The sequence below is a fragment of the Hyperoodon ampullatus genome (assembly GCF_949752795.1).
Source record: "Hyperoodon ampullatus genome assembly, chromosome: 19".
NCBI classification, from domain to species: domain Eukaryota; kingdom Metazoa; phylum Chordata; class Mammalia; order Artiodactyla; family Ziphiidae; genus Hyperoodon; species Hyperoodon ampullatus.
Genome location: NC_136932.1, coordinates 3,244,678 through 3,315,992, shown reverse-complemented (window position 1 = coordinate 3,315,992; position 71,315 = coordinate 3,244,678). Strand labels below are relative to the sequence as shown.

At 48.5% G+C, this 71,315-nt stretch overlaps 2 protein-coding genes across 2 annotated transcripts; both read right to left on the bottom strand.

The window, feature by feature from the left end:
* Positions 1 to 3,936: 3,936 nt before the first annotated feature.
* Positions 3,937 to 5,744, bottom strand: HOXB13 (homeobox B13; the record flags this gene model as incomplete). The annotated part of the gene is made up of 2 exons (XM_079725915.1): positions 3,937 to 4,190; positions 5,141 to 5,744. The coding sequence occupies 2 exons, from the start codon at positions 5,742 to 5,744 to the stop codon at positions 3,937 to 3,939; spliced, it is 858 nt and encodes a 285-aa protein (XP_079582041.1).
* A 33,953-nt stretch (positions 5,745 to 39,697) lies between these two features.
* On the bottom strand, positions 39,698 to 71,058 carry TTLL6 (tubulin tyrosine ligase like 6; the record flags this gene model as incomplete). Its single annotated transcript, XM_079724576.1, has 15 exons — positions 70,991 to 71,058; positions 68,262 to 68,516; positions 67,381 to 67,406; positions 66,012 to 66,130; positions 65,744 to 65,874; positions 64,063 to 64,219; positions 63,143 to 63,286; positions 62,454 to 62,539; positions 57,777 to 58,002; positions 56,263 to 56,438; positions 54,767 to 54,955; positions 53,912 to 54,089; positions 52,677 to 52,958; positions 40,443 to 40,812; positions 39,698 to 39,966 (listed from the first exon to the last, which is right to left on the bottom strand). Exons 2-15 carry the CDS (start codon positions 68,471 to 68,473, stop codon positions 39,698 to 39,700), a joined length of 2,565 nt encoding a protein of 854 aa, XP_079580702.1. The 5' UTR covers positions 68,474 to 68,516; positions 70,991 to 71,058.
* Positions 71,059 to 71,315: the final 257 nt, after the last annotated feature.

Sequence of the window (71,315 nt, the reverse complement as noted above, 5' to 3'; positions counted from 1 at the left end):
CCCGGAGAGGGACTATTCAGGTGGGTGAGAATGTGGTATAAATTTCTTTCAGAAACAACGGAACCTCTCCTTTCGCCCCCTCCGCAGCAGTTGCCTCCGCGCTTTATTGCCAGTTTACGGTAACGGGTTCATTTATTTAATTCACGTTTGAAGCTCTGGGGTTTCTATTAGACCGGACGGGGGCGGGGGCACAGAGGGTTTCCCCCGAAGGAAACCTAATTAAAGTGCAGCACTTAGGACCTTGAATAAAACTTTAATTAACGGGAGGAGGGGGACTGGGGGAGGGGAGGGCAGTTGGCCCCGTGTTGGAGGAGGAGAGCCGCGCCTCTCGTAGAACTGGCGGGTCTTAATCTGGGCCTTTTTCCTGCCGCAGGACATCTTCTGGTCCTCGAACCACTCAGAGTAGGGGTGGCTAGCTAGGGGTGACTGCGGAGGGGGGCACGGCGGTGCAGAGTCGCCGGCTTCGGCCTCGCGACTTCCAGGGTGGGGGGAAGCGTTTGCCAGCACGAGTGAAGGACCCCGGAGCCAGAGCCTCGGGTTCGCTCTCTGCTGGGCTGCTTCGAGAACCTAGATTCGAAAAGAGCTTCCGGAGGTCACGTCTATGCACTTCTCCACCACTACCCCCTAAGTCGGCCTCTGGAGGCCTAATAAAATCCACCTGGTTTGGAGTTGGAAGTAAGTGATTTCGGTCCTGGAGCAGCGTAGACGCGACCCTGGGATCCTGTTTCGACGTTTGCTGAGACTCAACCCGGGGATGTTCTGCTCCGAGTAAGGGAGAGGGCGCGGAGGGCAGTTCCGAGTAAAATTACACCTCGCTGGTGGAAAGACGCCCGGTGTATTTTCCGGAGTCTATTTGTGCGCCTCTGCGTTTATCTGTTCATGAGAATGTTGTTTGAATTTACCTATTTGTGAACGTTATAGTCAACACATTTCAGTCAAAATTTAGCAAAACCCTCTCTCCTGTAGCTTAAAATGGCGCTATTTAAAAAGCAAACAGCTACAGGCAAATACATGTAGATATATTTTGTTGTAATTTTGACACAAATTACTGAAAGATTTTTAAATGGTCGGCCTCGGTGGGAGGGGGTATAATTTGCCTCAGGAGTAAAATTGGTGTTTGGAAAGAGCTTGCATAAAAGGGTTTAATACAAAGCGAAATTTAAAAACAATTTTTTGCACAGGTTCCATACAAGTAAATGAGTCGGGGGGATAAAAGGGGAGGAGAGGGGTTCGCCGCGAATTGGCCTGGCGAGGAAGATAAATATAATACTCCAGTGGAACGAAGACCTGGACCGAGGGCTGATGCCGCCGCAGCCTTGCTCCCGGGAGTCCTGGCCGCCCTGTTTTTTCACTGTTCGAGATCGCTCGCTGCTCTCCTAGCTTTCCTCCTGAGTCTCTCAGCCGCTGGACCGATACATTTGCCTATACCCTGGCCCAATTCCAGGCGACTCCGGGTCCCGGTGCTCTCACACGCAGCCCCGAACTCCCCAACCCCGAAGGCCCGACGCCCCAGGCATCTGGAAGCCAGAGGCTTGGTTGAGGGGTTAAAGCCGAGCAGACCGGCGGGTTTCCCTGAAATGGCGAGCTTCTACCGGAAGGGGGCGCCCTTGTCTTTTCAATAGGCCAAGCACACTGGTAGCGAAATAAATCTCTAAAATCCCAAATCTTTTGTTTGTTCTAAAATTATTGAGAGAGAATAATAGAAGAGCTCCGAAACTTTAAGGGCTTGATAGCGGAGTGGAGGAGCTAGCGCTCTGGGAGTCCAGAGTCTCGAGGCCCCGACTCCTTAGGCCTCTACCTACGCCATCTCAGGAAGTCCAAGTGGCAACCCCTCTTGCGGCCTTTCTCCTCCCCATGTGGGGAGCCGGCACCAGGGCGCTCTCTCTACCCATGGGCCTATCTGCGCTGAAGTCTCGCTCCTTCTGAAGCGGCGAGGGAGGGGGTCGCACCCAATAAGCTTGAGAACCTGTGATATTAAAAGCTCCTCGCTTGAAACTAAGCTTGAAGGAGAACGTGGAAGGCAGAAAGTAACTTCCCCTGGGCGGGACGCAATACCAGGGAGCTTAAACTGGACCCCGGGGCTTGGGGGAATTGTTTAAATCACGAAATGGACACCCTCCCCTGCCCCAAGCACACGCATTCTAAGAAGACCCAGGGAGGGAGGGTGACTGCCCGTCGGGGCCTTGCCCCTCAGCCTGGGGATCCTCTTTGGTAAAAAGATTTAGAACAGTCTTCCCAACTCTTTCCCGGAAGAACAGCCAGGACGGGGATGCCACCCGACTCGAATTCTTCGGCTGCGGCGGCCAACGCAGGGTTTCCTGGAGAAGGAGGAGCCTGCTCCGAGATGGAGCGGCTGTCGAGACCATGGCCGGGGGCCTCCCTCGGGCTGCTAGCCTCCCGCCTACTCGCTGCTCGGTGGCTCGGATCGTGGGTCCGGCGTTGGGTCCTCTCCACTTCACGCCAGTGCGCTCGATCGCCGGGAGAGTGTCTGCCGGAATCCTCCAGACTGGGCCGCAGGAAGATCCAGCTCAAACCCGCTGATTTGCTGCGCGGCCAAGGTAGCGAGTCCCACCGGGCACAGGGCCCAGGTACAGGACATCAGGGTCCCCGGCTCTGCTAACAGCCGGTCTGCCCCAGGTTTTTGGAACTCCGCACTGTTCTACGTGGCTGCGGAAAACAGAGTTGGCGCCAACCTGCCCTCCACCCACCCAGAATTCAGGGTATGTGGACTGAACCAGCGCAAAGTGAAAAGGAAACGCGAGTCTGTGCCCATTGTTGTCCCGGCTGCCTGCCGTTCCCCACTCTTGAGACTGGGTCTTTGGGCTTCCGCCGCCCGTGGTTCTTCCACTCGAAAAAGAGCCTTCCGCGACTCCCAGGCCTGAGCCCTGCGAGCTCCGCGGTGTCACCAGCAGGCAAGCAGAGGAGGAATGGGTAGTGAAGGAGCCATTTTCTGCTTTTTGTTTTTCTCCTTCTGGGCCATACCAGTGTGTTTGGGACGTGCCTACCATGGATAGGCTACTATTCCCTCATTCTGTAACCGTTTGTGCCTGGGAGGGGCTCCGTCTACAAGGCCACAAATATCTATTTCATGCGGCTCCCAAATGCCCAATGAACCACGACCTCCTTAGGTCAGAACCACCAGGAACATTAAGGGAGGGTCTGGAACGTTTTGGAGAGGAAGTGGTGAATTATCCAGGCACTTTCTCAAAGCCCATTTCTCTGAAAGGAAGGAGAACAGACCCCGCAGGGCAGCTCGCTGGCTTGTTTTTCACACACGGACAAAATTGAAGAGTTGGGGATGCGGACTTCTGAGACCAGTGGGTACAACCTAGGGGATGGGCACGGAGGGAAGGAGATGCACCCTCCAGTGCTGTCCATCCTGCCTAGCTGTCATCTTAGAAAAATGCTAAAGGGGCAACATAGCCACAGGGGTGAATCTGCCATTTCTTTTCTCCTCTGCCTTCACTGGGATGGGGATGGGCTTTGGAAATGGAAGGGGTTCCAGAGGAAGCTCTCCTGCCACCGGTCTCCTTCCAAGTTTATTCGTAATCAGCTCAATCCATGAAAGCAGTTTCTAAAGCGCTCTACAGAGCTCTAGATAGAAAATATGATACTAATTATCACGGCAACTAGTACTGGTTATGGTGATTATTGCCACTGCCAGGATGAATGCTTATGACTGGGACAAGGTCCTTTGGGTGGTGTTACCTGGTGGACTGGGCTGTAACTCTGGGCCTCGCTGGCTCTCTGGGACCAATGGGGTACCCAAGCTGTCCCTGAGGAACAGCCCAGGAGCATTGGTCTGGGAAGAGTGTCACCTCTGGGGGCCTCTCAGCAGAGTCCTGGGCCCCAGCCTGGCTGTGGCAGGCTCCTGGTCTCCCCAGGATACTCCGACTTCCTCCTCCCCCCCTCCCCAGGCACAGCCAGGGAGCTCCCTCAAGGAATAGCACTGGTTTTGACCTTGGCGAGGACTTTCTTCTCCTTGACCCGGCGATTCTGAAACCAGATGGTGATCTGGCGCTCTGAGAGGCTGGTGGCCGCCGAGATCTTGCGCCTCTTGTCTTTTGTGATGAACTTGTTAGCCGAATACTCGCGCTCCAGCTCCCGCAGCTGCCCCTTGCTGTAGGGAATACGTTTCTTGCGGCCGCGGCGGAAGGCGCAGCCGTCTGGAGGGTGCTGCGCGCTCGAGTCTGCGCGGCAGGAGAGGGAGGGAGAGAAAGACATGCTCACACCACCGCCTGGCGCAAGCTCAGGCGCAGACCCAGGCCCCACAAGCTAAGTCATCCTGCAGGAGCACCCAGGTAACCCTACAGGCATTCGTGCACTCCTGTTCCCTCAAAGCACAAGAGGACACCTCGGCTTCCAGCTCTGATCACCGCCCAGCCTTGGAAAGCGGTTTCTGCAGGCCACCCTCACTCTTCACTGCCCTCACACGTGCAAGTCTGCAAACACACCCATCACACACGGCCAGACCTTTGCCCACCGTCTACATATGTCCGCCCTCACATGCATTTTCCAACTCTTGGCCATTCTTATAGATACTACAAGCAAGTTCTGTACGGGGGGAACACGTTTCTGCCCCCACTCCCAACACACACATGCACTAATGCACACACCTAAGCCATGGCTGCAGGAAATCTAAACTTCCCTTTGGAAACTGAAAAACTCATCTGAGAGAAAGTGAGGGGTTGTATTCTTTACAGAACATCCAACTTCTCTGTTCCCACTCACCCCACTGTACCCGATACTCAATGAATTGAGAGTTATTTGGCCCTTTTGAAGAATTCAACTGGGATCCTGCTGGGCAGGGATACCCTGAGCCCCAAACAACAGCAAAGAGAGCCAAACACACCAACATATTGAAAGGCTGGTCCCAAGGTCTCCTGGGGAGGTCAGGGGCTTGGTGGTCCTCAGGCTTCAGATAGCCCGCAGCTCAGGCCCTCACACAGCCCCTCTGGGGCCTCTACCCAGGCTCTCTAACTGCCTGGACCCTCCTTCAGAGTCCTAATAGCCAACCAAGGAGAACCAAGCTCCTCCTCACCAGCCCCAAGTCTCCCTCCACCTCCTCCCAGGCAAGTGCCAGCAGGGCCTACAACCCCACACTCAGCGCCAAGGGGATCCAGAGTAGTGGGCAGTTTACCTGCAAATGCCGCCTTCCAGAAGGGACCCGGTGGGTTTTGTTCTCCCTGGCAACACATCTGGCTGTTCCAGCCACCGGTGAGGGCCCAGGGCTGGTAACTGTCCACAGGCAGCAGGGAGTCATGGCGAGGCTCCCCAGGGGCGCCCAAGGTCTGCACCACCGACACATCCAGGTAACTGGCCATAGGCTGGTAGGGTCCCGGGTACCCCGGGTAGAAGGCAAACTCGGTGGGGCGGCTGGGGTACTCCTCCCCGGCCGCGGGAGTCTCCGCAGGGTAGGCGGCCAGGGTGGCCGCCTGGGCACAGGGTTTCAGGGAGCTCCGGGACACTCGGCAGGAGTAGTACCCGCCTCCAAAGTAGCCGTACGGCACCGGAGCTGGGGACGCCCCCTGGGGCACCCCGGGGCATGGGTGGCACTGCTTTGGTGGTTCCGCAGAGCCTGGAAGATCCAGGGGGGCGTAGTTGACAGCGGGCATAAGCGTAGGCGCCGCCGCTGGGTGGCTGGTCAGTGGGGAGTGGGCGACCAGATTCCGACTCCCTCCGGCTCCCAGCAAGCCTTCGATTTCCTTGGCCCCGTCCAAGGTGGCATAATTGCCGGGCTCCATGGGGCCGAGGGTCGGCTCATGGGGTGCTGGGGGTGGGGGATACAGGGGGCACCCAGCTCGCTCTCCCCACCCAGGCCCCGGGAATCCAAAGCGTTTTAAATCGCTCCCAGCTCGCTCGGCGCCTGCATTCGCTCAGCCCGGCCGTCTTGACGCAGGAGACGCAGGTGCCCGGGCACGCGCGCTGATTGGCTGCGGCCTGGCGGAGAGAAGCTAATAAAATCTTCATGGCAGAAACTGCGAAAATACTTTACCCCCGCTTTCTCTCTCTCTCTCTCTCTCTCTCCCTCCCTCCCTCCCTCTCTCTTCCTCCCTCCCCCCCTTTCTCCTTCTCTCCCTCCCTCCCTCCCTCTCTCCCTCTCTCGGTTTTTTATTGCATTTGAAAACGAGAGAAAAGAGACGAGGTGTCCTTTCGCTGCTTTCCAGTTTGGAGCAACCCAGCTACGTCGGTGGGGGCGGGGGGAGTAGTGGAAGGCGGGAGAGGGGACGCGGAGCCCGCCCCACCTCGGTCGCCTCCTCTCCCTCCCTGGCTCTCTGTCTCCTGTGCTTTGGCAGGTTTAACGAGAGAATAAAAAGCTCTCCCTATAAAGTGTCCATCTTGTGGGGGGAAGGGGAGTCGGGGGTGGGGCCGGGAGGCCGCTCTGGGCCTGAAAGGGGAACCCGGGAATGTGCCTGAGTCGGAGGAGGCTGGAAAATGGGGATTACGGGGTATTTCTAGAAGCCCCTTGCTTTGAGTCCTAGGTACTAGCATCCCAGTTCACTCCAGGTGCTCCTTTCCATCCTGGATGCGCAGTAATAAGCTGCTCCCGGGCCTGGGGAAGTGCCTGGGACTTCTCTTCCCCAGGGACTCAAGTTTCTGCCCAGAAAGCTCCGGATTCAGAGAGGGGTGGGAGGGAGAGGGAGCGGGACACGTGCTCCAAAGAAGGAGACTTGAGAACTGAAGACGCTAAACGTTCAGACCTAAAGTGGAAATGGAGCTTCTGGACCTGGCTGTAAAAGGGGGTCTGGATTTCCATTTCCCCTATCTGCTTCCTCCAGGCTTTACATTTTCTTAGAAGGAAAAGGAGATGGGAGAGGGAGCCCCAACCACTGGAGGAATTGCCTGAGGCCTCTCTGTTGGGGCCTATTGTGCAGTGCAAGGCAGAAGACCCAAACCAATTTGTTTCATAGATCTGTCTTCAGAGGTTTTCTGTTTCCGCCACTACACCTCCCAAATCAAATCCTTCTGGGTTCACTTTTTCTAGAACTCACAGTTTTTCTGGAGAAGACAGGAACTTTTGCATTCTACACCAGGGTCAAGGCAATTATATAGAACAGACCACCCTGCCCTCTAGGTGGGCTCAGCCGTGCCCCCTCACCAACCTGAGTCTGAACTTGAGCCATTTTTCGGGAAAGGGCCCATGCAAACTGGAGTTGCCCCAAGTTGTAGGGCTGTAGTGATGACGACAGATCACTGTCAATGAATACTGCTAATAAATGAAGACACCAAGCAGGAAATCCTCAATGGATTTTGTTGTATTTGAAAACAACACGAGAGAAAAGGGAGGAGATGTCTCTTTGATGCTTTCCAGTTTCTTATTACAGCCTCTTGTTTGTCTGATTGTGAAAGGCAGAAATACCAGGATTTTTACCTAAAGCCTAAGAATTTTTTTTTTTTACTGGTTTTTGCTTGGTAGATGACAGCACAGGCATGAACAGATCCCTAAAATTTAAAAATAGACCAATCAATTCCATTTCTGGGAATATACCCAACAGAAATGAATGTTTAGGTTCATCAATAGGCATGTACTAAAGTGTCCAAAACAGCTTTCTTTATTATAGCTCAAAAATAGAAACTACCCAAATGTCCATCAATAGTAGAATAGGCAAATAAATGGTACTATAATTAAAGAATGGAGTACTAAACACCAATTTAAAAAAAAGACTGCTACACACAACATAAATTGCACAGATAAGTGGGTGAAAGAAGCCAGACACAAAAGAGTAACTTTTGTATGATTCTATTTCTATGCAGTTCAAGAATAGCCAAAATCAATCTATGGTGATAGAGGTCAGAAGAGATTACCCTGGGGAGGGGAGCTCCTGACAGGGAGGTGTTGTAAGGAAGCCTTTTTGGGGGCTGGAAATGTTCTCAATCTCAATCTATATGACACTTACATGGGTGTGTTCACTGTGAAAAAATTCAAGATGTACACTGGCTATTTCTTCACTTTACATCAGCCTATCTATTTTTTAGAAGGAAAAATAATTGAATACAAAAATTTAAAGATTCATAGCAACACTGCCTGCGACTGTGCTTTTTGGATATTAGTGTTCTTATCTGTGTCCATGGAAATAAGCAGCTAAATGCATGTAACTCTGCATCATTGTGGAATGCAGAGATGACCAACTCAAGCCTTGCCCTGGAGAAGCTCACCAGCTGTGCTGGAGACCCCTATGTAAACAGATACATTTCAATACAAGTAAATACTATGGGGGTGTTGTTTTTGTTTTACTCTACAATTTATTTATTTTTTAAATATCTTTGAGGCACTTTAAAAAATAAATTTACTTATTTATTTATTTTTGGCTGCGTTGGGTGTTCGTTGCTGCGCACGGGCTTTCCTCTAGTTGCAGTGAGCAGGGGGCTACTCTTCTTTGCGGCCCGCAGTGTTATCGCGGTGGCTTCTCTTGTTGTAGAGCACCGGCTCTAGGCACATGGGCTCAGTAGTTGTGGCGCGGGCTCTAGAGCGCAGGCTCAGTAGTTGTGGTGTTCAGGCTTAGTTGTTCTGCGGCATGTGGGATCTTCCCGGACCAGGGTTTGAACCTGTAACCACTGCATTGGCGGGCGGATTCTTAACCGCTGTGCCACCGGGGAAGCCCTCCTCCCGAATTTATTTAGCATCTAGTAGATACCAGGGAACAGTTCTGGATATCATATTATTAACATATGAGCATGTGCTCCCATTTTCTGTACACGTTTATGTATTTACAACAATCTGTGACCTATCATAGACCTCAACTGGAGTCAGATAAGGTAAGATTGCCTCCTTATCTGTAAAAATTATCCGTCTCCTCAAAGGCACAATAATTTCTACATCACGGGAAAGCTGTGAAGATTAAATGAGATGTTGCACATGAAAACATTTTCTAAACTGAATAAATGAGCTCTATTTCTGTTTCTGTATGTGTATCTGTTTCTAATGAACTACAAGGCACCTGTTTTTATTTGAAAAGAAAAGGGCAGTTTCTCTAAAGAGTATTGGTCACTTCTCACTTGCCTCTTTCAGCCTCGAGTGAGCCTGCGGTTCCCACATAGAGAACCTGAGGCTCAGTGCCTCCATATCCTCCCTGGGCTCTACAAGAGTTCAGGGCTGAAGTTTAGGGCAACCCAGGCGTCCTGACCTCCCCGCCGGCCTGGGCTGAGCCAGCCCTTCCCCCAGCCCCACAGACTCCTTTGTGTCCTGCTGGGAGCTTCCAGGCAGACCCTCAGGACCCCGGAGCCTCCCCCGAATCCCAACCCCCTTTACTGACCCGCCAAATGCGTTGAAAGCCTCAGCTGCTCCTTTACATACCGGCCAGACACCTCCAGGAAGGTCAAGGCCAAGTTGAAAGTTAAGAGTCTGTTTACCTCCGGGAGCCCATTCAGCGCGGCCCCACAGACCGCCTGTGACCTTTACAGCCAGGCCTTTGAGCGCGGCCGCCTCGCCCCCGGGGGTTCCGGCCACGGGGACTTGGCACCTCCTTGTCAGCTCCCGCCCCTCCCGGGCTCGGGACCGCCGACGAGGGGGAGGGGGTGAGAGAAGCCCACCAGCCCCGCTTGGGGCATTTGTTAAATTATGGTTTATTTTTTGTAAAGCAAAGCGGGCGCCCGGTGCCCTCGTCCTCCCGCCTGGAAGAATGTACGTGGTCGCGACGACCGCGGCCTTCAGGGAGGTCGTGATGAAAAATGAGAATTTATTTGCAGCGGCAACGCTTCTTTTTCTGGAAAGGTTGGGGCTCCGCTGGCCTGCCAGAGTGCGCGGGCCTGGCCGAACTGCTTAAGGAGGTCGCTGACTTCTCTCGGTTTCAGGAAAATGGCCTGATGCGGTGCGCTCCTTTCTTGGGGCTTTTCTTCCGTTCCTTTTCTTTCTGGCTGTATGTTCTCTCATCTGTCTTTTGTCTTTTGGAATCTTTTCTTTGTCTATTTGTGGTTTTCTTTCTGCCTTTCTTTCCTTTAATTTTGATTATCTTGCCTTTGGGGCCGTCTTGTTTTCTTTCTCTCTTCTCGTCTTTACTGCTTACTTTCTCCCCACCCCCCACCCCCGTTTACCTTTATTTTCCCCTTGGTTCCTTTCTCCCTCTCTGTCACTTACACTGTTTTCCTTTTGTTTGCTTCTTCGTCCTCTCACTTTTCTTTCTTTCGTTTTCTCCTTTTTCCTCCCCTCCTCCTTTTCAGCCTTTCCCTCTCACCTAGTTCTTTATTTTTTCCCTCTTTTTTCTCTCTTATCTCCCTTCTTACTCTTCTGAACCCCCTTTCCCGGCCCTCTCAACTTCCCATTGCTCTTCTCCGAAGTCTGCACGGGGCCTGCCCACAGCTCCCCGCGGCCGGAGCCTGCCCTCGGCGGGGCGGCCTCGCAGGGCGCTCCTGGAGCGGCGTCGCCAGCCCGAGCCCGCCAGCGGCGAGAACGGCCAGGCCCGGCTGGGGATGACAGGCGACCCGGGCCCTTCTCCCTGAAAAGAAGTCAGGCGGGGCCTGGACGGGCCTCAGAGGAAAACCTTTTGGACAAAATGACGGCGGAGTCTGGGAGCTATAAGGACCAGAGAGTGGAGGCCTGACTGGTCAGGAGGAGGCCACTCTCACCTCCGCGTCCCTCTTGCCCGGGCAGCCCTGCGACATCCTTGGGCTTAGGACCCTCTCAGGACGAACCTAAGTGCTTCAGAGGCGGAGGCTGAGGGATCCAGCTATTAGTCCATAAATTAGAGCCGATCGTGGCCTCCACCACCCAGCAAGTGGATCTGAGGGGCAATCGAGGAGGGTCTGCTAAGGGGAGAAGCTAGTGCCAGCCACATGGCCGCCGCCACCGTCCTGATGGCGCCGAGAAACCGGAGAAGCGGTGAGCCGGGGAACGTGAGCGGGGTCCAGAGCCGAGGGAGGGAGGCGGGGAGCGCGAAGGGATGGGAGTCAAGCTGCTGGGCGCTGAACAGCCGGCTGCTCCTGGCCTGCCACGTGTGCGCACGCCGTGTTGGCAGGCCCGCTGGCCCAGAGACCCCAGCCCCCCTTCGGACCGTGCGCTTTACTGGGAGGGCGACCTTGATCACGCGCCCGCAGCCGCAATCCAGAGAAGCCCAGGCGCATCCGGCCCCAGCCGTTAGGAATGTTGGGCCTAGAGGGCCGCACTGAGGGGCGCAAGGTTCAGGCCAGGTATTGATCTGGCTCGGAGTGGTGGGCAGAAGTCACCTCCCCTCTCTGTGCCTCCGTTTTCCTATCTGCCGTGTGTAAGACGGGACGCGTTGGACCAGCTGCTCTTTAAGTCCGCATCAGTGTTCACTTTGGGGACAAGCGTGGCGCAGGGCAGGCGGGAGCGGGGAAGGGAGCGCTCCTGGAGGTTGAAGGCCTCAGTGTGGAGGGAAAGCGTGGCGAGAGCCAGGAAGAGGCCTCTAGGCTCGCCGCTGATTATTCCGCGGAGGTCTAGAGGGCGGGGCGCAGTTTTTAGGTCCTTGAGGGAACCCAGCCCCTCGGCCCGGCCTCTGAGAGGCAACCGTTATGCGACGATCAGCCCTAGGGTGTAAACTCCGCAGTAGCCCATTAAATGGGACGAAATTGGCGCAGGAGATCACCTCCTCCACCCTCACCCTGTAGTTCCCCGAGCCCTCCAGCCCCCTCACCCGCTACAGACACTCGGGAGCGGATCCTCAACTCCCACTCATAAAGGTGGGATCCTCAAGTGAGAGCCCACGGCCAACGTCTTTGGGGTTTGCAGCAGCTTCCAGGGTCCCGGGAGACTCAGCTTCCTTTGTTCCAGCCCCTGGGATCCTTCATGGGGCTCAGGAATGGGGAATATATCAACAAACCTACCTGCAAATTCAAGAAAGCGATCTGAGTCACACCCCGCCCCCCCACCCCCATCTCCACCTTGTTTTTTCCCTCAGGGAATGTGGATGTAGGTGATAATTATCAGGATAAATTCTGGCTACTCATGTATAGACTCTGCTAAGTTTTCACTCCTGAAATCAAGAGGAATGTCAGCAACGAGGCCCTGGCCCCTCCAGCCCCAAACCTGCTTATTTGGCCTGAACTGGAGCTGTAGTTTTGAGGTTTAGGGGAAAGTGCAGTTTGAGAGATTTGATTTCTTGCTCTGATTCCCTCATTCCCCTTGCTGAGAGATCTGAGACCCTTCCAATGGCCCAGGACTAGACCATCCTGTGGCCCTCTTCCCTCCACCACCACCATAGCAAAATCTTTTCCCTTTTCCTCTCACTGAGTTATCTGTTCCAAGAAACAAAGTTGGGAGAAGAGAAAGGCAAACATTTCACACATATGCACACAGCGGGGCAGAGGGAAATGGCCCATAATCCATGCCTTCTAAGACATGTCCTGTCCATGGTGCTCATGAGGTCCTGTCTTTGAAGGCACATAACCAAGATGGGAGCGAAAGATGCCACAAAAGACTACCTTCTTAGAATTCAAGAAAGCCTTGAAAATAACCCTTCTGCCTCCAAGAGTGTCTGGCTGTACACACACACACATACACACACACATGTCATCTGCCTTTCTGAATCCCAGCCTCAGCCTGAGATGAACATTGGGTAGTTCCTTGTTACCATCTGAGGACTCTGACCTGGAGGAAAGCCCATCTCATTCACGCCCCCAAGGTTCTGGACTGGCCATTTATCCCAGACCCTGACACCTATGAGGCTGGAGGAATCTATCCAATTGTCTACAGTGTTACCCTAAACGTCCAGAGCTGATATTGGGCCACACATAAGGAACTCCGTCAAAGTGAGATTTGGGATTGGTGCAGAACTCTGGGCTCCTAATCTGCTCAGCTCTAGGTCACTTGGGCTTAAACTAGTGCTTCTTCCCCTCTAGCCTCCTTTAGAGGTTTTCTAAGAGTTCTGAGAGGGTAGACGAAGTGTCTTTTACTTTAAATGGGAAAATCACCCACTAAAATTTTTTTTGAAAAATATTTGGCCTCCATAGAGTCCATAGCTTTATCCATGATTGGAAGGGATTGTGGCTGTTATTGTCCCCAGATGCCAGAAATTTTTCCCCAGAGACATGAAAATCTTTGCTCTCCCCTCACATTGCTTATATGGCCACGGTAGGGCTTGAGAGGAGATTCCAATCTTAGAAGCTCCAGGTGTAGAAGGTAAATCAGGAGCTAAGGATCTAGAAGTTTAGAATAGGAAGGCTCAAATCCCCTAGTTACCCAAACTAGTCAGTTGGCATTTGGAATTGGAGGATCCTTAGAGATCATTCAGTTCTAGCCAGCTATGTGCTCAAGTAGCTGGGTGGCAGATGCTAAGGAAAAGAAGCTGTCTTGCCTAAGTCAGAATGACTTGACCTCAGGAAACTGATAGCCAGTTCTGTGGGTCCAGGCAGCTCTGCGCTGCCACAGTGGGGGCAGGAGGAGGGATGGACACTGAAGTTAGATGGTTAGGGCAGCTGGATGTGATGTTGGAACTTCCAGTGATGCCCTGACTATCCCTCTCATGCCTCCCCCAGGCAGACAGGGGACTTTTGAGTATGTAGAAGCTTCACAAGTTCAGGGTGGTTTTCAAGTCTGAGCTCCCTGTCTAGCAGGTCCTACAGGGCCAAAGCTTGGTCACAAGGGCAACCCGTCCCAGGCTGAGGGACTGCTGGTCTGGCTGTTCCAGCTCCTCTAGGCAAGGCCAGGGCTCCAGTTTCTTATTCCTGAGGTCAGTCTGGAAACTTTCCAGAGCAACAAGGCTCAGCCCCAGAGGCCCAGATGAGGGCCTGTGGAAGAGTCATGGGAAGCAGACCATATCTTTCCATCCCCTCCAGTCCCTCAGTATCCCCCAGGACCTAGCACAGGCCTAACCCAGATCTGCAGCTGCCTGTGTGTATTGTGTGTATGGAGGTGATGCAGACAGGGATTGGGGGTTCTCTCCGTCCTTGGATTGGAATCCCCACCGCTAGCCTACCTTTGGGTTCTGCCACATTTATCCCCTGCCCGCCCGCCCCATCTGCATGGTTTTTCTAGCTCAGGAATCACCTGTCCCAGGGATGCAGGCCAAGCCTTGGACCAGGGGAGGTGCAGATGGACCTTGGACCTCGTCCCCGGGGGGCCCTTCGTGGCCTGAGACCCGTGCGTGTTAGGCGGGCTAGGCGACTCCCAAGGGAACCCAACAACTCTCCACCAAGACGAGGGGCAGCCTAAGGACTTTCCCGCTTTTGTCCAAGAGCCTTACTTCCCTTCCGTGCCCTTGTGTAAACACTTGGTCGGGCAGATTTTTCAGTCATGCTGCGGACCCAGCTGAGGTTTGTCCGCCCGCCCGCCCGCGCCTGGCAAAACGGCCCCGTTGGCGGCTGAGGTCTCTAACCTCAAAGGCACAGCTGGAGAGCATGGGAGCCAGACCATCCTTCCACCCAGAGACTTAGGTGCACCTTGCCCTCCAGGGATCCCTCACCCTCAGGCAGAGGTTCTACCTCAAGATGGAAGCTCTCGCTGGACCAAAACCCGCTTAGAGCGTCGGAGAGAAACGCGCGGCTGCCTGCCCGACCCGGGTTTGCGACGCAGCCTCCCTGGACGCCGCTTTGGCCAGCACCTCGCGCCCCTACCTCCCGGCGCGTTGCCCCTCGGGCTTCCTGGGGAGTCTCCTTCAGAATCCTCATCATCATCGTCACTCATGTGCGGGTGTGCCAGGGAGTGTAAGCGCTCTGTGTGTAGTTTTCATTTAATCCTCACAGCAATAGAACTGGGTAGAGGGCAATTGTTACTCTCGTTTTTGTAGATAAGAAAACTGAGGTTTAGGAGATTAATTTGTCCAGCTTCAAGAAGCTAATAAATAATGAAGCCTGGACTCCAACATGGGTCTTTATGGCACCAAATCCAGGCTTTGACCATTTCACTTTCTCTTCCCTATTCAAACACCAAGTCGTTTCCAATTTTTAAAATGGAAATAAATCCCATTTAAAAGTACAGACTGATACAAATAGACTTGAGATATTTGGGAAGTTATTAAAGAAAAATAAAGGGATTGGGGAAAAATAAAATACTGACTCCAAGATAAAGGAATCTTTAACACACACGCATTTTTAAAAATTGAGGCATAGTTGATGTACAATATTATACAAATTTCAGGAACACGCAGTAATTTTTCTATATATTCCCCGTGACTTCTAAAACTACGAAGTTAGGGACTAAGCTCAGCCTGCTTATGCCTACCCCTCTCCTACCACCCTGTTTCACTTAGGAGCTTAGTCCATAAGACCAAGGAGGGAGCAATGCCTGGAATATTCACCTATAGCTGAATCCCCCGAGACTCAAACTCCTCAGTGTTTGTTGGCCCCATTGCCCACACCCACAGCACTGCAGAGAAGGAAAACGATGGGGTCAGTCTGGTGCTAAAACACTTTCCAATCCTGCTCTCTCTCTGGGGAAAAATGGGTGTTTGGTGAGCCTGAAGATTCTGAACTTGATTCCATGAGGGTTCTCAAAGGCTCACCCCTTGATATTGAGCGTGAAAGTTGGTGTGTGTGTTTGTGTGTGTGTGTGTGGTTTTTCTGGGATGTGGATCCACAGCCTTATTGATTTGTTTTCTAGTGGCAAATTTCACATATACAGAAAAGTAAACAGTAAAAATAAAAAGTAAATTTCACACATACAGAAGAGTATAATAACCCCTTAAACTCATCATTCAGTGTCAACAATTAACAACTCAAAACGAATCTTATTTCAGCTTTTTTCTGGAGTATTTTAAAGCATGTCCCAGACATCATTTCATCCAAAAATACTTTGGTTTGAATCCTTAACAGACAAGGACTTCTTTCTTTCTTTTTCTTTTCTTCTTTTTTTAACAGATCCTTCATGTGATTATGACACATAACAAAATTAACAATAACCTCTTAACACTATCCATGTTTCAGTTTCCTCAGTTGTCTCAAAATTTGTCTTTTTACAATTAGTTTACTCAAATCATAATCTAAATAAAGTCACACATTACATTTGGTTGATATGTCTCAACTTTCTTATGGCAGTCTCCTTGTCTCCTTTTTTTCATACCATTTGTTTATTTGAAAACCTAGGTCAGGGACTTCCCTGGTGGTGCAGTGGTTAAGAATCCGCCTGCCAATGCAGGGGACACGGGTTCAAGCCCTGGTCCGGGAAGATCCCACGTGCCGCAAAGCAACTAAGCCTGTGCACCACAACTACTGAGCTTGTGCTCTAGAGCCCGCGAGCCACAACTACTGAGCCCGAGTACCACAGCTACTGAAGCCCAAGTGCCTAGAGCCCGTGCTCTGCAACAAGAGAAGCCACCGCAATGAGAAGCCCGTGCACCGCAATGAAGAGTAGCCCCTGCTCGCTGCAACTGGAGAAAGCCAGAGCTCAGCAACGAAGACGCAACGCAGGCAAAAATAAATAAATTAAAATAAATAGATTAAAAAAAAAAACCCGGGTCAACCATATTCCCAAAGGTATTGGTCATCTTCAAAAAAGATTACTGTTCTATGTTAGACCAAACAACTTATTCTTACAGGTTTCTGCTCCACTGTCTAGGGCAACTGGCTGTGGACAGGAGAGCTGCACAGTTTCCTGCAGCCCCTCCCAAAGAAAATGGAGCTGGGCCAGGCAAAGCCCCTCCCCCCACAGGCCATATTCTGCCCCCCTTTGGTTCCCTATTGCCCTTGGAATGGGGGACCTCCCTCCCTCCCCCATTCCCAGGCAGCCAAGAATGGAATCCTCTGATGAGTCTTTGGATTATCCAGGTTTTGAGGAGTGTCAGAGACTGATACACAGCTTCAGATCTAGAGGCAAGATTACTGCCACTGTGGCAGGACTGTCCAGTCCCCTCCTTGGGGGTGCCCCCAGAGGCCTCCATGCTTCCCAAGGGAACCAAAGAGCATGGTCTGTTTCCAAGGTGCAGTGGCCAGCCTAGCTTTGCCGTATCTTACTCTTTCCTGCCCCTAGGGCATTATTGACATGGGGAGCTTGAACTTCTCTCCCTGCTCTGGCACATGTTGCCAGCTGTGTGTCCTTGGGCTGGCCATCTCTCTCCAACCCTCAGTCTCCTCATCTGTAAAGTGGGAATGATTGTCTCTGCCCAGCCTTCCACACAGGGCTTCTCGGAGACAATAAAGATGAGGGAAGTGGAGATTCTGTATAAAGATTACAACATACATATAACCAATAGGTTGTTTCTCTCATAGTTGGTGGTGCCCGAGGAGAATGTGGGGATTTCTACTGGGGGAAGAGGAACCAGCCTACAAGCTTGTTCTGGTCTCACGTCTATGGAGAAGCACCTCCATACACATACAGCAATGCCCGCCCCCAGCCTCCAAACTAAGAAAAGATCTGGGCTTGGTGGTGCCCAGCCGGAGAAGCTGTGACCTCCTGACATGGAGAAGAGTCCCATGGTGCTGACTTTTCTTTCCCAGGAACTGCCAAGGAGCCTGGAGCTAGGATTTTGTTTCATCCCTGACCCCCTTCCCCACTGCCCACACCACTTCCCTCTTTCCAGGGCTCCCAGCTTTGGTGCCTCAGCCACCCCAAAGCCCCAACTCATCTCCAAGAGGAAGTCCAGGAAACACTGGCCGGGCCCCGGTTACAGGAGCTGAAGAGGGTCCAACTCAGCTGCAATAAATGGGCTCTACCCTTCCAAGCTGAAGTCCCCCTCCCCCTGACTTTGCTCTCTGGGATCTGGTGAGAGGGAATCTCCATGAGCCAGTGCAGAATGCAGTGCAAACATCATTGAAGAGCCCTCACATTTTTCATTTCCAAACTACACTTAGCTCATAAAAGGCTGATGAACGTAATAAATTATCCCCTGCAGAACATGGTTTTAATTAATTATTGGGTTATTCAAGGTGACTCATGTGTGAAATGCAATTTGCCCTCGTAAACTGAATCTCACATAATCCATTCAGAGTAACAGGCTGCTTGTGGTCCTCTCCAGAGACTTACACAAAACTCATATTTATCCTTAGAAGGTCTTGGGGTGAAATAAAAGTGTGACTTTAGCTTAAAGAGAGCTTCCTCAGCTGGACAGCGGTACTAAGAGATTGAGTCTTGTTTTTCCAACTGCTGATTTGACAGGGTTTCTTTCTTAGAAAATCTGGTGCTTTGTGTACACATGCACACATGCACATGTATGTGTATTAGTCACTTTTTTTGGCAAAATGTCTGCAAAGGACCCGGGAAGCCATCTCACTGCAGAATAGAAATGTATGCTGAATTTTGCTTCAGCTAACCTGGCATCTGCTGGTCCTCCTACTGCTGGGGCCTCTGAAATTCAGTGTTTATCATCCAAGATTCATGTTTGCCGCCTATCATGAGGTCTCTGCTGTGCAAGCACAGAATTGCTCTTGTCTAGGATTTACACTCCTTTCTGTTTAACTTAAAAGCCCTTTACCCCAGGCCCCACACCTACAAAACAGGCTCCTTCCCAGAACGAGTGTGGGATCCCCATAGAGCCATTAGCTCTGCAGGGCTGGTCCATAGCATCAGGGAGGCTACATTTTTTAGACTTTTTTGAGTGGGGTTGGGGAGCTGAATGTGTTCATTTAAAGAGTGTCTGGAGGTATAGTGGGTGGGGGGAGCAGTCTGGCTGCTCTGAGCAGTGATACGTGTTCGCTAGGCTCCTTCCCCAGATGAAGGCAGTGCTAGTGGGAGGCAGGGAGGCGGGTAGAGGGACAGGGGTCCAAGGTCGATTTAAAGCCCCCCCAGCCAGAGTTCAACCAAGAAGAGGTGGGAGATTCTGGCACTGTGTCTGGGTTCCTGCCCTAGGGAAGAGTGGGGGTCTTTAGGGGGGGAAGAAAGGAGGGGGAGATTTAAAAAGAAGAGCAGGGTGATGTGTTTTCTCTTAGTCTTGGTCTGGCCCCTGAGTTGAGCTTGGAGGCTCTGCCAGGGGACCTGTACTGAGCCAGATCGGAGCCAAGAGAGGCCTCCCCCGGCTTGTTTTCTTTTCCCTTTTGCCTCCTTTAATTTCCTTCCTTGATTTGGATGCCAGAATTTATATTTTTTTTTAGGAAAAGGGAGGCTGGATTTCAAACACCCCTCAGCTCCCTCCGGACCCCAGAAATCTGTCCTGGCTGATCCCCGAAGTGGGGTCTTTCCAAATGGAGAGGAAAGTCTGTCTCAGCTGGAATCTCAGCCTGGAATTTTTTTTCCAGACATAGCCAAGACAAGGAGACTCCAAACTGAAACAAAATAAAATTGCCTTCCCTCTCTGGCTTACTCATATTTTCAGTTTCAGGAGGAAAGAAATTTTGATATCATTTCAAAGTGTGTGGGAATTTAATAAACATAGGTAGGTGGGTCACCCGCCCCAAGAAGACAGCTTGTCCAGTCCATAATACATCCAAAACAGTACCCACAAGCTCCGCCTGCAAAAAGACAGACTGACAGGACCACAGACAGCAGTTGCACCATCACACAGATGCTCTGACCGAACATGCGGGCCGATTAACCAGTGACCTGTTCATTTTTTCACCAGGAGTGAATGAATTCAGCGGAAGCCCCCTAGAAAAATGGATGCAGTCTATGACAGAGAGACGGATAGAGAGCCGGATGGGAGCATATATAGAGAAAAGAATAGGGATCGAAATTGGAGCAAAGAAATTAGGGAATTTCACTGCATGCAGAACAGAGGGGAGGTCCTAGTGAGCTGGACAGGAAAGCAGCGGGGGCTGGGATCTTCCATAACCTGTATTGACACAGATACAGATATCCTACTTCAGCACCCGCTAGGTTGGCCTTTTAAGATGCCAAAATGCCCAGGCAGCTCAGCCAATTCCAGGAGAAATCAGCCAGAGTCATTGTTTGTCTTTTCTTCAACCAAACAGCTTTCCCTGAGCTGTTAACTCCTGAAGGGAGGTGGTCAGGCCCCTTCTGCTCCAATCTAGGATTGGATTCTCTCCCACAACTCCCATGGGGGAAAATCGCTCACCTTTACTGATTCAGTATTGGAGAGGAAGTGCTTTGGTTTGTTGCATATAAACAAAACACCCTTGAATGATCTCGAAGTTTTATCAACTTCAGTTTTTATTTCCTTGATCAGGTTATAGGCCAGAAGCAGGACCAGAGGCCCAACCACAATTTTCAAGTCCCAAAAAGCCAATGAGTTTTTATTTTATGTTTATGATTAGTCTTATTCTTGGTCATCTCCTCTTGCCTGGTGTGACAGAGCCACAACCATATTTACATAAAGAAGGCTGGAGCATTTAGGCAAGTACTCAGATTCCAAGCCCCCCCCCCCCCATTTTAGCCATGCCAGTCAGATGGGGGAGGATGTGACAGAGGAACAAGATTCCAAGGGCCCTGCTGGGCTGACGCTGATCTTTCCTTCATTTAGAAGTTTCTTTGGAGAGGGCTGAAAATGGGTAGCAGAATCCCCAGGAAGGGAGGAAATGGAGGAAATTAATGGTTTGGGGGTAAATCCAGTCAGTTTATAATTCCCATGATGTTTGGACCATTTCAGGCTCTGAGCAGCTGCTCTTTGAGGAGACACGGGGTGGGGGGGGTGGGTTGCCTTGCTGTCTTTTAAATCAAAATCTCCCTCCCCAGGCCTCTTCGTGAGGGGCTCCGGGAGTGTGGGATCTCAGTGTCCTCCAGCAGCCCCTCTCCTGACCCCCAACTCGGACCTCCCTTACTTGTCTGTTCCGCCTCACAGAATTCATCCTCTGGGTTTGCCAAATATCCTGCTGGCCAAGAAACCATCCCCAAGATCTCCTTCTTGACCCAATTCCAGCAAATGTCTTGAATCTTTCTGTGCCTCAGTTTCCCTATGTTTTTAGTGAGGGAGGCTGGGAAGACAGCTGAGGCACTGGTCTAGGCAGAGGAGGATTTGGGCCACAGACTCATGTTTCTCCTGCATGGATTGGAGTCGGTCGCTGGTCGCTCCAGTGAAACGGAGAGCAAGTGCCCAGAGCCACCCCAACCGAAGCGGGTGGGAGCAGCGGACCCATAGGCGCCCCAGAAGCCGCCTGGCTCTCGCCCCATGTCCCTCACCTCACCCCCGGCCCCCAGCTCAGTGCAGGGATCGGGAGAACTTCAGGCCCGCTGGCTTCCTCACCGTATCCTAGGATACCTGGCCTAAAGGGCCGACTTTCTTTAGAATGACGCGCGGTAGCCGGCCCAACCCGGTGAGATTGCCCGAAGCGGTCCGGCGGTCAAGGTGGGCTGGGAAGCCAGGGGCTGGGGAGGCCGCGAGGGGCTCAGAGGGAGGCATTTCCCTCCAGGAGCATTTACTCCCAGCAGGGGAGGGTGCCTCTACCTCTGCTCGGTCTCCATCCCCAGATGCCCCAGGGCAGCCGCAGCTCAAGTCGCCCGCCGACTCCCCGCCAAGTGGCCGCCGAAAATAGCATTTCCAAGAGCGCCTCGGCCGGTCCCTGGGCGAAATGGTCGGAAGATCTACAGAGCCGAGCCGACAGGGAGAAGGCGGGAAGTCCCGCAACAGTACATATGTTTCAACTGGAAAATGAACGGCTAGAGTTTGGCTTAATTTTTGCTCTGAGTGGTGCAAACAATGTCCCCTTTTCACTCTTCGGTCGGAGATCTCAGATGTATAGACCTGGTCTGGGAGCTAAAAGTTAATTCCTACCGCCCCCGCCCCCACCCCGCCAAATAAATCTTTGTACTCGGACTACCAGCTAAGTGCCTGCTTTAGCATCGTTCTCGTCGGGTTAAACTCTGAAAACTTGCTTCAGAAAAAAAAAACAGAAAACAAAAACAAGCAAAAAAAAACCTTTTGTTTTTATTTTTTAAAACGAATAAGTCAACGGCCTGATTTTTATTCTGATTCTGAGAGAAGTCTACATTTTAGTTGTTACAAAGATTGTGTAGATCAGACCTCATAAGCAGAAATGTAATTTGTTTTTAATTTTTCTGTTTTCAATTTTTCCGTAATAAATTTTATTATCTATAAAATTAAAAATGAATACTATTAACCTAATAAATACCAGATTTTAATCCATCTTTTTAAAAATTAGGTAATGTATGCTAAAAGTAGAATCCCAAGGCTACAAAAGGACATAGACTGAAAAGTAGTTCTCTGTCTCTTCTGATCTCCGTTCCTCCCAGAAGCAACCACTGTTCTCAGAGTCCTCTGTTTTCTTACAAATACCTTTAACACAAAAGACAGCATACCATACACATAGCTTTGCATTTTGTCTTTTTTTTAAGCGTTAATGATGTTTTTATGTCTTTACTAATGTCTTTTTAATGGTTCCATTTTATTGTATGAATGTGCCACAATTTATTTAACCAGGCTACTATTGATAGATATTTAGATTGTTCCCAATTTTCTCTTCCTTTTTTCTTTTTCCTGCTATTGCACCAAAATACGCTACTCTGTGTATATATGCAAGTGTATCGGTATGATATATTCTTAGAAATGGGAGGTATTTGATACCTTTGAGGCTTTGTGAATTTTTAATATTCATAGAGGTTGAACCTTGCTTCACAGTGTTAAAGCAATTTGTATGTCCTTTTTCAGAGAACTGTCTTTTCTTGTCCTCCCATTTTTCTATTGGTTTTTGTTAATCTAGTTTCTTACTAATTTGTTTTTTACGATATTTTACTAAAATGTGAGGTTGTGGGTTTTGTCCCTATGATTATACTTGTGACTGAGGATTTGGAGTTTATATGTATCAGAGTTTTCCTGACATATTTTTTTTTTTCTGGAGGGACTAGAGTGTAGATTTCAGACTATTGCCCATTTGGATTTTCTCTTGCAGAATTCCATTCTTATTGGAAAGTGGGGATAGAATTGTTTTTTCTTAATCATTTCTTCATCTTCTCTGACTCTCCTTAAGATTAGAAGACACAGAAAAGTCCCAGGTTGGACTCTGATGGAAACGGCTTCAGCGCTAGAGACCTAAGACCTCAGGCCTGGCTCCCCCTCTGTCTCCTTCCCTCGAAGCCTCAGCCCAGGGCAAACCCCTCGACAGGTCACAGACTCTCACCCAAGAACTTACAAAGCACTAGAAAATTGGGGTAGGGTCTAAGATACGGTTCCTCCAGACACCTGGCAGATGGGCCTTTGGAGCCTTGGCCCTTCCACTCTGGACGGCGCGGGTGGTGGGGGAGGACCGTCTATCGACTTGGCCTCTGGTTCTCGGGAAACTGAGAGAAAGCTGCTCCCTCTCGGAACTTAGTGATCACCACGCGCTTAGTTATCCCCAGAGGACATCTGGGACGGCCAGGACTGCCTGGGGTCGGGAGGGTCGGCGGGGATGAAGTTGGGGAACAAGGGAGGCAAGCGAGGAGTCGGAGGGATCGGGGGGGGGGCGGGGCTGCAGAGGCCGCGTCTCGCTCTCCGAAGAGGCGCCCATCAACCGCGGGATCCCGGCAACGAGCCGACCTCCCCGCATCCTGCCTCCCAGAACTCCAGGCGGGGCTCCGCGATCCCAGGTCGCAAACAGAGCCTCTTTCTACCGCACCGGATATTCCGCTGGTGGACCAACGAGCCCTTGCCAGCGCTTTGCTGGGTGGGGTGGGGGGACCTTCAGCCGCGCATTCCCACCACTTTCAGGAACTCTTTGGAAGGCAGAATGGTTTGCGTCTTTATCCTACCTGGGCAGTGTAAAGAAACTGAGCAAAAACGTTAGGCAGATCTTTAGAGAAAAGGTCAAGAGAGAATTCGGGCCCTGCAGAGCTCCTTCGTCAGGAGCCGGATCTACCCAAGGAGGAGAGGACGCGCGCTGACACTTACTGAGCACTTTGTGACCCAGACTAACAACCTGGAATTTGGGGGAATTTCAAGGTAGTCAAATGCCTCGGGGCAGTGTTTCAGATTTGAAAACAAGATACGCCTTCCCCAAGATTTTGTTATAAAGTTTTATCCCTTCGGTATTGTCAGAATTGAGGTATGGATTTGGTAAATCGAATTTTAAAGGTTTTTTGAAATTAGATAATGACATTATCTATTTCTTTCTTTTTTTTTTTTTTTTTTCCCAGCACGCGGGCCCCTCACTGCTGTGGCCTCTCCCGTTGCGGAGCACAAGCTCCGGACGCGCATGCTCAGCGGCCATGGCTCACAGGCCCAGCTGCTCCGCGGCATGTGGGATCCTCCCGGATCGGGGCACGAACCCGTGTCCCCTGCATCGGCAGGCGGACTCTCAACCACTGCGCCACCAGGGAAGCCCTATCTATTTCTTTTTCAGTCGAAAGACCTCTTTCCCAGGAGAGGCCTGCGGGGCTTTCTTACCTGATTTCTGATCAAACGATGTTTAACTTCTTGGTCCCCTTATTGCATTATTTCAGGTGAAGAAATGTTCCAATTATCCAAATATTCGCTTGAACGAGTGTAAGCCACATACTTGGGTTTAGGTGCTCGGCTCCAGGAAGAAGAGCTCCCCATCCCCACCCTCGGGACCCTTCTGCGCCTCCCTGGGGATGCCACTTCCCCACAACCCCACACTTCCTCTTTGGCCAGAGCCTGTCCTCCTGGGGGTCTTTTTCCAGTAGCCATCTCTTCCTCTGGAGGAGTGAAGAGAAGAGATCTAGGGAAGGATTTGAGGGCAGAACCGGTGTCGCTGGTGGCAGTCGGGGTGCTTGAAGCACACAGCTGCGGTGAGAAGAACCAGCTTTCTCACGGTGGCTCCCTCCACCCTGGACAGAGGGTCTGCGAACCTGGGGCCATGACCCACATGGGCTTTGTCCATGCTCCTGTGATACCAGGGGGAAACCACCGGCATCCTGATGTTTCCCAGCAACTGGTTGTTTTGATGCAGATGGTCTCCTATTAGCGTAATTCCCTTTTCGTGTGTGTGTGAGCACAATTTCAAAAAGCAAAGGAAACTGAGAAAGCAGGAACATTATTTGGTGGTTATGTAGTCCCAGTGGACAGTCCAGTCCTTTTCACTCCCCCCCCCCAAATTCAAGGTGGAGCTGAGAGGGGTTTTAAGCTTCAGTTTCTGAAATCATCATTGACACTCTGACATCAGTTTCTCCTTTCTTTGTCTTAATTTTTACTGTTTCCTGGAGCTCTTCTGAGACAGAATCTACACAGACAAGGGGACTTGTGGCGAGACAGAGGGTGAAGGAACCCTATTTTAGACCAACCGTGTTTCACAGAAAGCTGGCTCCGGGTCCAGAAGCATGCGGATGGGGGAGGGGGTGTGGGGGGAAAGGCCAAAAGCGTGGTGCACCGGAGTCCAGCCCCTGGGGGAAGTGCAGACTCACTGGCTGAGCCTTCACCCGGGCTCGTGGAAAGGACAGGCAGAGAAGTCTAGAAAGGCAAAGAAGTTAACGATGTTTGGCCGTCTGGGTACTTATCAGTGGGTCGGGGTCAGGCGGGGGCTGAGGCGACATGCTCGGGCAGACAGGGCCCGGGGTGGAGCTGCACAGGTGAGGAGGCTGGCCCCACCCGGGACGTGGCGGCTGGCTGGGCTAGGGGACAGTCCACCCCGGAGCCTCCAGGTGGGAGGAACGGGGTAGCTGGTGAAATATCAACCCCTTCTGGGTTCTGAAGTGGGGAGCCATTCCTCGGAGGTCATGGACTAGAAGAGCTGGGAGGCTGCTACCCTTTCCTCCCCGCATCCTGAGACTCACTTCCAAACCCTTTGAATCCGCAACCCCTGGCCTTTGGGACGGTGCAAGTTCGTGAGTTTACCCCGCCTCCTGGCTCCTTCTCTCCAAGGGCACAGAAGAGTCGCTCAGCTAGGTTGCGGGGGTGGGGTGGGTGGGGGGAGGTGAGCAGAAATCTCTAGCCACTGGACAGGGATGCACCAGGAAAGTCTTAAAGTAAACTGGGGGTGAGGTGGGGCGGATTATGAGAACCCCCTCTCCAGAGCCCTCAATTCTGACAGCGACTGGGGCTGGGGAGGGCCCCTCGGAGTCCTCCCACGCTCGAGCGAGCATCCGGGCTTAGCGGGCGGGCTTGGGAGGAAGGGCCGGGTCGCTAGAGGGATGCCTGGGAGGCTGGGGAGTCACAGAGGCAAGTCATTGGCAGGGCTGTGTGGGGTTTCCAAGGCTGGATTTCCTCACCCTCTGCCGCGCTCGGGGCCGTTGGCTGGGGGCCGGGCTCGTGTGCCTCCCTGCGGTGAATCAGGCTTCTGACCTCAGCGCCATCCCGGCCACACTCCAGAGGGTAAACATCCTCTCCACTTCGAAAACTGGTGGGACAAGAAAGCGAGGGGGTGGCTGGGAGAGGGAGGGAGGAAAGGAGAGAGACTGAGACGAGGGAAGGTTCTGAAATCCTCTCCCTCTTTCTCCTGCCAAGAATCCAGTGGCGGCCTTTCTTGAGGGTAGCCTTGCTGCCTGCTCGAGGCTGCAGAAGCAGCATCCCATGGGGCACTGTTTCTCTCCAGCTAGATAAAGAATTGGTTCTCTAGGCCCTCAGAAACGGGACTTGGAGAATGGTCCCAGCCTTGGGGGATGGGGGGAGCAGGAAAGGGCTGGCAGGTACCAGCTGGAGTCCCATCCCTCGAAGGACATCCTTCTGAAGGGACACTGGGCATCTGTGAAAGGTTAAGAGCACATACACAACAAGAGGAAATCCTCACTGTTTGGGGAGGGACTTAGTCACTAAACTTTAAGAACAGAGCTACTATGACTATCATTTTTAATGTTGAAGATGTGGAGGGAGCCTGTTTTGACTCTCAGCTCAAAGTCATTCTTGGGCCATGGGCAGAGTAGGGAGAAGCTGTGAGGTCAAACAGATCCAGCAGAGACCCGGATCCCTCTCCCCACCAGCTTCAGCAAGAGTCTTCATCTCCCTGAGCATAGCCTTCTCGGCTGCAAAAGGGGGACGATACTAACAGCTACAGTGTTGATGCTGGAATCATATCAACACGGTGTAGCCCAGGACTTTGCGTCAGCAAAAATGTCCCACCAGCCTCAGCTTCCTCTCAGACCTTGCTAAGGCCCCAATTACATGAGTCCCAGAAAAACCCTCAGCCACTTGCCCTCTGTCTAGTCCCAGCCAAGTGACTAGAATGATTGAGAAGTGAATTAAAGGAAAAGTAACATCCAACTCCACTCTTCTCCACAGCCCCCAGGGAGGAAGGAAGGAAGGAAGGAAGGAAAGAAGGAAGGAAAAAGGTAGGTGGGAGGGAGGGAGGAAGGAAGAAAGCAAGGAAGCAAGGAAAGGAGGGAGGGAGGGAAAGGGAGAGAGCTCAGTCCCCTTTCTTCTGGTGTCCAGGCTGTACTCCACCACACCAAGAGAGCCAGTGGCTCTGGGGAGAGACAGATGCTAGTAAATCACAGCTACCATGGGCAGAGACACCCCTAACAGTCTGTGTTTTACTCCGAGGATGAAAATAAGTCAGGAGAACAGCCAGGCTGAACACTCTTCTTGGGTTTAGGACATCAGAAGACCTTCCTTGAAACTTCCCTAGAGTATAACTTGGATGTAACTAAGCCCAGCTCTGTGAGGCTGAGGTTGCCCATTCCCACCCTGTCTTCATGGGAGTCCTTATGGGAGCAGCAACGGGACGGAGGTGACCACGCTGGAATGCCCAAGCTCTGTTCCCTGCGTGGGAGCACTAGATCTAAACACTAGAAACGAATTCCAAGCCCGAAGTGTAAGTTCAAGCAGTGGTGGTCCAGGAGTCCAAGGTCTCCCCTGGCTTTGGAGACATGGACTGTTCAGTCTTGAATCTGACACATATTGGTTTACTCCGCTTCTCAGGCTCAGTTTTCTCATCTGTAAACGAGGATAGTAGCCCCCTTATCAGGTGGTTTGGGGGATAATAAAGCTCGTTATGTGCTTTGCCCCAGGGTCTGGAACATCATATTTGTTAAATAAACAGCAGCGATGCGTACTGATTCGGATTCTCAAGTCCATACCGGAGGAAGCCAATTTCACGCCCCTGGGGAGTCGACTTGACTTCTCCGGCTTTGTGGGGCGAAGCCGGGAGAGGAGCGAGAGGGAAGCGCTTGGTAACCGGCTTTCCGGCCCTGCCATGAGCTTTTTCAGCGGGAGCTCAGGCGCAGCTCCCCCAGCCTCTGTCCTACTTCCGGCCCCGACAGATCCTCCTCCGACCCCGCTGGGGCGAAGGCCTGGCTTCTCTGCGGGGAGCCCTTTTGCCCGCCCGGTCCGGCGCCGGCGCCGGCGCCGGAGCCGGGATGCGCTCGGCCGGACAGCGCGCGTGAGGCGCGGCGTCGGGGAAGCAGGCTGGGAGTCATGGTCCACCCGCGATTTTTCCCCGCTGGGGAGTGCGGGGCTCAGCGCCCCGAATCAGTCGTACTGCTTGGGTTGCTTGGAACCGCGCTTCGGGTCTGGGTGGTGGGGAGCGAGGTTTTTACTCCGCGTGTCCTAATCTCCAGTTACCGGCAAATTCGCCCTGATGCGCCTTTCCGGGGCCGCGCCTTCTCGAACAGAAGCTCCAAACCAGCTCCGCACAGACCTCGCTCTCTCCTGTGGAGCCCCAGCCCCACTCTGCCTTCTAAGTCTTCTCTCCAGAGAAGGGGATGGAGGACTTGCTCCAATCACGCCCTCCACCTCCACTTTCCCGGGCCCCTTCAGACGGTGGCTTTTCCCTGCAGGGTCCCCAGAAGAGCAAATGAAAATGTTAGGGGGAGAAGGACTGGTTATAGGGTCCGAGTCCAATGAACGATTTCTCTTTCTTCCTCCTGTTCCTCCTTCCCCTCAAACAGTCATGTTGGAAAAATAATCAGGAAATTTCAAATAACCAGGAAATCTGCTGAGGAATGGGGACCAAGAAGGAAACAGCCAACCCAACAGCTGGCTTTTCTTTTCTCAATAGGAGCCCAGTCCGTCCATTAGATATGAATATAGCTACTGTGCAACTCTCCGTGAAATATAAATTTCCCAACCAGGTGGCAAGGGATATGAATTTTCATTGGGCCCTAGAGACACCAAGAGGCTGCAAGTCAGAAGAGGGTCTATTCAGACGATGTCCAAACACAACCAAATTTTAACATGAAAACCAGAGATCTTGATTCAGATCTTTCCTGTTTAAGTAAGGGGTGGGGGTCAGAAACACTATTGAAATATCCAAATAACTGAAAATATCTGTAAACAAATTGATCTCACTGGGCCTCCGTTTGTGTTGGTGGGTGTGGCAGACAGAATCGGGGAGGTCAGCTAGCTGTTTCCTGGTATAAAAACAAAAAGAACACCCTCTCCCTCCTTTGAGCGGCTGCTCATTTTCTCAGAAATGGAAAGAAAGAACTCAAGTCCCGTTTAGAGTGTGGGAGCTCTGCCTGTGATGGGACTGGGAACTGACATGGGAGAGTTTGGGGTGGAAAGGCAGAGGGGATGAGAAGTGCAGCAGACACTGAGTCAGAGGCCCTGAGACAAAGTCCAGGCTCTTTGTCTTTGGTGTCCCCTAGCCTCAGTTTTCTCATCTGCAAGATGGGGATAATGCTGATCTACAAGACTGCTGTGAAGAACAAACAATGTAATACATGTGAACATGCTTGATCATTATCGGACTTTCCTTGGCCTGTGCCAAATTCAAAGGGGATCATGGCAAGGAGAGCAAGGGTCCAGCTTGTGCCCCAGCCTGGGGATGGATATGAGTGTCCCCATGGCTACTTGATGCCCTGACACCTGGGTTTGGCTGGCTCAGTCTCACCCTCTACCAGATCCAAGGGGAAGTGAAAGTCCATCACAGCGGGCTGCCTCAGCTCCTGTTTGCTTTGGCCACGTTGTGATGGCCCTGCGTGGTTTGCCAGCAGGATTTGGGTGTTTGCTCTCCCGCCTGGCATGACTGAGGAGGCAGCGGGCATTCTGCTCCCAATTATCATGCGGACCAACGTTGCTCACAGCAAGGGAACCTCGGTGCCGCCTGCTTGGACTTCCTGCTGCTTCCGCCCCTTTCTCAGATGGGCAGGGTCCCTTTTTATTATCATTCCTAAGACTCCTAGGCTTGGGGAAGCAGGGTGTTAGAGAGACACCATAGTCTTTCCCTTTAAAATGGCTGATGAATGGATAAAGAAGATGTGGTACATATATACAATGGAATATTACTCAGCCATAAAAAGGAATGATATTGGGTCATTTTTAGAGATGTGGATGGATCTAGAGACTGTCATACAGAGTGAAGTAAGTCAGAAAGAGAAAAACAAATATCGTATATTAACGCATATATGTGGAACCTAGAAAAATGGTACAGATGAACCGGTTTGCAGGGCAGAAATATAGACACAGATGTAGAGAACAAATGTACGGCCACCAAGGGGGGAAAGTGGCAGGGGGTGGTGGTGGTGGTGGGATGAACTGGGAGATTAGGATTGACATGTATACACTAATATGTATAAAATGGATAACTAATAAGAACCTACTGTATAAAAAAATAAAATAAAATTCAAAAAATAAAATAAGATGGCTGTCCAAGTAGTACATACTCAAGAATTAAGAGGAGCCAGGAAATAAGCCAGCAAAAGAAATCAGACAGAGAGCTGAAGACACCAAGCACCAAATCTAGATTTTTAAAATTAAATCCTAGATTTTGGCTTTCTTTCCTCATGCTTTTTGGGGACAGTAGATGTTCAGGAGTAAAGAGGAAGAGGGGGCTTGATGAAGGCCACCCCAGAGCAGTCAGGGCCCATGGTTTGGGAGAGTCTTGGCGGAAGCATGATTAGTAGGTGCCTGGTGGGAAAAACACAGGCTTAGAACAATCCCTTCCCACCTCAAGGCAGCTCCTGGAGCTTCTCACCACCTCTCCAGCACACAGCATGTTCTCAGGAGACGTGAAATACCCTCCCCAGGACACATGGCCTGATCGGCTTTCCCAGGCTGCTGGTTAATAACAAGAGTCATGGCTGGAGAATGCAAAATAATTGAAAGCAATGCTTAGTAAATTGCAGTTTCAAGGTCTTCATTGCCTTCCTAACAATTTGCAAAACCCGTTTTATTGCTTTTTTAGATTCCTTGAGTTGAAATGCCACTGTGTGCTGTAATTAAGCTAAGTGATATGCCAGCTGTGAAGACAAGGGTTGGGAATGATTACATTCAGCTCATGTAATCAGTCAGTATGGGTTGGGGAGGACACGGGGACAGCTGCCAGTCTGCCTGCCTCCCACTCCCTGCCAGGGTGGAGGGAAAACTGGAATCTGAAATGGCTCTTTTAAGGCTAGGGAGAGCTACCCAGCCTGCTTGAGGTGGGCTGGGGCTGTCCAGTGGGATGAGCCAGGGAAGTGGTTCCCAAACTTGGCTGTGCCTCTGGACCCTCTGAGGGAGCTTTCTAAATCCAGGTCAACAACGCCCCTCACCCCAGCCAGACTGACTACTTTCGTGTGATGGGTGGGGGCACAAAGATCTTTTTTTTTTTTTTTTTTTGCGGTACGCGGGCCTCTCGCTGTTGTGGCCTCTCTCGTTGCGGAGCACAGGCTCCGGACGCGCAGGCCCAGCAGCCATGGCTCACGGGCCCAACCGCTCCGCGGCATGTGGGATCTTCCCAGACCGGGGCACGAACCCATGTCCCCTGCATCGGCAGGCGGACTCTCAACCACTGCGCCACCAGGGAAGCCCCACAAAGATCTTTTAAGCTGCCTGGAGAACCTACCCAGTTCTGAGCCTGGAGAACCTACCCAGTCCAACATGGCTACATTTAACAACTTTGTCTTTAGGAAATCACTTTTGTATTTGGAAACGTTTCCTTCAGTGCTGCTCTTCTAAATCCATCTGGAGACAGACAGAAACTCATCCATCTGCTTTATGAAACAATTACCCTGATCTCCATCCCCCAAAGCTCCTACTCCCAAAGTTCCTATTTTCTTTTGAGGGACTCGGTTCTTTTGAAGCCATCTTTCTTCTTCTCGTTTCCTTTTCCCCTCCATTCATTCAGCTGCTGTGTCCAAGCTCGACGATGTTTTTCTCACCTGTCTCCCTTTCTTTCCCACAGTCAGCCATCCTGCTAGAGGCTGCAAGGGCTTGAAATCCGGGTCATTGTATGAGCCTCCTAATCTCTCTCCCACCTTCATTCTCTTCCCTTGCCAATCCTCCGTTCTACCATCTACTATGAGATTCACCTTTCTAACACTTAATAAAGTCTCTCTTCCATTCAAAAACCTTCAGTGATTTCCCACTGCCCACTGAATTAGGTCACCACCTCCCAGGATAACATTTTAGACTCTTCACGATATCAGTTCATTCAGCAAGTATTTACCAAATCCAATCACGTCCTAAGCACCAGGCTGAAAGCAGGGGATACAAAGAAGTAAAGACATGGTACAGTGCAATGGAGACAGCCACACAAACAAGTTCACCATCATGAAGGGTACAATAATGACAACATAAACAGAGAGCACCTGGGTCTCCAATGTCTTCTTTTAAACTCTCTCTCTATCGTCATCTTCCAATTTTCCTTTCTGATCCAGCCAAATTGGACTAGAGCCTACTTCTTAATCATGTTCAGGGTTGTTTTTATTTTCTTCCAGGACTTAATACCTCAGTCCCACACCTCATATACACTTTTAAAAATCCTATTTATAGGGAGAAGATATATGTAGATGATATATCCAGTAAGGGGTTAATATCCAATATATATAAAGAAATAGCACACAACTCAATAGGAAATTTTTTTTTAAATCCAAACAATCCAATTTAAAAAATGAGCAGAGGACCTGAATAGCCATTTTTCCAAAAAAGACATACAGATGGTCGACAAATGAAAAGATGCTCAGCATCACTAATCATCAGGGAAATGCAAATAAAAACCACAATGAGACATCACCTCACACCTGTCGGAATCCCTACTATCAAAAAGATGACAAATAACAAGTGTTGGTGAGGATGTGGAGAAAAGGGAACCCTCGTGCACTGCTGATGGGAACATAAACTGGTGCAGCAACTATGGAGAACAGTGCAGAGGTCACTCAAAAAATTAAAAGTAGAACTACCATATGATCCAGAAATTCCACTTCTGGGTATTTACACAAAGAAAATGAAAACACTAATTAGAAAACATATATGCACCCCTATGTTCATTGCAGCATTATTTACAATAGAACAGTTACGGAAGCAACCTAAGTGTCCATCGATAGATAAATGGATGAAGAAGATGTGGTATACATACACAATGGAATATTACCTAGCCATAAAAAGGAACGAAATCTTGCCATTTGTGACCGCATGGATAGTTCTAGAGAGTATTATGCTAAGTGAAATAAGTCAAAGACAAAGACAAATACCAAATTTTTTCACTTATATGTAGACTAAAAAACAAAACAAATGAACAAACAAAATAAAACAGAAACAGACTTATACTGGTGTTCACCAGAGGGGAGGAAGTTGGGCTAAATAGGTGAAGGGGATTAAGAGAAACAAACTTCCAGTTATAAAATAAATAAATCACAGCGATGTAATGTACAGCATAGGGTATGTAGTTAATAGTATTGTAATAACTTTGTTTGGTGACAGATGGTTACTACATTTATGGTGGTGATCAATTCATAATGTGTGTAAACATTGAACCACTATGTTGTACACCTGAAACTGATATAACATTGTGTGTCAACTATATACATCAATTTTTTTTTTTTGAGGTACGCGGCCTCTCACTGTTGTGGTCTCTCCCGTTGCGGAGCCCAGGCTCCGGACCCGCAGGCTCCGGATGCACAGGCTCAGCAGCCATGGCTCACGGGCCCAGCCGCTCCACGGCATGTGGGATCCTCCTGGACCGGGGCACGAACCCGTGTCCCCTGCATCAGCAGGCGGACTCTCAAACACTGCGCCACCAGGGAAGCCCATACATAAATTTTTAAAAAATGTTTTGCTTTGTTTTTTGCCACACATGCACGGCATGCAGAACTTCCCCGACCAGGGGTTGAACCCATGCCCCCTAAGTCCTAAAAAAAATTTTTGTAGAAGAAAGGGATTTGAACCTAAATTTTTTTGAACCTAAATTTTTATACAAAACTTCACGCAAAGGCAAATAAATCATCTCTGAAATGGAAAACTTTCTTACATTAAAAATCTTTTTAATAAAAAAAAGTCCATTTATCTTTTTCTGTCACCTCAAATATCACCTCTTCTATTGAAGCAGGCTTGATCCTCGCAGCTGGGTGTGAGAGTGTTTCCTTCTCATCCACCGATGCTCTTTTTCAGTGGCACTTAACTCAGGCTAGTTGTCCGTGGACCTGTCTTACCCGACTGTGCACTCCAAGGAGGCAAGGACCACCACAAGCATTTTTTGTCCCCCACGAGCATTCAGCAGACAGCTATGGCTGAACGGGCAGTAGGCGGGTGGGGCTAGAAAGGCAGACTACTATTGTGCCTTCTCATTGGACAACTCAGAGCCGTTACAGTCTCTATAGGCAGGACCAGCTACCTAATTTGGTGGGCCCAGTGCCAAATGAAAATACAGGACTCCTCATTGAAAACTTATTCACAATTTCAAGATGGTAACAGCAGAGCATTAAACCAAACGCAAGGCCCGTCCTAGTGTGGAGCACTGTGTGACTGCCCAGGAAGCTGACCCTGTCTCTAGGATCAAAATTGTCCCTTAGAAAGACAAATAATTCTGACTTCACCTTATTAAAAGACTTCCTTTTTATCAGCTCAGGAACCTTGACTGGCTGGGGCTGGTGACTAGGGAGAAAAGGGGAAAGATACAGAGCTTCCAGGAAGCCCCATTTCAGCAAGTCTTACATCTTTTGTCTGGGCCAGACTATGACCTATGGCAATCTGATAGTGACAGTGGCATCAGGAAAGGGCTGGTGAAAGGGGGTGAGGTGACAATTAAGCTTTTACTAGCCTGCCCAGTGGGAACGAGGGCTTCCTTCTTCTGGTATTCAGGTGGGCCTTGAACTACTACTAAAAAGAACCCTCTACCAGGAGTCCTTGATAATCAGGCCTAGGTCGGGATAAAGGTGGTGTGTCTTTGTGTGTGTTTCACAGCTGGACACAAATGGCTAGAGCCTAACTTCTCCATTCAATATCTTGGATAATTAAAGTCTTTTGCCTGAAGGGTACTGTAGGCTTCAAGTATCTCAGAATCCCCTGACATCCTTGAGGCCAGAGATTCACCCCATTGGGAATCCATCAAGCAAAGTGAGTCAACATTGCAAAGCAGATGCTTGACTTCAGACCTCACCCTCCTTCCTCCTCTTCTGCTCCATACTCCTCCTCTAAAGCTCATCCCAGAGATCTAACTCAGGAAGAGCAAGTGAGGCAAAAAGCTTGGCTCACATCCCTGGAGAGGGTAGAGAATGAACTGGCAGACAAACTAAGATGTTACACCTTGAGTCTAGCCAGGCCCTATGCCAGCCAGAGACATGGCAGCCATGGTGCCCCCAAAAGGGCCACCTCAGGCTGAGGGCTCCCAGCAAGGAGGACAAGGCTTATTGAAGGCCACTCATCCAAAAAAATTCTTCAAAGCCTCCTGACACATTTGGAGCTCTCTTAATGAGAGGTGCTCAGAACTCTCTCTCCCACCCGCCCCTTCCCATTCTCACTCTGGATCAGGCTCCTCATCCTGGCATGGAGCATGGCAGTTTATTTGATTAACGCACACTTGAGGGGAAGATGCATCATTTCTGCAGGTCAGTGGAAGAAACACCTGCAGACAGGGTACTCTCACCTCACCTCTGTCTTCATGAGCAATTTGAGTTAGGCTGGTAAGGGAGATAGCCAGAAGATGTTTGCGCACTGAGGTGCTGGCATAGGAGGAGGTCTGGTCTTTACCTGATGAAGTTACAACCGCCTCAACTCCCTTACTCAGGGCTCAGAGTTCTCCATCAGGCTTAGCCCTTTGTCTTTTCTCTCTGGAGTTGAAGACAAACTGACACTGGCCTGTTGGTGCCCTGAGGGCTTTGGACTCCTGGAAATTGTGAGTCCTTCTCTGCAGCACTCCTCCCTTCATGTTGCTCTATCCTTGGGAGTGTTCTGGATGACAGTGCTATACGAGGGACCCATAGGAATGTCACTAGTGGGGCAACTGGGGTGTGTCCTGGGCAGCACCAGTAACTCCCAGAAGTCATGGTCCTCCAGCACTGTAAGCTAACTGGGGGTGGGGGGGCGGTCACAAAAGGCAAGGCTATTAGCCTCAGGGTGCGCTAAGGGGAGGTAGTCATAAGACCAGGATGTCTAGACGAGGAAATAAAACTCAGTTGCTTCTATGGGCATTGTAGACACTGTAGGAAGAAACAAATCATTTCCTGGGAGTAAGAGGAGGAAAGGGACACAATGGCAGAGATCCAGTCTGATTCTGGAAAGAAAAAAGAAAAAAAGATTTTTCTTAGATTTTCCTTTAAAATGGCTTCTAGAATATTCAAGCCAATTAACTCATCATCGCCTAATGGGTCAGGAGGCACTCAGGTGATTCACATCCACAGTAACCAGAAACTTTATTTTTTTTTAACATCTTTGTTGGAGTATAATTGCTTTACAATGCTGTGTTAGTTTCTGATGTATAACAAAGTGAATCAGCTATACGTATACATATATCCCCATATCCCCTCCCTCTTGCGTCTCCCTCCCACCCTCTCTATCCCACCCCTCTAGGTGGTCACAAAGCACCGAGCTGATCCCCTATACAACATTCATCTTCCTGCATCCTTACAGCCCCAAACATTTGATATGGATCATTTAAAAGCTGGCCACAGACAACAAGTGGTAGCAGTTAAGAGTACAAACTTAGCTTCTGGTATCTATGTGCCCTTGGGCACGTTACTTAACTTCTCTAAACCTTGGTTTCCTCATTTGAAAAGAGAGAATAACAACAGTACCTACCACAAAGGGTTGCTTTGAGGATTAACATACTGTATGCAAAGCTTTTAGTGCACCAAAAGCAAGTGTCCAGAGTGCTGGGCTCAATACCATCAGCACGGTATCTTCATCACCATCACCATCATCATCGTCATCATCACTGCAGCTACCAGTTATTCAGTAGGGTGTCAGGCACCCTTCTTTAGCAAGCTTTAAACCATCCTTAAAATCCTACAAAATGGCCTATTTATCCCCTAAATAAGTGGCCCACCCACTATGAAAGTGGATCCCAAGGAAGGATGATGAGATTATAGAGATTTAAGCAGAAAAATGGAGGAAATTGTCAGAGGTCCATTCCTCACATGGGTCAGGATGCGATCTAAGTTCATGGCAGAGTGGTAAAGAGGAAGAAATATCAGGCTATGTTGTCCAGAGCCCACCACTCGTGTGAGTTTGGGCAAATCATTTAATGTCCCCGAACCTTGATTCTCTTCATCTGCAATTTGAGGATAAAGTAATAATGTCTGCCTTGCCAAACTCACAGCACCGACCTGAGGATTATATGAGATACGGTACATAAACTTGATGTGTGGAAGGTTTTATTATCACACCTACCAAGAAAGCCTGTGATCCATAATGTGGACTTCTGCTCCGCTCTTTCCCTCTTTTGTTCAACCATTATTTACTATGCAGAAGCCCTATTCTCACACCACATCCTGCTCCATTTGTAAATCAATGTGTTGATAGGCATTCTGCTGTATATAATCAGACTTGTATGTGTCAGTCCTTTGCAACCTGGCTAGTTGGGAATTTTTAGAAGCCATTATTTGATCTAAAAGCAGAGGACCAGCTCTGAGATCTGGTGACTCCACATGGTATTCTAGGAAGCCCTGCTTGGTCTTGGCCATCACTACTTCCTACAGAAATGCCTTCACTAAAGAGCCATTTATTATTCTCAGCTCTAACTGAAGCCTAATATTAAAAATGCCATTTGAAAGAACAATAGTGTCACTTTAAGAGCTTGAGGGTTGGGAATCAGCAACATCTGACTCAAATCCTTTCTCCACCACTGTGGAACCTCCTGAATGTTAAGCCTTATGCTCTTTGAGCCCCAGTTTTTTCTTTTCTGAAGTGTACAGTTATGATTAGAATTAAATTAGATAAAATATATATATATTTAGAGGAGTGCTGGCACCTAGAGAGTATGCTACCAAAAAGAAAAAGGGTAAATTTTACCATCATTAATATTCGTTAGAAGACATGTCAATACCTTCAGCCATTATCCACCATGGATGGTAGTAAGTCTATAATAGCAAGTGACCACATGACAAACTGCTCTTAGAAATTAGAGGCAGGGAAAGAAGTCTCCCCTAAAGAATCACCTATTTACTAGATGAGTAAACTTATCTTTACTCATTTAGGAGAAAATATCGAAACCTTCTCTGCTTACAAAATCCCAGAGCTTCTCATGGAATCTGAACCCAAGCTGACTTTGCTAAAGAATGGCATGAAGAAGCAGCATCCCGTGTCAGAGCTGTTCGCCAAGGTTCCACTGAGGGAGAAGCTGTCCTTGTCCCCAGCTCACTACAACCCAGAGCTGGCGCTGAGTGACCGGTCATGTGAGTGCCAGTGTGTACAGGGATGTCCAAGAGCTCAGTGTGGGGTGGGGGTGGGAGGATGAAGCCCCTGCCTTCAGAGAGACCCCAGTGTGATGGTGGAGGCATAGTCCATGTCCTTAAGGAGTCTCTATTCTGACTGGGGAGACAACAAAGTCCAAGACAGAATGCTATGTTTGGCTTTTTCTGTCCAGAGACAAATTCAATGGTCATTACAGGAAGCACTTTATCCCATCCTTTCAATGTAATTATCTCTTCCCTTTCCCTGTGTGGCTTCTGATCATTATAACTTCATTTTAACAGTCATATTAAATACAAGTTTTTATTGTAATCTGCTACATGATCCCCCTTTCTAAAAGTAGGAGCATAAATAACTTAAAATTCTGGAAAATTATGAACCGAAGACAGTGGGGGTAGGTTTGAGCCCCATCAGGATTGGGGAGTTTTGTTCCTATAACAGGCCCACAGGTCAGGCCTGGCCGTCACAGGTTCCTCTGCCCAGGCCTGGGTCTAAACACAGGACAGTCTTCACTACCACACCTGAGATACTTCCTTGAAAGGCAAATTCCCAGTGGCCTGTCCCAAATCTCTTGTGTCAGGATTTCCAGAGGTGTGGCCTTGGAAACTACAGGCTTCACAAGGAGCCCCATATGATTCATATCATCTGGGAAGTTTAGGAAACACCAGGCCCAGTTTTTCTCTGATGGTGGTAAGAGGACCAACAGAATCACCTAGAGGAACTTCTTAAAATGCAGATTCCTGGGCCCCCAGTAGGACCTACTGAATAAGAATTTCCAGGAGCTGGCCTTGGAATATGCATTTTTATGAGCACCCAAAATGATCCCTATGGGCTGATGTTCACTCGCCAGCCCTTCTGCAGTGTGAGCTACAGGTCACGAGGGGGTCAGGTCAGACTGGTCACAGTCTGCTTTAGGTGGCTGGCAGGAGTGAGGGAGATGAGTAAAATGTATCTCCTTCCATAAGCAGCCAAGCAGCACAGACCCCTCCACCACAGGCAATACTACGTTGTAGAGTTCTCCTAAGTTTTTACATATCACCTTCCTTTAGAAGCACTAACTTTCTGACAGAGGGCTCCCTTGCTCTCTCTTTGGTCCTTTTACACAGTGGAATCAAAGCTTAAGGGTCTTTGTTTCCAGATCTTCTCAGGCGCCACTATCCTGTTGTTCCGTGCCCTCAGTACACTCCATCACAGGGCCAGCTCTCAGGGCAAGTGACCTGGACCTAGGCCAGGCTGGCAGAGCACGAAAGGTGTGGAAATCAACCCTTCATGGTTGGCATGGTTCTACTTAGGGGACCGGCATTAGCGACTGTCTCAATTTCAGCCATGAGTGGAAGACAAGGCTAAGTGTACCTAAAGCAGTGGGGCTGGACCAGTCATAGCAGAAATATACATTGCAAGGGGGTCACATTTTGACTGAGGTTAAGTCTGAATTGTCTACTTACCTGTATGTATTTATGAATCCATCAGTCCACCTACCTACCCAACATTCCAGAAGTATATGTATAGTGCCTGCCAATGCACCAGACACATGAAGGGAATATGGATGGGCCTACCTAGTTCCTCTCACATCCTCTTTGGCCAGAGGTCAGGCAGTGGCTGTACGCTTCCTCATCCTGTATACACCGGTCTCGCACAGCACCTGTATGGCTTCTGCCAGGCCTTGGATCCAGTCGGGCTGCAGTGGCAACCACCAGCAGGTCATTCAGGGAAACAGCATGGCTGTGAGAATTCTGCAAGAGGAGGAGGGCGGGCACATCCAGCTGCCTCTTCTCGCCAGAGCTTCGGCTGCAGAAGTAGCACTTCCGGGGCAGGGAGGGATTTTCTGGAAAGGCAAAGGCATTGGCATCATCAATCTGTGCTGCTGGACTCCGCACAAATTCCTGGCGAAGGCCACCTCCCACTAGGGTCTCCCACTGAAAAGTGGCGGAAGCTGCTGAATCAGAATCAGCCATTGTGCCTTTCCTCCAAACAGTTTCTCTTCCCTGTTTTTTTTTTTTTTTTTTAAACTTAACACCCCCAACTTGTACAGGCTCAGCTGAGTGGGCCTCATCTGAATGAGAACAGGAAACATTAAAGAGGGTACTTAGACATAGCTCTACTTTTATCATTTTTTTGCTTTCCCAATAAGACTAGAGACTCCCTAAGAACAAAAACTATGTCTCCGCCATCAGACTGGGGTCTCCCTGAAGGCAGGGACTACAGTCCTCCTCAGACGGGGCACTCCCCAAGATTAGGACAGGTTCTGTTGGTTTCTCCATCCCCTAAGCTCTTCGCACATCCCTGTACACTGGCACTCACGTGACTTTTCACTCAGCACCAGCTCTGGGTTGTAGTGAGCTGGGAACAAGGACAGCTTCTCCCTCAGTGGAACCTTGGCGAACAGCTCTGACACGGGATGCTGCTTCTTCATGCCATTCTTTAGCAAAGTCCAGCTTGGGTTCAGACTTCTTGAGAAGCTCCGGGATTTTGTAGGCAGAGAATTGTTTGATAATTTTTCCTGGATGAGGTGCCAAGGCATCTGCTGCTGCTTGCGTTTAAAGGAGGCGCCCCTGTCCATCTCTGAGCTACTACACTCAGAGCTGGTTCCCATGGTCACCCCTAGTAGAGACTGAGGGGTATCTGAGACCTGGGTGGTGGATTCTGGGAAGGTTTCTACTGAGGTTAGAGGCTGAAAAAGAAAATGGTCCAAAATGAGATTGTGGAAAGCAAAGGGCTCCCTCCTATGCCATTTTTAATTAAAACAAACAGATGAAGAGCTGAGGTCATGAGCAGCAAGAAAGATTTTGGTTAGAACAGTTTCTTCCTCTGGAGGTCTTTAAACATGAGATAGATTTTATTTATTTATTTATTTTTTATTTTATTTTATTTTATTTATTTATTTTTTTTTGCGGTATGTGGGCCTCTCACTGTTGTGGCCTCTCCCGTTGTGGAGCACAGGCTCCGGACGCGCAGGCTCAGCGGCCATGGCTCACGGGCCCAGCCGCTCCGCAGCATGTGGGATCTTCCCAGACCGGGGCATGAACCCGTGTCCCCTGCATCGGCAGGCGGACTCTCATCCACTGCGCCACCAGGGAAGCCCCTATTATTTTTTTTTAACATCTTTATTGGAGCATAATTGCTTTACGATGGTGTGTTAGTTTCTGCTTTATAACAAAGTGAATCAGTTATACATATACATATGTTCCCATATCTCTTCCCTCTTGCGTCTCCCTCCCTCCCACCCTCCCTATCCCACCCCTCTAGGTGGTCACAAACCACTGAGCTGATCTCCCTGTGCTATGCGGCTGCTTCCCACTAGCTATCTATTTTACGTTTGGTAGTGTATATATGTGCATGCCACTCTCTCACTTTGTCACAGCTTACCCTTCCCCCTCCCCATATCCTCAAGTCCATTCTCTAGTAGGTCTGTGTCTTTATTCCCATCTTACCCCTAGGTTCTTCATGACCTTTTTTTTTTTTCTTAGATTCCATATATTTGTGTTAGCATACGGTATTTGTTTTTCTCTTTCTGACTTACTTCACTCTGTATGACAGACTCTAGGTCCATCCACCTCACTACAAATAACTCAATTTCATTTCTTTTTATGGCTGAGTAATATTCCATTGTAAATATGTACCACATCTTCTTTATCCATTCGTTTGTTGATGGACACAAAGGTTGCTTCCATGTCCTGGCTATTGTAAATAGAGCTTCAATGAACATTTTGGTACTTGACTCTTTTTGAATTATGGTTTTCTAAACATGAGATAGATTTTAAACCCTGGAGACTGGTAATCAGAGAAATAGGTATTATTTCACAGCTATTAGACTGGCAAAAATTAGAAAGCTGGATATCAGTGTTGGTGGGAATGGGGGGGCTGTCTCATGCACTGCTGATGAGAATGTAGGCTGGTCCAGCCATTCTGGTGAACCATCTAGAAATACTTGGCTAGATAATATTGTAAATACCTTGTGACCCAGCAATTCTGCTCCTAGCTATATATGCTAAATAAGTTATTAGACTGCTCCTTTTAAACAAGTACACCAAGGTTCCCAGCAACATTATTCACAATAGCCAAAAGTGGACACAACCCAAATGTCCACCAACAAATGAATGGATAAAAAAAATGTGGTGTATACACACAATGGAATATTATTTAGCCTTAAAAAGGAAGGAAATTCTGATACACGCTACAACATAAATGCACTTTGAACACATTATGCTAAGTGAAATAAACCAGACACAGAAGTACAAATATTGTATGATTCTATTTATATGAGCTACCTAGAGTCCTGATAGAGACAGAAAATACGACAGAGAGGAAAAAATAAGGCAGGAAAGATATCTGAAGAAATAATGGAGAGAAACTTCCCAAATTTGGTGGAAGACATCAATTTACAAAACCAATAAGCTCAAGAATCCTAAATAGGATAAATACAAATAAAACTACATCATATTGCATTTCAAGTTGCTGAAATTCAGAGATAAAGAGAGCAGCCAGAGAAAAATGACACATTACATATGTGGGACAATGATATGAATATAGTTAATTTCTCATTAAAAAAGAAAAAGAAAAATATCAGAAGAACTGGAACAGCATTTTTAAAGTGCTTCAAGAATAATGTTAACCCAGAATTCTAGGTCCAAGAAAAATCTCCTTCAAAATGAAGGCCTTTAAAGAAAGACATTTTCAGATAAACAAAAACAGAAAATTCATCACCAGTATACAGATGTGCACTACAATAAATACTAGTAATATATGTTAGTACAAAAGAGAGAATAAGTTTCCCATACTTAAAATTAAGTACAACGTTACCTCTAAGTAGATTCTGACAAGCTGAAGGTGAATATTGCAATCCATAGAATAACACCCCCCCAAAAGGCAAAAAGTTATAACTAAAAAGATGATGGAGAAATTAAAACTAATAAATACTCACTTTTTGATTAATCCAAAAGAAGGCAGAAAAGGAGGAACATGGGGAAAAAGCAGAAACAGAAAAGATGTATAGAAAACAAACAGAATTTCAGCCCTAAATCGTATTAGTAACTACATTAAATGAAAATGGAGTAAACACTCCAATTATAAGGCAGATGTTGTCACACTGGATAAGAAAGCAAGACCCACTTATGTCTGTGTATAAGAGAAATCCTTTAAATATAATGAGAAAAGTGAGTTGAAATTAAAAGAATTTTTAAAAAAAGATATACCATGCAAACACTAACCATAACCAGCTGGAGTGGTTATATTAATATCAAACAAAATAAATTCTCGGACAGGGAGTATTACCTGGGATAAAGAAGATTTTATCATTTCATGATGATAAAAGGGTCACTACATCAAAAAGACAAAATAATTATAAATGTGTACCTAAGAAAAGAGCTTCCGAACACATGAAACAAAAATTGACAGAACAAAATGTAGAAATAAACAAATCCACAATTGGGGCTGAGATTTTTAACATCCATCCCTCAGCAACTGATATAAAAAGTAGAAGCCAAATCAGTCTAGATATGGAAAATCTGAGTGACGCTGTCAACCAGAGGGACCTAATTGATTCATAGAACCCTATACTCAGCAACTGTAGAACACACATTCTTTTCAGGTGCACATGAAACATTCATCAAGATAAATCATTTGCTGGGCCGTAAAATAAGTCTTGATAAATTTTAACAAAGCATTTCTACTAATTGCAAAGGAATTAAATTAGAAATTAATAACCATAAGATATCTAGAAAATCCCTAAATATTAAAAAATTAAACAGTATACTTCTAGATCACCCATGGAACTAGAATGAAATCACAAGGAAATTAGGAACTATTTCAAACAATGATAATAAAAATGCAACATATCAAACTTTGCAGTATGCAGATAAACTAGTGTTTACAGGGAAATTTATAGTGCTAAACACATATTAGAAAGGAAGAAAGGCTTACAATAAATAATCTAACTTTCTACTTTAAAAGGCTGGAAAATGGTGATCAAATTAAACTAAAAGCTAGTAGAAGAAAAAGGAAATAATAAAGACAATACTGGAAAGCAAGGAAATAGAAAATAAACCATAGAGAAAATCAACAAAGCTTAAAGCTGGTTCTTTACTTAATAAAATGGATAAGCCCATAGTAAGATCAAGATAGAAAAAAGAGGAAATAGAAATTGCTTTTATCATCCATGAAAGAGGGGATATCACTACGGATCATGCAGACATCAAAGGGATAAGGAAATTTAAAACAATGAGAAGGAACAGTAGTCTTGGTTCTGGCTGAGATGGATTAAGCATATACTGCGTCTGTATCTCCCACTGACTGTTCCTATAAAACCTGCACAGAATGCATGCACAGAGTAGCTACCCGACAATTCTGAAAAGTAAACAGTAGCAGGCAGATTGAAGAAGATGAGAATTTAAAGTACCAGCAAGAGAGCAGTGAGTCTACTGTTTTTCCTCCAGTATGCTCTGACCTGAGCTCAAGGCAATTCAAAACTCAAAAGTGGCTACTGGGGAGTAGACAGAGAAAGCTCTACGAGAAGCCCTATAGCTGTGGCTCAAAGACCTTTTTTTCTTCTTTTCTTTTCTCCGCTCTCTGTACCCCCATGTCCATGATGAAATCCTGAGGTGGATTTCGGTAATTAATAGAACTCAGTGATTAACAGAACTAGTGTACAGAAAATTAATGAGAATATAGAAGAACTGAACAACATCAGCAACCAAACAGATCTAATTGACTCACTACCCAACAGCAGCAAAACAGACATTCTTTTGAAGTGCACGTGAAACATTCTCCAAAAGAGACCATATTCTGAGCCATAACATAAACTTTAATGAATTTAAAAGAACTGAAATCATATAAAGTATGTTCTCTGACGATATGGAATTAAAGTAGAAATCAGTGACAGAGAAACACCAGGAAAATCTCCCAACAACTGAAAATTCAACAACACATTTCTCAATTGCCAAGATATGGAAGCAACCTAAGTATCCATCAACAGACGAATGGATAAAGAAGATGTGGTCTATATTTACGATGGAATATTACTTAGCTATAAAAAAATGAAATTTTGCCATTTGCAGTAACATGGATGGACTTAGAGGACATTCGGCTAAGTGAAACAAGTCAGACAGAGAAAGACAAATACTGTACGATATCACTTATATGTAGACTCTAAAAAATACAACAAACTAGTGGATATATATATATATATATATATATATATATATATATAAGAAGCAGATTCACAGATATAGAGAATAAACTAGTGGCTACCAGTGGGGAGAGGGAAGGGGTGAGGGGCAATATAGGGGTAGGGGATTAAGAAGTACAAACTATTAGGTACAAAATAAGCTACAAGGATATATTGCACAACATGGGGAATATAGCCAATATTTTACAGTAACAATAAATGGAGTATAAGCTTTAAAAACTGTGAATCACTATATTGTATACCTGTAATTTATATAATATTGTACAGCAACTATACTTCAATAAAAATAAATTTTTTAAATTAAAAGAAACCCCTGCATTTCTAAATAACCCATGGGTCATAAAGAAAATCTCAAGTGAAATTATAAAATATTTTGGACTAAATGAAAATGAAAACATATCAAAATTTGTGGTATCTAGCTAAAGTTGTTCTTAGAAATTTATAGCATTAAATGTTTGTATTAGGGAAGAAGGTCTTAATCAACATTCTAAGCTTCCCCCGTAAGAAATTATAAAAAAGAAAAGAAAAATAATCCAAATCAAGCAGAACATAAGTATTAATAAGGGCAGAAATCAGTGAAAAAAATTGGAAAATAATAGAAAAAAAAATGAAACAGAAACCCAGTTCTTTGAAAAGAATTAACTGATAAACTCCTAGCAACACTTACCAAGAAAAAAAAGAGAGTGAAAGAACAAACAAATTACCCATATCAGGAATGAAAGAGAGGGTATCACTACAAACTCTGCAGACATTACAAGGATAAGAGGGAACTACTATAAACAACTCTTCACATATAAATCCAACAACTTAGATAAATTGGACCGATACCTCAAAAACCACAAACCACCAAAACTCACTCAAAATAAAATATATAACATTAAAGAAATTGAATTGTAGTTTAAAATATTCCAGAAAAGAAATCTCCAGGCCAAGATAATTTTACTGGAGAACTCTAACTGAATATTTAAATAAGAAATAATGACAATTCTACACAGTCTCTTCCAGAAAACAGAAGAGGAGGGAACACTTCCCAATTGATATTATGGAGATAACAGACCAAAAAAAAAGTAAAAGAAGAAAAAAATCCCTATAAACTAACATCTCTTATGAACACAGACATAAAAATCCTCAACAAAACAATAGCAAGTTGAATCCAGCAATGCATAAAAAGAACAATACATCATGGCTAAGTGGGGTTTATTCCAGGAGTGTAAGACTGGCTCAAGATAAAAAATTAATCAATGATGGGACTTCCCTGGTAGTGCTCCGTGCTTTCACTGCAGGGGGCATGGGTTTGATCCCCAGTCCAGGAACTAAGATCCTGCACGTCACGAGGTGTGGCCCAAAATAATGATAATAATAATAATAATAATCAATGTAATCCACCATATTAACAGTCTAAAGTAGAAAAACTATATGATACTATCAACTGATACCAAAAAAGCACTTGACAAAATTCAACATCCATTCATGATTAAAAACAACTCTCAGCAAACTAGGAATAGAAGTGAACATCTTCAACCTAGTAAAGAATATCTACAAAAACCCTACAGCTAACACCATACTTAATGATAAAAGACTGGAATGTTTCCCCTTTAAGACTGGAAACAGGGCAAGGATATCTGTTCTCTCCACTCCTGTTCAACACTGTACTAGAAATCCCAGTCAGGCAATAAGGTAAGAAAAAGAAATAAAAGGCATAAAGATTTGAAAGAAGGAAGTAAAAACCATCTTTATTTGAAGATGACATACTTGTTTGATGAAAATCCTACAGAATCAACAACAAAAATCCTTACTAGAATTTATAAGGCACCCAAGCAATTCAATGAGAAAGGAAAGTCTTTCAATAAATAGTGTAGTAACTAGATGTGCATATGGGGAAAAAAACCTAGTGCCCATCACCTAGCACACTCAAAAGTTAATTTGAAACGGATCATGGAACTATACACAAAGCTAAAGCTATAAAACTTTTAGAAAAAACCTAGGAGAATATCTTTGTGACCTGAGAGTGCATGAAAATTTCTTATATAGGACACAGAAAGCAAAAACCATAAAAGAAAAATTGGTAAGCTTCATCAAAATTAAGTTTTTTCACTAATCAAAAAACACTATCAAGAAAAAGAATAGGCAAGTTTCCAGACTATATAAAGCATTCCTACAACACAATAGTAAAAACATAAATAATCCCATTTCTTAAAAGGGAGGAAGGCAAAAACTTGAACAGACTCTCCATAAAGAAACATACAAGAATGACCAATAAGCATTTGACAAAGTGCTTGACATGCTTCATCATCAGAGAAATGCAAATTAAAACTGCAGTGAGAAATCACAACATAGCCATTAGAATGGCTAAAATTTAAAAGACAGATAGCACCAATGTTGACAAACGTGGAGTAATTGGTACTTTCATTCATTGTTGGCTGAAATGTACAAAAGATACAATCACTTTAAATAAAGACTTTGGAGTTTCTTATAAAGTTATACATAGATCTACCCTTTGACCTAGTAATCCTTCTTCTAGGTAATTATCCAAGAGAAATGAAAACTATGTCCGCAAAAAGACTTGTACAGGAACATTCATAAGAGCTTTAATCACAATAGCAATAAAAGAATAAAAACTGGGAACAACCCAAATGTCCATCAACAGGAGAATGATTTAAAAACCCTGCAGTGTATTTGTACAATGGAACACGATTCAGCAATAAAGAAGAACTGATATACCCAACAACATGAATGAATCTCACAGATATAATACTGAACTAAAGAAGTCAGACTCAAAAGAATACATACTATATTATTCCATTTGCACAGAATTCTACAATAGGCAAAACTACTCTAAGATTGAAAAAGTCAGAGTCAGGATAGTGGATGCCTTGGGGAGGGATGCAGGGAGCAGAAGGGCAATTGCCTAGGAATGGGCAGGAGGGAACTTTGGGGAAATATCAGAAAGGTCTATATTGTGATAGGGATATGGATTACACAGGTGTATTTATTTGTCAGAATTGTACAGTTAAGATTTTAGCAAAAAAAAAAAAAGTGGGGCTCAATAAGAAAAAAAATAGGACATAGAATGAGATAAACAATCCAATCACATTTAAACAGATTTTAAATGCATGTATTTAAAAAATTCCCTTCTTGGGACTTCCCTGGCGGTCCGGTGGTTAAGACTCCGTGCTTCCACTGCAGGGGGCTCGGGTTAGATTCCCTGCTCGGGGAACTAAGATCCTGCATGCCATACAGTGTGACCAAAAATTTTTTTAAAATAAAAATTAAAAAATAAAAATTACAAAAAAATTTAGAAATCCCTTCTTTACAAGGAAACAAACTAACAAAAGATGGTGGATAGATGAATGGGAGGTGAGCACAGGGATAAAGGGACAAGTGTATAAACAAAACAGTCAAAGGCTTTGAATGAACCAAGTATGATACAACATCCTGAACCAATGATTTTGATTAAATCATCATGAAATCCAAAAAAGAAAAAAAAATAATGAATTGTTTTTAGCTGCCTTATTTTTTAAATCTCTTTAGTGTTAAGTAGTACTGCTGTAAGCCTTAGGTTAATGCAAAAAGAGCAAGGCCAGTCTTAAGAAGTAGTTATATTAAAATACTAGCTAATGCATACTGACTCCTGTGTGAGAAACACCACTCGTGGATCCACTTTCGTGGATCTTTTCATTTAATCCTCACAATGATCCGCTGGTAGGTACTATTATGAAAACACCATTTTTTAGATGGGGAAACTGAGGCTTAGGGAGATGAGAGTGACTAGATGGGAGTCATATATATAATAAAAGGAGACTCCAGGATCTAAACAGTGGCATCCAGATTCCCCAAAGTATACTCTTTACTCATTATTATTATTTAAAAATTTTATTTATTTTTGGCTGCGTTGGATCTTCGTTGCTGCACGCGGGCTTTCCCTAGTTGTGGTGAGCGGGGGCTGCTCTTCGTTGAGGTGTGTGGGCTTCTCCTTGCGGTGGCTTCTCTTGTTGCGGAGCATAGGCTCTAGGCACGCAGGCTTCAGTAGTTGTGGCTCACATAAACCCACATAATGTAAAACTTACCATCATAACCATTTTTAAGTGTAAAGTATAGTAGTGTTAACTATATGCACACTGTTGTGCAAAACATCTCTAGAACCTTTTTAACTTGCAAAACTGAAACTTACAACCATTAAACATCCTTTTGTTTCTGCCTCTCCACAGCCCCTGGCAACCACCCTTCTACCTTTTGTTTCTAAGAGTTTGACTACTCTAGATACCTCATATAGGTGGAATCATGCAGTATTTGTCTTTTCGTGACTGGCTGATTTCACGTTGGAGAAATGTCTATTTAAGCCTCTACTCAATTTTGTTTTTGTTTTTTTTTTTGTGGTAGGAGGGCCTCTCACTGTTGTGGCCTCTCCCGTTGCGGAGCACAGGCTCCGGACGCGCAGGCTCAGCAGCCCTGGCTCACGGGCCCAGCCACTCCATGGCATGTGGGAACTTCCCAGACCGGGGCACGAACCCATGTCCCCTGCATCGGCAGGCAGACTCTCAACCACTGCGCCACCAGGGAAGCCCGCCTCTACCCATTTATTTATTTATTTATTTATTTGATTTTTGGCTGCGTTGCGTTTTCATTGTTGCACGCAGGCTTTCTCTAGTTGCGGTGAGTGGGGCTACTCTTTGTTGTGGTGCGCGGGCTTCTTATTGCCGTGGCTTCTCTTTGTTGCAGAGCACGGGCTCTAGGCACGTGGGCTTCAGTAGTTGTGGCACGCAGTCTCAGTAGTTGTGGCTCGAGGGCTCTAGAACGCAGGCTCAGTAGTTGTGGCACACGGGCTTAGTTGCTCCATGGCATGTGGGATCTTCCCGGACCAGGGCTCGAACTTGTGTGCCCTGCATTGGCAGGCGGATTCTTAACTACCGTGCCACCAGGGAAGCCCTCTACCCATTTTTTAATCAGGTTGTTTTGTTGTTGTCATTGTGAGTTGTAAGAGTTCTTTATATAGTCTGGATATTAACCCCTTATCAGATATATGGTTTGCAAATGTTTTCTCCCATTCCACAGGTTGCCTTTTCATTTTGTTGACTGTTTAAGTCTGATGTAGTCCCACTTATCTACTTTTGCTTCTGTTGCCTGTGGGGTTGGTGTCATATCCAAGAAATCATTGCCAAATCCAATGTGATGAAGCTCCAAAGCATACTCTTGTAAAGGTGTTTATCAAACCACGGTTGCAAACCTACCAGTAGGTCAGGAAATTAATTTAGTGGACTGTAATGGGTTTTTAAAAAATAATTCTACAGCATTTCTATTGATTGATTGATTGATTGATTGGCTGTGTTGGGTCTTCGTTTCTGTGCGAGGGCTTTCTCTAGTTGCAGCGAGCAGGGGCCACTCTTCATCGCGGTGCGCGGGCCTCTCACTGTCGCGGCCTCTCTTGTTGCAGAGCACAGGCTCCAGACGCACAGGCTCAGCAGTTGTGGCTCATGGGCTCAGTTGCTCTGCGGCATGTGGGATCTTTCCAGACCAGGGCTCGAACCCGTGTCCCCTGGACCGGCAGGCAGACTCTCAACCACTGTGCCACCAGGGAAGCCCATGTAACGGGTATTTTTAAAAGAATAGAATGAGTCACTATATGCAGTGTGGCTAAGCACTGTTTTAGAAACTTTTCTCCAGTTGTATGTGTGTGTATGTGTCGGACTATGAAATAAAATGAATTTCTACTATGGGCTATGGTTAGAAATTTGAAAAACATTGCACTACTCTACACTGCACTTGGACCAAGCAAAGACCCAACAACGCGGAAGATTTTCCAGTAGTTATAGTAGAGTCATCACATAGCTTTTGGTGGACCTAAGTATGATGAATACAAAAGAACCTGTGTTAGCATTGTTGGTACTACATTCATGTGGCAAGTTAGTTTCCAGAAAAATAGAAAATCAACTGTCATATTAAATTAATATCTTATGAAAATTTTATTGGTGCTACTTGTTTTGTTTTGCAGCTGCATAAGAGCTATATATGTGTAAAGACTTTATATCTGGTTTTATGCTTGTATATATTTATACAAATAATTTAAGTTTACAATTGGAATCTAAAAGAGCTTTCTTTCCTTCAAAAGGTGTCTGTACAACAATGGAGTTTGAAAAAGACTGTTTAGGTCGTGGACTGGGTTCAAAAATATCCCCCCCAAAATTCATGTACACCCACAACCTCAGAGCATGACCTTATTTGGAAATAGGATCTTTGCAGATCTCAAGTTAAAATAAGCTCACAGAGTCCGCCTGCCGATGCAGGGGACACGGGTTCGTGCCCCAGTCTGGGAGGATCCCACATACCGTGGAGCGGCTGGGCCCGTGAGCCAGGGCCGCTGAGCCTGCGCGTCCGGAGCCTGTGCTCCGCAACGAGAGAGGCCGTGGCAGTGAGAGGCCTGCGTACAACAAAAAAAGAAAGAAAAAAAAAAGTCTATTTCAACTGCTCCTCCACATGGACGATGTTATCTTTCTGAAATAAAAACTTGGCTGGATTGCTCTGTTGCTTAAACATCTTCACTTAGCACAGAATAAAGCCCAAGTTTTTAGCATACCTTTGAGAACTCTTTATAAACAAATATCAGTCTGTCTCTCCAACTGAATTATAGGTTCAAACTATGACTTACAACGACAGACCTCATCCACCTCCCTCCTTTCCCCTGCCAGCCTGCCTGACCCCATTCTCTACTGCCCTGCCCTCACTCAAAAAAAAAAAAAAAAAAAAAAGCTCATATCGGATTAGGGTGAGCCCTAAATCTAATGACTGGTGTCCTTATAAAGCCATGTGAAGAAACACAGAGGAGAAGCACAGGAACAAGTCCCTGTGATGACAGGGCAGAGATTGGAGTTATGCTGCCACAAGCCAAGGAATGCCAAGGATTGCCAGCAACCACCAGAATCTAGCAAGAAGCAAGGAAGGATCCTCCCTAGAGAGCCCTCACATGGAGCATGGCCCTGCCAACACCTTGTTTTCAGATCTCTAGCCTCCAGAACTGTGAGAGAATAGATTCGTGTCTCAAGCCACCAAGTTTATGGTAATTTGTTACAGCAGCCCTACGGAAACTAACACAACCGGTGGTAACCTGCCCAAAAGAGGGGATGCATAAGACGGCCTTTCTAAAAGCCCTAATGGTATAGGTCTAGACCCCTAACAGTATGCCATTCCACAGCTTGGGCTTCACAAGTGGGGAAATTGAGGCCCAGAGAGGGTAAGTAGCTTACTCAAAGGGCCATAGTAAGTGCAGAGAAGGGGCCAGAAAGCCAGACTCCTACCTCACCCCCCACCCCACCCCACCACCAGTTCGGCCCTCAGGGAAGGCAGACTGCTCTACTTACCACAGTGCTGGTGATTGTGTCCACTGTAGAGGTGGACTTGGCTTCCTTGATTCTGGAGACGGGTTTACTGAGCTCTGGCCTGGAGCAGCCGAGGAGGCTTGACTTCCTCAAGTCAGTAATAGAGCTGACAGGCCTCGCAGATGTAGGCCTATGGGGAGCGGGGCCAGCCTCCTCCCTGGGGGCCTCCTGCTCGAGGCTGCTGTCTGTCTCATGTTTCTTTGTGGCTCTGATGCTCGACAGAATGTCGGGCGTGCAGGACACTAATGTCAACGGCTGGAGGTGCTGGGAAGGAGGAAACCAAACGTACAGCCCGTGGGAACCCAGCTCTGTCCACTTCCAGGTCATCTGCACCCAAGGGTGGGTGCAACGGAGACGAGGAGGAGAGGAAAGCAATCGGAATCAAAGTCTCTCTGATCGGGGGCTCTTAACCGGGGGTTCAAGGACCCCTAAAGGGCTCATGGATGGTTTCACGGGGCCTTTGAGCCACTTGAAACTGCAGTTTTAAAATTGTATCTTTGTATACATGATGGCAAGAGATTCCATAGCTTTTATCAGATTCTCGAAGGGTCTATGACCCTAACAAACTTATTTTAAATAAAAATAAAAACCTGCTCTAAACCTGTCCCTTCAGGTAAGCCTTTGAGAAGGAGATGGACTGAAAAGTCAACTGAATCTTCCCAGTGAGCCAGAAGAGAGAGCTAGGCAGAGAAGCGGGGGATCCAGAGATTCAGACGATAGGACAACTGGATAGCTGGCCCCAGCCTAGAGGCTGGTCCACACTTTGAGCAGAGAGCAGGCTGGAAGCACCAGCTGTGTTCAGTCACCCCGTGTAGTGTTCTGAGGTCCTGCCTCCCAGAAGCTCTTCCCTGTGGCCTCCTCTCTCAGCTGTGCCCCTGGCCTGCTGGAGGGGAGCATTCCCACCCAAACTAGAGCTGGGGACCACGACCACAGGTAGTCTTAGAGCCTGCTCCCTACATGGGGATGGTGGTCGGCCTCCCAGCTGCTTTGACTCCCGCTGAAGGAAGAGGGGCGGACCAGCGAGAGTCCTCTCTGCCTGGACGCAGGGATCCTCTGAAGGCCTCCGGGCTCCCCGCCCGGGGCCCAGCCCTCCACGCGGCAGCATTCCTTCAGTGTGCCTGAGCTCTCAGTGGTGGTCTCCTCGGCATCCCCCCTGGAATGGCCCCAGCCAGGGAAGGGTGCTGGGCATGCGCACGCCCCCCCCCATCCCGGTTTACTTGTTCGGAGGCCGGGCTGGTGGCGGTCTTGCACTCCTGCCTTTGTTTCTGTCGCCAGCTCTGCAGGCTCTTGCCTCTCGCTCGCTCGCCTGCTGATTCCCCCTGCATTTCTACCCTCTTATCTTTCGTTTGGAAGGATATTTTCTCCTGTTTCAGTCTCAGCTCCTGGATCAGCTGCCTGCCCAGTGAGGAACAGTCATGTAGGTTAGGGATGGGCTGGGCATGGGGACACTCTCCTTGAGGGCAATGAGACACCCTGCCCTGCCCACCTCATAGGGTGGAGTGGCGGGCTGCACCCCACTCACCACACCCCACCTCTCTCCTCACTTCCCAGTAGGCCAGATCCCACAACTGGCAGGTGCTGGGAAGAAGGCCTGGGTAGGAGGCTAAAGTTAGGGGCTCCCACGTTGGACCCCTTCCTATGCTGGGCCTCTCTGGCCAATGATGTGATGGAAATAACTCAGTCACATGACTCCGGAGACAGGGGTTCTAGAGCCTCTTCTGTCGTTATCTGCTGTACGATCCTTTTTCTGCTCCATGAAATGAGGTGGAGGGCGGGGAATGGACCGGATGGGATGAGTCCCTTCCGGCCCTTAGATTTGACACCTACATGAATCCAGGAAGCAGCCCTGAGAGGCTGAGCATTCTGGAGTGGGGTGAGGGTGCCTGTCTCGTGGGTGAGTTTCTAGAAACAGCCTCATATCCACTTAACAACATCCCACACCAAAGAATCTTACGATTCCTGGTCCTTGCAAGACCAAAGCAACTTCAAGGCTGCCCCAAGGTTACCCCGCAGGTCAAGCAAACCCCTCTTCCCCCAACACCCTGCTCCCCTAGCCCCAGGAGCCTTCCTACCGGGCATACACCTCCCGAGCCCTGGAGGCAACTGTATTCTGGAAGAGGGAGTTGTTGTCCTGGAAAAACTTCTCATACTTCTCCGAATTCACACTGGGATAAATCAGGCGGAAGCCTCCACAGTTTTCCTTCTCATACTTCTCAGTTTTCTCTAGAAGCACGGCCTGAAAGCCCTTGACTTCCTCCTTCCTGTTGGGAAGCAGAACACAGGGCTGCCGTTAGGGTTTCCTGGGACCAAGCTTGGAGAGGACATGGCCTTTCCAAGGACACGGATGTCATCTAGGGCCAGACGGAGGCCTCGCACGCAACAGTGGTCAGTCAGCATTTCCTAAATAAATGAACGCATGAACGTTTCCCTGAAAGGAGATTCTAGCCCTCCCGGGACAGCAAGTGTCATAGTGCTCTGAGAGCTGGCTGGAACGGTCTCCCTGACGGCTCACCAGGTTCTCTCCCGTTACAAGTAGAGCCTATTTCCCTCTTGGCTTTGTTCTGACGAGGCAGACTGTCGCCATCTTCCCAGTCACAACCCCTGCTACCCTTCTCTGGCGAACTGGCAGCTTGTGTTTTGCTAAATTTGAGGGCTTCATGGATGAGCTTGATGAGCTTTTATGAGCTGTGATGATCTCACTCTTCCTCACGGCACCCCGGGGAGGCGGAGGTCAGGGAGGGAGGAATGATAAGCCCCTTTTACAGCAGGGAAACCAGGAGCCCCTGAGCCACCCAGGGCTAAGTCATGACGAGGAGACTGATCCAGAGGAGGGCCCTGGCTGCCCCTTAGCTGACGCTGCCTCCTTCTCCAGGAGTTTAATGGACTGCAGCCCACCCAGCGGGCTCTGTGTCCAGACCTGCCACTTACCAGCGAGGTGACCTGTACAAGGCAGTTCCCCTTCCAGAGTCTTGGTCTTCTTAGCTCCAAAAACAGGACCATACAACACCCCATGCTACCACCTACCCATCCCCCTTCCAGGGAAGACAGTGCACATGAACACGCTCTGAGAAACACAGTGCCATCCAAACAGAGATGCCATGCCCCGGTTCCAGAAGCTCAGTCCCGAAGGATCAGGCTGGCTCTGCTCATGCGGAGGACAGCGGGCCACCGTGGGATCTGAAAAGCAACAAAGCCACTCCCTGACCGGGCTCCGGTGTTCCTTCTCGATCTACAGAGGAAGGCTTCTGTTAAAAGGCAAATGCTACCCAGCAGGGATCAGGGCGACAGAGGCTCCCGCCAACACAGAGGCAAGGGGAGGATGGACCAATCTTCCTTTTTGTGGAGATAAATGGTTGTGCTTTTCAATTGGTAATCCCTGGATCTTCATATGATATTAATAAACTCATATCCATCACAGGTATGTATGTCTAGAACTTAATCTCCCATTTTTAGGAACAAAGGAATAGCCACAGTAAAACTGTTCAAACTGCCACATCCTGCCAATATATATTAATTTTCCAAATAGGATTATCATTTGTTAGAATTGACCCATTACTGTCAATTGTACCTGGTCTCCCGAGAACGACACTGCTGCAGGAACCGTACCCGTTGTCTCTCCTCCTCCAAGACTTTCTTTTTGTCACAGCTTCTCAGGTTGATCAGGACCAAAGTGTCATACAGCAGACTGTCCTTTACCTCTTTATCCAACCAGGAGTCAGTGGAGAAGCTCGGAGAGTGGTTGACCTGTGAGGGCAAGACGGCAGCTGGGGAGGCTGGGCAGGGAGCAAGCGGGGCGTGAGGCGAAACGGCCCCTCCAGGGAACCACCCGAGCCCACCTCGGTCGGGGCCCTGGCTACCAAGATGAGTGGAAAGGAGAGGGAGAGAGGGTCTAGACTGGAGCCACGGTGAAGAAAGGAGGAAGCAGACCCCCCTCCAGTGTAACTAGCTTTCATTTTAGTCCTGTCTTCCTGAGAAGCATGGCAGGGGGCTGGGGGGGGGTGCTGTCTTTGGTTTCCCCTCCACCTGGTGTGCGTGTGCCCCGTCCCGTGCACTGTGCATCCCAGAGAGCAGATGGAAGGGGACAGTGCAAAGGGCCAGGCTGGGAGGTGGGGAGGGGAAAGGAGTGACGCCTTCGGGACCCTGACCGGGGTTGACAGGGAGACTGGTGGGAGGACGAAGAGGACCCATTTCTGCCCACACGAGAGTCTATGTTGTTCAGAGGCACTCTGTGACATTTGAAGGTTTCCAGCAGTTTCTGAAGGCCTGCTCCTGGTGGCTTATTCTGCTCTTCGGGTGAGAGCTCCAAATGGCCATAGTCTGCTTCCCAGCCACACTTGGGAATAAGGGCTGGGAATGGAGGAAAGGCAAGGCCCCAGGAACCTGATCTGTAAATCTGGGTCTTGCGCTCTGAGGGCTGACGCTGTGTCACTGGCAGCTGTCACCATCACCTCTGACTTGTACCGCAGCCCCGCTCCCACCCCCACTCCCGCCGTGCACCCTGAATGGCCACGGGAGAGGGCTGCTTGCACAGGTCCAATCGGGAAGAGAGGAGGCCACCCAGGAGCTTCTCTTCCTCCTCTTCCCGCCACCCCATGGGTCTGGGGGAGGCAAGAAACTCACTGAGTGGCTCCCCAACCATTCTCGTGCCCACAGACACCGGGCTGCTCTCCGTTGGTGCTTGGAACCGAGTGGTCCAGGCCCCTGAGAACCAAGCCTGGCGGCTCCTGTCTGATCTTCAACATCCTCCACCCAGCTTTGTTGAAGAACCACCCCTTTCTGGGAGACGACTCTGTTATGAAAGGTAGAGTTGTCTTTAGAATTACTCTGGGCCTGAGATCAGAGCTTCTAAGTCTGGGTGGACCTCCAGAAGGCACAAGGAATTCTCTAATTCCCGGCCGTCTACCTCCCTCTGGTGGCCACTTTTCAGCAAAGGGAGAAGCCCCAGGCAGCAAGCGCCTCGGGGGGGCAGTGGCTTGGGAAGTGGATTACAACAGCCTGGCTGAGCAGGAGGGCGGAAGGATGGGCCCGGCTGGCTGAGCCTAGTAACAGGCGCCAGTTTCACCCCTCGCCCCAAGCCCGCACCTCCAGCAGCCAGGGCTTGAGTTTGTGATCCAGCAAAATGTCGAAGCCCAGGATTTCAAAGCAGGCGCTGTTGAGTGTGTGATTGGGGAAGCAGGTGTGGTAGTTATGCTTGATGTTGGGGTGAGCCGAGATGAGCGTCTTGATGATGATGTCCTCGATGTCTCTCCAGATCTGCCCCACGTTGTAGCCGTGGCTCTCCATGTACACGTTGAAGGTGGAGAGCTTCCTGGAAGGGAACCGCGGGCCATGAGGCAGGGCAGCCCACCTCTGGTCATCTAAGGCCATGGCATGCTGGAAACCAGAAACTTCTGGAGAAGATAAGGCCCCAAAGCCAGTGGGGAGGGACACCCAGGAACCAGAGTGATACCAGGGCTGTGTCGGCTCAGGAGGACCTTGCAGGAGCCACAGGGCCATACTCCTCAAGCCTCCACAGTCCTGGAGTGGGCAAAGATATACTGACATGTAAGCCCTGGCCTGGGCACTTTCACTGTAACACAGAAAGCACCTGTGGGCTGGGGCAGGGATTCGGTATCCCAGGTGAAAGCTGAATGGATGAATAAAAAATTCTTTTAGGGCTTCCCTGGTGGCGCAGTGGTTGAGAGTCGGCCTGCTAATGCAGGGGACACGGGTTCGAGCCCTGGTCTGGGAGGATCCCACATGCCGCGGAGCAACTAGTCCCGTGCACCACAACTACTGAGCCTGCGCATCTGGAGCCTGTGCTCCGCAACAAGAGAGGCCGCGATAGTGAGAGGCCCACGCACAGCGATGAAGAGTGGCCCCCGCTTGCCACAACTAGAGAAAACCCTCGCACAGAAACGAAGACCCAACACACAGCAAAAATAAATTAATTAATTAATAAACTCCTACCCCCAACATCTTCAAAAAAAAAAAAAAGAGTTCATCAAGAAACAGGAGTATAACCAGCACCTTTAAAAAAAATTTTTTTTTAAAACATCCTACATCATGGTTTTGCTTTGGTGGCAATGGTTTCTCAGCCTGTGGCGTTCATTAGAAGCACTTAAGGAGGCTTTTAAGGCCACCGATACCTGGATTCCACCTCAGCTATCTGAGGGGATTCTGGGGACGCTGAAGACACAGAAATTTTGTTAATTTTGTTCATTGTTAACCCCCTAAAGGGCTGACCAGAGGGAAAAGGAAACCCCAGGGCATCGCCACAGATAGGGTCACCAACTGTCCCAGGGCAAACCGGACAGTCTGATTTTAGAGCTGAAAGTCCCACATCCCAGGAAAACCCTCAGTCACAGGCAAACCTAGATGGCTGGTCACCCTATCACAGTGGGAAGCCTAAGGACCATTTGAGGAGTCAGCACACACATGAGACAACCAAAGATGCATTTACATCACGACAGATAAACAGAGGCCACTCAACCTAGAGGCACACCTTTTCTACCTGCCATTGTCAAGGATGGAGTGTTGCACGTACATGAATTTTCCAGATCGCTTGAAAGCAACCCTTTCAAGTGCAAAAAAAAAAAGTGTTTAATTTGCCTAACTGGGAAATAAGTGTTCTCAAAGTAGATTATACACTCCTCTACCTTCTTATAACAGACGTTATGAGTCACAACATAACCTCTTCTTGATGACTCAGGCACATCACAATGAACACGCATAATTGTGCAATTTCATAACGTCCAGTGGCTAGTCCATTCAATTTAACACATCAGCTATGTGGCAGGCACCCTGAAAGACGAAGAGGACCCAGTCTCTGCCCCAGAGGCCTGCCAGGTTTCCAGTTTTTCTTCTTCTTCATTGCTCCTACTGAGTTTGCAGCCTGGTGGGGATTTACTGCCGGTATAGCTGGCCTCAGGCTAGGGAGGGGGGAATTTGAGGTAGGGGATGGGCTAGTAGGAGAAGCAGATTGTCTCAAAAGATGGGGAAGAGGAAGATGAGGAAAGGTGAAAGCAAACGGGAGGGAGAAAGGGAAAGGACTCTGCCCCGCAACATGGGAGGCACCTAGAAGGCCAGGGCACCATTCTAACCATCAAGGAATTTAAGTACAACTGGGGACACAAGGAAAACATGTGCCCCAAGCACAGAGAAGTTACGGGCTACAGCTGATGCTGACCGTGAGGGTGGTGGGAGTCCAGAGATAGAGAGGTTACTGGGGGTGGTTAGACTCAGATTCCATAGGCTTGTCCTTAGAGATGGAAGCCAATCCACTCATCTGACAGGTGAGGAATCGCAGGCCCACAGAGAAGATGGGTTTCACCCACACTGCAGTGGTTATATGGCTGAGCCAGCACCTAGAACCAGGTCAGAGAAGGCAACATGGAAGCTTAGTTTGACAAAAGGGCCTTCAAGGATGTTCTCCCATGTTTTCAGTTGGAGCTGAGCAAAGGCAGAGAGGTGGGAATGAGCAAGGCCTGTGTATCACAAATGAGCAGAAGAGTATCCGGGGAGAGCACCACGGAGCGGATGGCACAGGCAGTACTGCTAGTGGTTAAGGGCACAGACCCCAGAGTTCATTCCAGCTCCGCCACTGCCTAGCTGTGCGAACTTGGGCACGTTTCTTAACCTTTTCACACCTGTTCCCCAATATGCAAAATCGGGGTGATCATAATCAAGCCAACTTTATAGTGTTCTTATGAGGATGAAATAGGTTGAGGAATGTAAATTTCTTAGGGCAGTGCCTGGCAGACAGGAAGCGCTCAACAAATAAAATGGTAACTATTAATGTAGTAATAATAATAGTGGGAAATGGAGTCTGGTCAAAGCATACAGCAAGCAGAGGAGTTTGAATTGGATGCTCTAGGCACCTGGGAGCCACACTGGTTACCTGAGAGCAGAAGAAATGAGTATACGGAATGTGTAATAATAACAGCACCCACTTGCATAGCGGGTATTGTTTTTGAGGCCTATTCATACACATCATCTCAATAGGTCCTCATGGCATATTTGTGAGGCTGGCCAGCTGGGATTCATGTTTATTACGTCATTTTATTTATTTATTTATTTTGAGGCCGCGCCCTGCGCCTTGCAGGATCTTAGCTCCCCGACCAGGGATCAAACCCGGGCCCCCAGCAGTGGAAGTGCTGAGTCCTAACCACTGGACTGCCTGGGAATTCCTTATTGCGTCATTTTAGAGAGGAGAAACCGGAGGTACAGAAAGGTTAAGCAGAGGTGGCTGGTGTCGAGGATGAGGCTGAAGCTAAGTCTGGAGGACAGGAAGGCACCGAGAGACATCTGAAGGAGGAAACTTCAGAATTCAGTGACATGCTGGAAAAGGAAACATCTAAGATGACACCAAGCTCTCCAGTCCTGCGGGTTAGAAGTTAGAGAGGGGGAAGCTTGGACTGCTGAGGTGGAAGTGACGTGAGAGAACACGTGACATTGGGAAATGCTGAGCTGGAAGCAACGGGGAGACATCCAGGTGCAGCTGAGGAGAGATGGGCCTGGAGCACCGCAGGGGGACAGGTGGCGGGTACTGCAGGGGCAGGGGAAGGAGGGGGCAGCCGACAGCTCCAGCAGAGAGGGGGGCTGGAGAAGAGCAGAGGGATGAGGCCAGGCCCGGGTGAGTGAGGCGAGGAGAAGGAAGGGGAAGCGGGGTGGGGGGGAGTTAGGGTAGCAGAACAATACTCCACACCCTCACCTTAGCCCTGGCACCACATAACACCCCCCATCACAGCCTGAGGGCCCAAAGCCTGCTAGTGGGGTGTCCATTCTCATAAGAGGAGGGAGATGAGGGCCCTTTGAGGACATGCCTTTAGACAAAGGAGAAATCACAGTAACTACAAGCAATATCCGTGCTCTGTCACAGGTCACTTGAGTCTCAGAGTGACCCTACGAGATGGGCAGGGCAGGGCGTCTCATTGCCCTATCCTACAGACCAAGAAATGGAAGCTCAGAGAGCTGAAGGGACTTGCTTCAGCTGACTCAGCCGGCGAGGGTCAGAGCGGGGACTGGAAGCTGGGCCTCACCGAGCCCCGCTGTTCAACATGCAACCTTGCAGGAGACCAGAGGGTGCCCACAGACCAGGTGGGCAAAGAGGAAGTTGGGGAGCTGTGGGCAAAGTCGGGTGGCCAGCACCCTCCGACAAGGGGGAGATTGCCTCCTGCCAGCCCAACACGTCCCCTTCCAGCAGGCTTAGCCTAATGATGTTCCATTTGCTTTTTGGAACTCTGCTACCAAGGGAGTCGTGAAATTTCCTGTGCTTCTCTGATGCTCTGAAGCCCAACAGACTACCTGTTTATCAGTCCTTTAAGCCTGATGCAAGAGAAAGAGCAGGGGCATCGTGACACATCACTTGAGAATCTCTGTTGGAGCAACACCCCAGGGAACCACAGGCCTGGCAGGTCCTTCTCCGGTGTCAGACCGGCAATCGATAAATATCTGTTGGTCTAGAAATGTCAGAAGGGCCAACTGTAATAAGAGTATGTTTTGGTGTGTGTGTGTGTATCCTGCTGAGGAAACAGTTCATGTTTATCTCTCCTCCTCCCAACCTCCTAGGGTTTATGATGTGGCCTTCTTTTAATGATTAACAGCCAGAGGGCAGAGACTAAGGAGTCTGTTCTGGGCTTAGAGGCAAAGAAATATTTTCTGACACCATGTGACACAAGATGGAAACACTGATGGGGACTGACAGGGTTTGGATAGAATCTGAGAGAGCAGCTCGGAGCCCCGCAAGGAAAGAAAAGAGAAGGGAAGCCGCTTCCTTACCTCTTGCTGCCAGAGAGAGCATCTCGAAGGAAACTGGAACTGTGCTTATTAATGGAATAATTAGTCAGGTGCATGCAGATATCGTCCTGGGGAAAGAGACACAAGTCTGTGGGGTCAGGAGGAAGCGCAGCCTTCCACTTCCTCTCTGTGCCCTTCCATGGCCCCTGGGGCTTAAAGAGATGGAAGAGAAAGGGGGCATCTTAGGGCTGACTTACACTGGCAAAACAGAGGAAGTAAGAAGAGGTGTCCTACAGCCTGGAGCATAAGACACTCCCACCCCTCCTGAGGCTGGGTGGCGCTCTGCTGAGGGGGGACTTCAGGAGCCCCGAGGGCCTGGGGATGTTGGGGGAGGGCTGGGGGCTTGCCCACATCCGTCTTTCCTTGAGCACCACGGAATTGTGGCTTTGCAGTCAGGCCACGAGTCCCCACCTCACCTCTTCCTAGCTCTGTGACCTTGGATAAGTCCCTTATAACTGGATTTTAATTTCCTTATCTGTAAACTGGAGATGATAATCCCTATCTCTGAGCGCTCTTGGGAGGGCTAAACGAAAGAACAGATACACCCTGGCACATAGGAAACCACAGTTCAGCCACTGACAGCCACATCCACCATGCCTTGGGAAGGCAGGTGTCACTAGGATTTTTTACCCGCTAAGGGAGGCGGGGAGGCGGCGTGTCCCCGAGCTCACCAGGTTGTCTGGGCAGGGGTGGCAGTAAGAGGTGGTGGCGAAGCGCGCCAGTCCTTCTTCGTACACAAAAATCCTGAGCGGGTCACAGGATGTCATGAGCACGTAAATCCGCAGGTCAAACTTGAACCCATCGATGATAAAGGGCTGGGAGGAGAGAACAGAAGCCACACGGCGTCAGAGGAGAAACCCAGACTTGCAGCCCATGAGCGCCCTGTCTTGTTTTCGTGGCTTCAGCTCCAGTGTTACCTGCATTACAGAGGCCAGGCTGGGCTGGGGTTGGGGAGGGGGACAAGGGAAATTAGGCCATGTGACCTTGTGGAAGTCACTAAGCACACCAGGCCTCAGTTTCCTCATCTGTCAAATGGCATGAGTAACCACCTCCAAGAGCTCTCCTGGCAACAAGACAAGATAACATGACCAAGTCCTGTGATGAAGCCCATGTTGTCACCACCCAGGGCTTGCTACTGTCGCACTTCTGCCAGAGTTCTCCCTGCAGGTGCAGTATTGACTGCGATGCCAGCCAGGTCTCCTATGCACCTTCTAGAAGCCTCCCTCCCTGTAAACGGCTATACCTCCAGTCATGGACAGCCGGTTACCATGCTCTCTCCAGGGCTACTTCCCTCTCCCAAAGGAGGTGGGGCCTCCACAGACCCAAGGGGCTCTCTCCCAGCTGCCGTCTGTTAGAGGCAAGGGGCCAGCCTGGCAGCGCCGGACCAATCGACAAGAGTGCAAGAGCAAGGGGGCTCTGGCCCGGGCACGTGTCACGTCTCCGGTCAGAAGGCTTGGTCCGACCAAGCCCAAGGCAGGACTTGGCTTCACCCCCACCCCACCCTCCCTTCCCTCTTTTCACAACCAGTCCAGTGGAGCTACAGCCTGAGGTTGCCGTGGATGATAAATAAATAATCACGATGAGGAAGTACCTTTGAGATATAGAGTTGACAGATCATATCCTCCCCTGGTTTGATTTCTGTCACTGTCTGGGTGATGAATACACCTCTCCCCTGGCAGCCCGAATCTGGCTTACAGATGTACGTCTTATTTTTTCTTGACCTGCTGTACTTCTGCAAATCTCCCCAGCTACCAGAGCAGGAAGAGAATGAGATACACCTTTAGCGGGGGTATCAGTGAAAATGAAGGCTAGCTCTTCATTTTAAAAGAAGAAAAAAGTGACAAAAGCCCTGGAGTTGACAGACAGACGCCCAGAGATCTGGTTATAGGAGAGGCAGTCGAGCACACACAGCGGAGAGAGGATGGGCTCTGGAGGGAATTCAGACCTGGATTTAAACCCCAGCAACAGCACTCACCAGCGGTGTAGCCCTTTACCAGGACTTGACCTCTCTAAGCCTCAATTCCATCATCTAGACAATGAGGACAATGACAGCTATCTCACACATGACATGATGCAGGCAAGGTGCTGGTCCATGCCGCACACCCCACAAAGGTAACTGCGATCCAAGCGGTTCGGCTTTCTGAGTTTGCAGATAAGAGGTGTGAAGTTCTGAATCTGACTCAGGCCCTGACAAATGATGTGACCTTGGATCCATCAGTCTCTTCCCCTGCTCTGGGCTTCAGCTTTTCCTCTGTAACGCCTCCACTCCAGCTAGAGTGTGAGAGGGCAAATACTATCTTTGAACGTAGTTTGAAGAAAGTATATTCAGAAGAAATAAACCAACTTAAAGGATTATAAATCTCAGTCTTGCTATACTTCTTTTTTTTTTTTTTTTTTTTTATACTTCTTGTTTTGCATTTTAAGTCAAAGGAGCATTGTCATCACTGGAGAAGTCACATGACTGCAATGTCCCTCAGTGGCCATGAAATCTGGAGGCGCCTGTCAACCCGATGGCAAACACATTTTCTTTGAAGTTGCTGCTAAGCTCTGCAAATTGTTCCAGGCAAGTTAGGAAAGGCTGGGAACCCTGGGGCGCTTGGTTTGGGAAAGCACTGGGGGCAAACGGGAGAGTGGGATTCCTGGGGGGCCTTTGTGAATAAGAATAATTCTGATGGCAATGCTCCTCTACTCCCCCACCTCATCCCAAACACCAGACGGTACCCAGGTCATGCTCACGTCATCTCACATTCCTCCTGCTTCTCGTGGTGTGGTCCAGAGTATTTTATGCACCAGGAATGGATGTCCATTTTCCAGATGGATATAGTAAGACCAGAGATGGGAAAAGGCTGACTGCCATCCACGGCACTGCCATGGGTCAGAGGTCAGGTGTCCCTCCCTGCTCCTAACCTGGGTGCTAACCATTACCTCACTCCCTCCAGAAATGCTCGAGGGCCTTAAAAATTCAGAAACTGCACAGTGAAAAGGCTGGAACAAGTTCAAAATCAACAGCTTTCAAGGTCAGAACAAATTCTCATCCCAACTGCAGGCACAGGCTCCAAGGCACCCAGCCCCTAAATGTCATCTAATTTTATAGGCAGATCCTTGTGTTTTCTCAACCTTGGACACACCCTTTATTCCTTCTCTTCTTGAAGAGGAGAGAGAGAGATGGGAGACCCTATGGGAAGGGAAAGTAGCAACCAGGGAATCGGGGGCAAGAGGAAAATGTAAACTGGCGGTGGGGAGTGGAGAAAGGGGCGCAGGTGGGCACTCACTCAGCAGGAAGACACCAGGTCCTAGGGAAAAAGTGGAAATCTTTTGGGAATATCTTTAACATGCGGCTCATATTCCTGGCCAGCAAGTCCTTGCGGCAGATTTCAGTCATCCCTGGGAAGTGATTGATTTTCTGCAAAGGAAGCCGGAAGTCGTGAACACAGGGGTCCATGGGAGTACCCATGAGCTCCCCTTGGGGACAGTCATAAGACTAGGGCTCCACGGGGTAGATGCCACGCTTACACAGAGGACCAGCTCTGACCCAGATACCTGGTAACTTTTGATTTCCATCACCCGCTCCAGCGACACCGAGTAGTCAGTCCAGTAGAGAGTCCAGTCGTCGTTTTCCCCTCCCTCTCGAAGGCCATACTGTTGGGCAGCCCTACGCACTGCCGTGGCAGGTGGAGAAAGAAAGGCCCGTCAGCCGGGAAGTGGGGGAGGAGCACGTGATGGGGAGGTTATGTTTCTAGGTGCTCCCAGACCCTACACTGAAGCCAGACAACTGGGCTCCTTGGGACTGGAAGCCATCTTGCCCCATCTGGACACACCGTTGCCGAGAAAGGAACACGGAGAGTGGAAAGGTCCTGGAGAACACAGCCTGTACCCAGTGATCTCCACAGAAGGTTGTCTGGGGTGAATGTTTCACCCACCCTTGCCAGCAAGTAGGCCTCTCTGGCTTTCCTCCAAGCACTAGCACTGAACGTTCAGGGGATATAAACTAGTCCTTAACGTCGGCCAGAGCCAAGCTTAATTAGCAAGGTAAATTGACAGAAAAAACTATGCAGTGCATTTCAAAACCATATATATGCTATCACGTCCTTCTTCCTCAGTCCCTATTAATGTTTTTTTTTTTTTTTGCAGTACGTGGGCCTCTCACTGTTGTGGCCTCTCCCGTTGCGGAGCACAGGCTCCGGACGCGCAGGCTCAGCGGCCATGGCTCATGGGCCCAGCCGCTCCATGGCATGTGGGATCTTCCCGGACTGGGGCACGAACCCGCGTCCCCTGCATTGGCAAGCGGACTCTCGACCACTGCGCCACCAGGGCGATAGTCCGATAGCCCGATCGATAGCCCGATCCCTATTAATCTTAATAACTGGGAGCTGACTCCAACACAAACTCAAATGCCTTCAAGAGCCTGGAAAGGAAGAAGTGCCTGCAGTGACCAGGAGTCAGGACCAAACTAAAGCACCCAAATTTGAAATGAAAATAGCAGACTTCCCTGGTGGTGCAGTGGTTAAGAATCCGCCTGCCAATGCAGGGGACACGGGTTCAAGCCCTGGTCCGAGAAGATCCCACATGCCACAGAGCAACTAAGCCCCTGCGTCACAACTACTGAGCCTGCGCTCTAGAACCCATGAGCGTAGAGCCCGTGCTCCACAACAAGAGAAGCCACCGCAGTGAGAAGCCCGCACACCGCAACAAAGAGTAGCCCCCACTCGCCGCAACTAGAGAAAGCCTGGGCAGCAACAAAGACCCAATGCAGTCAGAAAATAAATAATAAAAATAAAATAAATAATTTTTTTAAAAAAAATCACCCTTCTAAAAAAAAAGGAAAAAAGAATATATGAGTGAGCCTTCCCAACTCTTTGGGGGAATCCAGTGGGTCCCCATGGTGGGTGCCTTGAATGCAGATGCTCACCACTCTCATATCGGCAGCTGGATAGACTGATCACCAATCATCTGGAAAAGAGAAAGGGGAAAGCACCAAGACAGAGACAGACACACATGCCAGAACAAGGGACTGCACGTAGAAACATCGTGTCCCACATGGAGCTGCCTGATACCTAAGTGGCCACACTAAGCCCGGTGTGACCATCCCTGTTACTGAGGACACAAATCCCCAGGGTTGCAGAGTGACAGCAAACATGGGTTCAGAATACTCTGCCCACGAGCTAGAAATTCTGTATTGTGATTATAGCCGATTTTGCTTGAAGCTTCATATGAACATCATCGCCTCCTCAATCCTTTTACTCCAGTGGCCCATCGGGAACAGGAAGTGAACATCTTTTTGGCCAAAATACTTCATGGTCTCCCTCCTCTTGCCCCCCCATTAAGGGAAGCTGTGAGTTAGAAAGCAGACAAGCTTTCAGACATCAATCAGTCTGAGGAGTAATTCACTCCCCCCCCCCCGGAATGGAGCAAGCCATGGCAAAATATTAAATAAGAACTAGAATGTGGCAGCTGCAGTCAGATCCTAAGAAGCCAGCGTGATTCTGTTACATTTAAAGTGTACGAAATCCCCAGGACAATGAGTACTTTCTTAAAACAAGGAAATCAATCGTCTCTCCCCACACAGTGTTTTAAAGGGATTCTAAACACAACTAGAAGGAGGATTAGGACAGGCATGGTTTTATAGTACACACCATTATTTGATTCTATAAAACAGGTTATCAAAAGTGGGTTCTTTTTATATGAACCAAAAGTGGTGTGAGTTTTCCTCCGCACAGTTTCTCCTTTACCCACTCCTTAGCAGCCGAGGCCCGCCCCACTCCAGGTCCCCCCTGGGATCCACGGTTCAACATGGATCCCCATTCCTCATCTTTCAGTCCTAACCTCTTTTTCTTCCTCTTCTTCTTGCCTTGCTGCTGGGCATTCTGAAGCCCATGTTGAGCCCCAGTGTTCTCGCTCACAAAAGCCAGGGTGACGATTTCTTTTGAATCTTCTATGGAACTGTCCTGTCTCTCTTCTGAGTCTCTCCCTTCCTCTCCTTCCAAAAGCAGGCACTGGAGCATCTCCCCTGCCTGGAGGAAGCTCTGGCGAAACACCGGTCCTCCCCTGGAGAGAGGGTAAATGGAGTGGCAGTTACTCGGATCCACCTGCAGGGGGAGCCCCCTCCCTTGCTCTTGTGGGCGGTGGACCAGCGCTCAGAGACCAGACAACAGGTTGCAGTTTATAAAATGCCACCCCACCTCCACAGTTGGTGCAGGATCCAGCAAGGAGCTGATTCCACCTTTTGCCAAGACTATGACCTTGGGGACTCATTCAGCCAACACTGGCCTTGGTTTTTCCCTCCTGGGGTTTTCAGAAGCAAGCTGAGATGCTATGCATGGCACCACGCCATAAACAATCTTATTAAAGTGAGTGAGTGTCTGGAGACAGCCTCAGAACCAAGCCCTAAGCCTCCCTAGCTGAGGGAGTTAGTCCCCGTGGGTGCAGATGAGGTGCTTTGAGGAAGTCTGTTAACTATTTGGCCTCTGCACCAAACCTCCCTCCCACGATCTGCTGGCCTGAGAGTGAACACAACGGGCGCTCATGAGTGCAGGACTGACTCGTAGCTGGTTGAACAAGATTGAAGCCTGGGGCCAGATGCAGCCCTTCGGAGACCCCAACCCCAGAGGAGGCTACAGTGTCTCCCTCACCATCCAATTCAAGATGAAAGCAAGACCAAATTGTAAAATACCTACAAGGAAGTCCAGCGAAGTTCCCATTCCACCCCCACCCCCGCCGCCCCCATGATGAGTTCTGTGATGTTTGCTTGAAATTTCAAATATCGAATTTTTTGACATGGTTTTTAATGCCCCTGCTTCACTAATCCTTAGGAATGTGCTTAGTCTGCCTTTGGGTACCCAGAACTGCCCAGGCCCAATAAACTGGTTCATATCCTCCTCACATCTGAGGCTTCTATGACCGTAAAGCCAAATTTCGGGTGCTTTCCCCCCTCTCCTCACCTCCCCAAAGCCCGCCAACCTCCTCACTATGTCAGGCCCTCTCTCTTCTTGCTACTTACCCTGTTCTTTCCTCACAAACTCTTTGGCTTTGAAAAAAGATATTAATAATAGCTTTATTATAATTTATTCTAATGTATTATTATCATGGAAATACTATAACGTTAAAGGAAGCTCTGAAAAGGGCAGTGTGGGAAATCACCCGTAGCTAACATAGCAACTTTGGCCCTTCTCTGTATTCTTTTTTATTCTAAATTTCTAAGCATAATTATTCTTATGATTGTAACCATAATAGATAAACAATCCTGTATCTGCTTTTTGCCCACTTACTATCATAACATAACCATCCTTTTGGTTGTGGCAAAGTTTACATAGTTCTAATTTTTAATGGTTGTGTAATAATATCCCATTGAAGGAATGTGTCTGAATTGAACCAACCATTGCCCTATTATTGGCAATGTAAGTTGCTTTCAATCTTGCTATTACATAAATAGCTCTAAAATGCACACTTTCGTGTACAGAAGAGCTTGTATTTCTTTAGGATTATATTCTTAAGATATTTATCCAGAACTAGAATTACTAAGTTAATGAATATGAAAATTATGTAGCCTCTGATATTTTATTTATTTATTTATATCACCATGTTATTTCCCAGAGGGATTCCAACAATTTTGACTACCACCATCAACGTGCAATTATAGCAGACTCACCAGAGTCACACAATCTCTTGGGAATCATCTCCCCTCTGTACCCAACCGTGCTAATTCTAGACAACTTTTATACCTTACGGCCAGGGTTTTTTTTAACATTAATACATCCTGCCACCTCTCTCTGCTTCTTTCTCAAACCAGAATGGGGGAGGGGGCTCTAACTTAGAGGCTACCTATGAATAATTTCATAACAAACCCTTACATGGGCATCATTCTTTAGGCTTTCCAAAGAATTGTCACATATACGATCTCACTGAATGCTTGTAGCCACTTCTCAGAGGGAGAGCAGAGTTTTTATTATTATTATTATTATTTTTTGTGGTACGCGGGCCTCTCACTGCTGTGGTCTCTCCCATTGCGGAGCACAGGCTCTGGACGCGCAGGCTCAGTGGCATGGCTCACGGACCTAGCCGCTCCGCGGCATGTGGGATCTTTCCAGACCGGGGCACGAACCCGTGTCCCCTGCATCGGCAGGCGGACTCTCAACCACTGCGCCACCAGGGAAGCCCGAGAGAGAGCACAGTTTTTTAATGGCCAGGGATTGCCACTCTCTCTTGCTGAAGGGGGCTGTCCCTTAACACCTAAGCCCTCTGTGGTGACACTGGAACAGGGGGAGAAAGGGTTGTGCTCAGCACAATTAACGATGAAGCCTGGGCCTTGTGAGTCCGTTTTTCTTAGTGAACAGGCACATTCCTGGCAAAGCTCAAGAGGATACAGTACATGAAATCTTGACCTTGGGCTGCTTCCTTCCTGCCAGGTAAACGGCCAGCTCCCCTCCGGTGGCCTCCACAACAGCTCCTGTTTACCAAGCCCTCGAGGAGGACTGGCTCCGTTTACCTAAAGGTTAATGTTAACTTGAGGAGAGAAAACTGACCCTGAGTTTGGCCTCTGGAGTTGTGAGTTGTCTTTGTCCTTTTTCGAATCCTTGCCCAAGTGGTAAAAACAAGTCGTGGCTGCTTATATTTGTCTGCCTCAAAGAGAAGAACAAAAAACAATCAAATTCTGTTTACTCTCGCACGAGAGGGCCTCAGGCACGTAAGCAAGGAAGGGATGGAGACCATGTATTGATACGTCTGCAGGAGCTGGTTCATCACGGCAGTCTTGCCCACCTTCCCCTGTAAACTAGGCTACCTGTGACACGAGAGCCTCTTGGAAGGCACCCGAGACAGGTGCAAGACGGCAGACAACAGTCAGTGCCA